Source organism: Dermacentor andersoni, chromosome 6 (assembly GCF_023375885.2).
Source record: "Dermacentor andersoni chromosome 6, qqDerAnde1_hic_scaffold, whole genome shotgun sequence".
Classification (NCBI taxonomy): domain Eukaryota; kingdom Metazoa; phylum Arthropoda; class Arachnida; order Ixodida; family Ixodidae; genus Dermacentor; species Dermacentor andersoni.
This window is the reverse complement of record NC_092819.1, coordinates 102,269,561-102,330,508: the sequence shown is the minus strand read 5'-3', so window position 1 is coordinate 102,330,508 and position 60,948 is coordinate 102,269,561. Positions and strand designations below refer to the sequence as shown.

The following is a 60,948-nucleotide window of genomic DNA, read 5'->3' as shown; positions in this document are numbered from 1 at the left end:
GAGAGCAAACGCGTATAGCTGATACTCTAATTGATATTAAGAGCAAAAAAATGGAGCTGGGCAGGTCATGTAATGCGTAGGTTAGATAGCCGGTGGACCATTAGGGTTACAGAATAGGTGCCAAAAGAAAGGAAGCGCGGTCTAGGACGGCAGAAGGCTAGGTGGGGCGATGAAATTAGGAAATTTGCCGGCGCCAGTTGGAATCGGTTGGCGCAGGACAGGGGTAATTGGAGGTCGCAGGGAGAGTCCTTCATCCAGCAGTGGACATAAAAAAAGCTGATGATGATGATGATGATGCTAAGTGCGGATAGGAGCAATGGACTACCCGCTCTTTATGAAAGTGCTTCCTTTCCTTTTTGTCTAAGATTATACAAGAGTGTGGAATGTGAGGTCAGGTTTTTCGTGGAACTTAAGGAAATTAAACAACAAATTAGTTGACGACGAAATTTTTTGCTGGCAATGTAAAAGCACTCACCGAAAACAAAGTTGCGCAGGAACCATCGACGATGATTGTCAATGTAAGCGAATACCCTGAACGAACGAATGTGTGTGTGTGAGAGAGAGAGAGAGAGAGAGAGAGCGAACGTATTTCTCGCAGAGTCCGATCACATACCAACAACGGAAACGGCCGAAAGAGCCAAAGAAAGCTTTTCGCTTTAAAGCTACTCTCGCCTGAGTCAGGGTGATTTGTTGAAACCTGGGAGTGGTTTACGTAAGAAGTGAGATCTTCCATTTTACGCCGCAAGGGAAAAAAAAGAAAAGGAACTACAGCGTCAGCTGGAATTCTTGTTGTCAGTTGAGAGCACGCGGCCATATGAACCTTAACCAAATGGATAAGAGAAGTCAAGAGAGAAAAGATGCATATAAAGGCAGGGAAGTTAACCAAATGTAGTTATGGTTGGCTAGCCTGTACGAGGGAAGGGGCAGGGAAGAAAAAGAGAAAGAAAGGAAAGGTGAGAGGGAGGAAAAACAGACGACGAAAAACCGTTATGGTCACCATTACCTATGGCCACTTATTAGCATATTTCTCGCTGCTCATAGAGTCACAAATTATGGCAGGAAATCTCTCCAACGGCGTCCCAGCGCAATGTCAAATTGCCTCATGAATATCACGTGACGCTACTCACGTGATATTCCTCTAGCCAACCAATAAACTGATATGGCGGCTATTTCAGAACGTCATCACAAATTTGCAGAATTGCAGATGCATTGCACGGGCTCCTGCACACTATCAATTCCATTCTTTTTTAAGCGCTAACCCCGTAACAAAGAAAAGCTATACACGTACTTAAAGAAGCCTGCAGCTCCTCACGACGTTTTGCAACATTTCCACTTACAGCCACATGTTTCAAATCACGTGACCTTTCGGCAGTCTATGAGAGAGCCAAGATGGCGGATAATGGCGGCCATGCAGCCGCCATGAGCCTATGCTCTGTTCCAAAGAGTTTCCTTCAATAATTGGAGGGAGCTCTCACGCTACAGTGTTGACGGGAGCTGCGGGCAGGGCAGTTCAGCCAGCATAGGAATGGTCTGTATGAAGTCTCTTCCTAAAGCCCCGCGCCTGCGCGCACGTGCCGTTCGCGCGCTTACATAAAAATAAGCTTCATGCATCAACAGGAAGCGAACCACTGCATAGTGTTTGGAAAAAGGCAGTGTTCTTTTGGTGAATTTTGCAGGAATGTGATGGTGGTTTCAGGGTCTTATTTATAGTACATGTACCCTATCCTGTCGGCGCAGCTGACACTAGAAACGCGCGGGCTAACTCCCGCACGGCGACTATGCCAGGGTCGCCAGGGTTAACGTTAAAAAGGGCTGATGGTGCCAGCGCACAACGGTTCGAGCTTAGCCAGGGCTAAACCGCCAGCCACTTCTCATTTTTTTTTTATGTGTCTGATCGGACTGTAGTGCGGCTTCACCGGGTGTCTTATAAAAAGCGAAAAAAAAAAGTTCCTTTGTCACCGCAGTTCTCGAAATCTCAAGAAGCTGATTTTCAGAGAATAACGGAAGCTTTTTGAATGGTGGTGCTGGGCGCATGTTTCAGGATATACGGACGCACCGGGATTGATGTACTTAATCTCGGTTGGCCTCAGTTTACGAATCCGTTTGCGCATTTGCATGCAGGTGCTGCTTGATCGCGTTATGTTCACTGCCACTGACATTGATTTTTTTCTTTTTCATTTCTTTTCTTATGCATTCGGGACGTGTACAAGCCGAGTACCTCTTCCGAGGGCCTGGTAAGCAACGGTAGTAAATGCGTAAAATCATCTGTAACTGGTGAATGTTCGAACACCTGCTTCACTGAAGGGGTTCAAGTAAGGCGCATTAGTTTGAACAATCTGGAATAGTTCCGTTCTCTTAATTCGCACGCTCGCAATAAAGGAAGTCGTCCAAAGTAATTTATTTCATTATGCACGTGGCACGTTATGGCGCACACTTGCGTCTTAGCTAACGATTGGTGGAACCGTAATAAATGCGAATATAGACCGATGTACACGACCAATGTAAAACTCGCTAAACCCGCCTCGTTGGCTGGCTATAATGGTCTGCTGCGTTGCGTGAGGTCTTGGGTTGAAAACCGGCTATTACGGTCGTTTTCCTTTTTTAACGACAGACTACAGGCAGGTGTATGTTTACGTTGTAATGAACATTGGGAAGCTCTAGAACAATGTTATTCTATATACCCTCAACAACGACATTTCACCCTGTTTAGATTCACGTCGTTAAGATCAGTCAACGAAAACTACTGATATTTTACGCCTAGCAATGCAAGTTGTGGGAGATACGGGGTTCTCCTCCGTACTCTTGGGACAAAAGAACGACAGTACACAGTAGTGCAAACAGTCACAAGGGCATTTATTGCACCTTTCATAGATCAATGGCTGCTAGCCGAGTGGCTATCCACAAAACATGCCGATGGGCGCGCGACAAATCTAGAAGTCCGACTCACCGCGAGCGAGCGAATATGTTCGCCCCATGCTGGATCCCAACGCCTGGTCGTTCGCGTGTTCGGTCACGCCAACGGAGGCGCGCTCGAAGGCCGCCACGCGAGGCGGTCTCGCAGAAGCATGGGTCGCCGCGCGCGCGTGGGACGTCCACGCCGTGCGCCCGACCCGCCGGGAAAAGCGCCCCTTGTCCCTCGGCGCCCGAGTAACCCCGCCGCGGCGCGACGGTCGCGACATCTCTCGCACCGCGCTTGTACCACGCCGCGGGCGCCAGGCCACGCGAGCCGTGCGGGAAAACAGCATATCAGGGGATGCGCTATGCGGGAAAAACATCAGAGGACGCGCGAGAGTCGCGCATCCCCACAAAGTCGAGCAATCGTTTCTCGTGATCTCAGCTTGTTTTTTTATTATTAGCCATCTCACAGCCTGGGAAATACAAGGCGCGATTAGGTGCTTAATACGGGTGGGGCTAATGTCGCTTACCATGCCGCACCGGGTCTAAAGCATTCAACCAGCTTGAACTGCTTGAACCAGCTTGAAATAGAAGGCACGATTAGGTGCTTAATACGGGTGGGGCTAATGTGACTTACCATGTCGCACCGGGTCTAAAGCAGTCAACCAGCTTGAACTAAAAATTTTCGACTTTCCATTTTTTTAATAAAATGCACAGTAAACCATTACAACACACGCCTTCTGCATTGGCAATTACGAAATAAACTGTTGAAGTGGCGTGGCTAATCTCACCTAAGCTTATGACCTGATAATCTATAAGCTATGTGAAATCTAAATAAATGGTTATTCAATCAGCTAAGACCCGCCACACCATTTGTCGTTCGGTACTTAGCCCTGTTTCTAGCAGTCTAAAAGACACCCCTGTTGATGTCAGAAACAGGAAGGATGCAAAATAACCTAGCGCAGCTCAGTTAAAATTTCAGGTATATCATGTATACAACCAAGATAATTTTCTTTCTCGCCGCCATTGCGCTTTGTTTTATTTAGGTAAAGTTATCCGACACATTCTTCTCGTTTTCTGCGAGCTACCTCTACGTAATAGTAAATAGTTTCTAAAGGCACTGAAAAGCGCCATACAACCGCAAGCGTTTCGCGGTGATTTGCAGTAGATCAACGCATTTGTGACATTTTTCACCTTTGTTAAAATATGTGTGCAAGACCTACGACAGAGACAAGAGGTCCTTGCATTTTCCGAAACCTTATGCAAAGGAATAAGTTCACTGATCTGCTAGCCAAGCGCGTTGGTGAATTTACTTTTAGAGTTTATAAAACGTAATTGCTAATCCTAACGTAAAGAGTAAGCGGTCGTTGGCACGTTCGTTGAGCGTTATATCTATGAGACTTCTACAACCTCCGCTGCCACGTTCTGATTTCGTGTTCCATCTGCTGAAAATGGAGGCCGCATAAAAATTTGTAACGCTAAAACGTGCACTTCCGGAAATGCATTGTTTTCCAGTCAAAGCCATTCGGTCCGGTGCTTGTTGCAGAATCGTGAAGTGTCATATTTCATTGTACATCTGGGCACGAATGTGTATCGGAGCTGCACATTCGAGTCCACGAGTTTTGACATGATCGACGAAACCTTTCCCTTCAATACACCGACGGACCAATATGTTGCCCCTGTAGTGCTGCTTTGCCGCATACTAGACGAACAAAAGCGCCCCAGGAAAAAAAAAAAAAAAATTAGCCAGCGGAGTAAAACCAAACTGGATCTATATGTAGAGAGAGACCTAGAGAATATGCCAGTAGAGTGCAATTAGCGGTTGAGTTCTTGCTGCGCTGCAATCAGCATTTTAAAAATCACCACGTGCATTTTGAACGAGTCTACAAAAGTGCCATAGGAAAAAAATCCAACCAGTGAAATTAAGCTAGACGCCACATATAGCATGAGACCATTCTCGGGATTAAGGGCTTAAAGTGCAGTTTGCGAAAAATGAGGCATTGCTCGACACTCGATCTAAAAAAAAAAAAGAAGAAGAAAAAAAAGAAGAGCTTCCTGTAGAGTTACGCCGAACGCGTCGGCGCTGGGCCTGCTTTGCTGCAGCAGTCGATGTCCCGGATTCCTGGACTTGCGAGAAACGGCTCCCTAAAACACTTTGCTGATTTCACTTTTTTTTTTCGCGTATTCACAGTGAAGGTGGCATGCCACGTGATATGTTTATGCGGTTAAGTGTGCGTACCATTTAGAAGACCCGCATGGTAGCCCGACACGTAAAGGCTAACCGACGCCCAGCCTATGGGATAACTTCATCGAAAGTACAGTTTACTTCAGGGATGTATTATAATGGAGAATAAAGGCCCGCATTGCTACCTGTTATGAATGATCTTGCTGCGCTTGAGTGTATTTAATCATTCTGCGCAAAGTAAAATGTATTCGCCGTTTGTAAACATCGGTTAGTGTCATTTCCTCTATAAACGTGTGTATAGCTTTGTCGATTCGTGTACATGATGATCCTGGCAAGCAATAAAGAAATAAAAGCGATTGTGGCTTATAAAAGTTAAAGCATCGGGCTGTTGTGCTGGGGACAGTTTCGATCCTATCACTGAGCAAGTAATAAATTTTCTTTTTTTTTTTTAAGTGTGAGCTACTCGGCGATACAGCCCCAATAGCACGGTAAGGAAGTCACGGTAAAATAGCCGCGGTAACGAAAGGGAGGGAAGGTTCGCAAGGAAAGATTCGCTTAAAATATAAAATAAAAAAGCGGGGTTCTCGGGTATTCTAGTTCTGCTTCGTTTCTTAACGTCAGCCTACAGAAAAAATCGCAATGCAATTTATTTTTTCATCCTCGATATATACCGGTCATCTGCAAGATGGCATTGCCAATGTGCGCTGACATTGCCAAACTTGTTTCACAACCAAGCCCGCTGAGAACACGCGCGTATGTATCCCGTGTATTCTAAATTCAACCACAGGAAAGAAGCGTGTTTCCGTAAATATAGCTCAAAACGTATACGTGTCATTCGATGTTACAGTGGCAAATTTATCTTCAATATCTCGGCAACCTCAAAAACTGCACCGTGGAAACTGGCAAAAGAAAAAAAACATCGGAAGAAAGAAAGGTATGCATAACCCCAAACATTTCGAATTGCAAACATAACGCTCCAAAACAAACGCAAGCATACTGTATATTTTCCTTTTTGCGACGTAGCTGTTCGCGTACGTTTCCAACGGAAGAAAGAAAGAAAGAAAGAAAGAAAGAAAGAAAGAAAGAAAGAAAGAAAGAAAGAAAGAAAGAAAGAAAGAAAGATATGTAGAGACCGCAAACATTTCAAATTGCAAACGAAATGCTCCAAAAACAAGTGCAAGCATACTGCATATTTTCCGTTTGCGACGCAGCTGTTGGCATATGCTTCCAGCGAATGACAAGCGGAATTTCCGCGTTATTTGGAGTAAGGCCAACAGACTGTCGTTTTCCCGTGTATATTGTGTAGCTCTTCAATTGCAGCTGGGTCAAAGTAATATATTATATTATATTATATTATATTATATTATATTATATTATATTATATTATATTATATTATATTATATTATATTATATGAAGTCATAATATATTATATTACATTACATTATTATATACCTATATATGCGCAGAGTGGTCTTTGTGGAAAAAAAAAATAGATAAGCCCGCTACATGGCGGCACTGAAAAGTCTGCTCAATTCTCTGGAAAGCGATGGCTCAACACACACATCACTCCCTATGCTCACGCCGATTCATGCGATGAATAAACGGATTTGCTCCACATTAGCATCTGCGAGAAAAAAAGTAAGTGAGCCCATAGTCTGTTATAATGTCGGCGCTTCTTCGACCGTTGCGTCCTCTGCCCGCACTATATATGGAATCGCTTCCCTTGTTTTTGCGAAGCCGGCGGAAATGCCCAACTCGTCGCAAACTTGAATGAGGTCCTGAACTAGCAATTTCTCCATCGAGATCTCGTTCCTCGTGTTGTTTGCCCACTAAATCTATCCTTACTTCAAACTAGAATCCGCTGTTTAAGGAACGTAATGCTTAAATCATATTCCACCAAAAAACAAATAGAACAGACACTAACATCCACCTGTGCTAGAGAGGTCTGGCGACATGAAAATGAAACATCAGGCACTCATCCATCCAAAGTGGTTGACGCCGGTCGGTCTTATAGCGGCCATCGAGCGGCGTAGCAGGCGTCCTCGGGCTTCGTATATCGCAGCTTGCCATCCGCTGTTGATATACTGGTTCGCCAATCCCACAGCTGACATGCACTGTTGATATATTGGTTCGTCAGTCCCATAGCTGTCATCATATCGCGACTTCGGCGTGGAGGGTGAGAGACGGACTCGTGGAGCGGGCGAAGAGGAAAGGAAAAGCTTTATACAACATGTACAGATAGCAGAAAATAGCGCGCATGTACACCCACCGTGGTTGCTAAGTGGCCATGGTGTTGGGCTGCTAAGCATGAGGTCGCGGGATCGAATCCCGGCCACGATGGCCGCATTTAGATGGGAAAGAAATGCGAGAACACCCGTGTACTTAGATTTAGGGGCGCTTTAAAGAACCCCGGCCAGGCGGTCCAAATTTCCGGAGTCCTCCACTATGGCGTGCCTTATTCAGATCGTGGTTCTGGCACGTAAAATCCCATAACTTGATTAAAAAAATTTTTTTAGCGTACATGTAGTGGTAAGAGCCCACCAGACTGACAGGGCGGCTGGTGCACGTTCTGCCTTAAATGGGGAGTTTCTGTCATTGCCGACCCATTGTCGGGAGAAATGAGGTGGAGCGTGTGCTGACGTAGCCAGCGCCACATTCCTTCTCTCCGTGGGAGAAGTCTTGGAGACTGGCGATCTTTCCCTATTTCACATTTAGCAAGGCACTTTCGAGCTCAAGTAATCGCGATGAATGGTCGCTCAAAGGTGCGGGGCCCGAAAAACACATACGCCGCGCCCCATGCTAATGCAGCTGATGACACCGACTCAAGCGATGAATAAACAGATATGCACCGATAAGCTTTTGCGAGAAAGAAAAACGTTACCCTACAGCCCGTTATGCGCAGCCGAATCCACTCGCTTCTCTGGAAAGCGATGACTCGACAATCCGTCCCCATGCTAACGCACGTGCTCACGCCGATTTACGCGATGAACAAACGAATATGTGCAGATTGAGTTTTGAGCAAGAGAATGATGATGATGATTGCATGTTACTGATGGCGCAAAGGCATCTAACGCCAAAGAGCGCCAGGAGAAGTGCCTTCGTCTTGCAGAATGGCGAATTTAAAACAATTATTTAAAATTGAGGCTGTATAGAGGCTTACGCGTAAAATGGACCTATATGTATTATTGCATCGATTCTAAAATAAATACTAAAATAAATATAGGGTTTTAAGCGCATTGGCTACAGGCATATACGCGGTAAATTATTATGAATAGCCCGAGCCCTTCACTGTACCATTCTTGCTTACGCAAGAAACGCGAGGGCTCAGAAGTACCTTTGTTCATCAGATTGTACTTTATTTGTGAGGTAGAACCTGACGGCCCGGATGGAATGACACAAGTCCTAAAAAGTTAACTTGTGCAATATAATTAAGCACTCTTTTAAAAGTTAAATAGTCGATCCCGTGATAAGAACGAGGGATGGAGGGGGGAGAGTATATGGTGTGAGTAAAGACCCTTAAAATGAGCCACTCGTTCTCGGTGAAGTTCACAAGATCCAGTGAGAACATGCAGAACGGTTATGTTCTATTCGCAGTGTGTGCACGTCGGTGGATCAGTTGCAGTCAATAGGTATTTACGTGCGCTATAAGTGTGTCCTATTTTGAGCCATGCCAGGGTGACTTCGGTGAGTCTGTCTAGCTTCAGTGGGAAAATGTTTGGCTAATTGTGGTTCATGTATGTATAGATCCATCTTACTTTCAACTTCCACGTTCCATTTAGTTTGCAAATGATTACGGAGCACCTTACGTACAACAGATTTCATGTCCATGCCAGGTACCCAGCTTACATGAATCGTGCCCCGATGAGCCGCTTCTCCAGCATTTTTACATGAATGCAGCTTTTTGCGCGCAAGGCGAGGACGAAGGAGAGGCTGAGTCAAATGAGCGCTGACACGAGCGCAGACACACGAGCGCAGTCTTGTCTTGTCTTGTCTTGTGTCCCAGACAGCGGCGCGTACCCACTATGGGGGATTGGCCAAGAAGCAGGCGGTTTTCCGTAAGGTTTAGAAGTATAGAGAAACTAGATTTGAATAGTGGAGCGTGGGACCATAGAACTGTCGGAGCTTGTGTGTCTCAGCCTCTCCTTCGTCCTCGTCTTGTGCGCAAAAAGTTGCATTCATGTCCTGCCAACATGCCCAAACAGTTACCTTAGGCAGCATTTTTGTCCGCCATTTCACTGTCTGCGATCGCAGAGTTTCCTGGCACCCAGTGTACAACAAGAACAAGGTTTAGTTCATGTGTTTTATGAATGAGTTTGAGGCACTTGTTGAAAACAGGATTTCGGCTAGCTTTGCCACAGGACAAAGCTGTGACAACGCTTAAAGAATCCGTGTATACTACAGACTGTTGTATCTTGTGTTGCACTATATGCTCAACAGTGATCAGAATACCGTATGCTTCCGCTGTAAAGATACTGCTGTGGTTATGCAAGGTTTTAGAGTTGTAGAAGTTAAGGTCATGGACTCCGCATGATACCGAAGTTCCAGACTTTGAAGCATCAGTGAAAAAGGCCACGGATCCATACTTGTCTTCAAAGGCCAAGAAATGTTGCTGGATTAGGGCCCTGAGACAACTCTTCTTCTTAAGCTCTTTAAAGGTAAAGTCACAAGTGACTGGACTTTGGTCCCAAGGCGGGATGAGTTCTGAGTAGTAAATTTCCTGCAGATCTGCGAAGCCTATTCCAAAATATCCCGCAACAGATTTTACTGCTACCAGGAACGGCGGTGCATGGGACCACCGGTTTAGATACAACTGATTTGTTGATAAATCATTTCTAAGTGATTTACATGGATGTTGTTTTAGGGACGTAGCTCTTCTCGTATAGGTGATTTCAATATGTGTACGCTGGTGATCAAGTGGCCACTGATCCGATTCTGCATAAAGGATTTCGACAGGGCTGGTACGAAAGCCACCAAGTGCAAGGTGGATACCTGAGTGGTAGATAAGATCAAGTAGCTTAAGTGTTGTCTTTGAAGCTGACTGGAAAACAACATATTCGTAGTCTATGCGCGACAACACAAGCCTTTTAACAGAAACAGGAGACAATACCTGTGTGTACCCCGCGATTGGCGAGATAACATTTTTAAAAGGTTCATAGTTTTAAGTCATGTCAGTTTCAACAGTTTTATATGCTGGATGAAGGTTAGCTTATCACCGAAGATTACTCCCAAAAGTGTTTTTTTTTCTTTTGTAATTAGCATGCTTTTCCCATTCATCGCAATGCAAGAGTCAGGACACACCCCTCTTCGCCTGAAAAACAGCACACAAGTATTCTTTTCTGCATCGAATCCGAACCAGTTTTTGTCTGCCCATTCGGTGAGCCGATAAACACTTAACTTTATCTGGCGTTTACATATAGAAAAGTTGCAAGATTTGAAGCTGATTTGGGTTTCGTCCACACAGACAGAGGTAAGAGGCCGCAGGTGGTGTAACGGAACGAAGACAGTTAATTTTAATTATGAAAAGTGTGCAGCTTAGCACTCCTCCTTGTGGTACACCGTCATTTTTTTTTTGGGGGGGGGGGGGGGACGAAAGTGCGCGATAATACACTGCCAGTTCTTACGAGGAACTTCTTTTCAGATAGGCATTTTCGCAAAAATGTTCAGTATACTACCACAAATCACATCCGACGACAGGTCTTGCAGAATACCATATCGCTAGGCAGCAACATATGCCTTTTCAAGATCAAAGAATACAGATAGACAGTATTGGCTGTACACAAATGCGTCACGGTTATATGACTCGAGGAGGACAAGATTATCGGTTGTAGACCTCGCTCTTCGGAAGCCGGATTGGCATGAGTCTTACATACCGTTATACTCAAAAAGTAGATAAGGCGGGGGTTAATAATTTTTTTCGAAAGCCGTAAGTAAAGTAAGAAGAAGTAGTTTAATGATTGGAAAATGTAGAGAGGTCGGCCGGAAAATGGAGCATCTGGCCTGCTACTCTACGTAAGGGAAGGGGAAGAGGGGAAGAAAAAGGGTCACAATGGGGGATGATAATGGGAGGGACGAGGTGAAGGACACATTGCATAGATGGTATCACAAGCGTGAGTACAGGCCCGTGTCGCCTAAGAAACATGAAAGAGCACGCATTGTCTCTATTGTCTGCTAACTCTGTGGCCATGCGCCTAGCAAGAGGTCCTCTGACCGTGGTAAGACTGACAATGGCGGCTACCTTGAGGCATTTATTTAAGTAAAGAGCTAGTGAGTGAAATAGGTATGTAACTGTTAACAAAGAGGGGTACTTGCTGCGTTTGAGTAGTGGAACCAATATTGCCTCTTTACAAGCTGAAGGAATATGACCAATTGCTAAAATTTTATTATAAAGGCCTAAAAGGCAGTTAAGTGTCTCATCAGGCGTATTCTTCATTGTTTGATATGTTATTCTGTCAGAACCTGGGGCCGAGAAGGAGGAGGGGAGGAAATAAAAAGAAAAGGCAGGGATTATAACCAGAAATGTGTCTTCTGGGCTACCGCCGCCACAAGAGCTTATGGCAAGCTTGAGTTCATGGAATGTTAATGGTTGGTTGTATCTCTGTGATGAACACTTGTTTGGACGCAGATACATACTTTCAGCTGTTCTTTTATAGCGCAGGAACTCTTCGGAATAATTTTTCGAACTTGATACAGTCTCAATGTGCTCAGCAAGAATGTTTGCTTGACCTTCTATTGCACCACCAGAGACATTGAGAATAGGAAAAGAATTTGGGCGTTCTCCTTTTAGTTTATGTACCCTATTATATACTTGGCTCGCATCCGCGTACGAGTTTATTGAAGATAATAAGTAACGTGTCCAGCAGCTTTCGCTTTGATCTTTGACATCATCTAGATTGTGAAATAGGCCATTGGCATTCCACTAAATTATTTGTGTAGCCATATTAAGGGAGAGTTGTGTTATATGTGTTCAAGAGCACGTGCCAAGGATAGATGAATATGTACACAAGGACGGTAACCGATTAGGTTACCATTCCCTTTCTTGGCGCAATTACAGGCTCTTTATTATTGTAAGCGGGCTCCAGAGAGCACTGACCTTTTAGTATCCATGACGCCGCAGTTCTTACATCAACCTCCATAGCCTTCCCTGAGGCACTGGAAGAAAGAGAACTAGGCGCTGAAACTCGCGTTTCAGGTCTTGCAGTTTGGTTTAACTTTGGGGCCTGCAGAACCGAGGTCAGCAGGCCCGTATTCGATGATGATTGAGCAGCAGTATAGCTGCTGCCATTGGGAGGTTGCGCGGAGTTGTTAATGGACCACTGTTAGTGAGCGCGGCAGACTGACGAGGCATTTTTGACGCTGCCTCCCGTTGCGCCCCAGCGGAAAAGCTGGTATTATCTAAGAATGAAAGGCGTTTCCTTGCTCCGTGAAATATTTCGTGAAAAGCAAGAGAAAGATAAGACCATAGCCTGTTACAATCTCTGAGCAGCCTGGTCCACTCACTTCTATGGAAAGCGATGGCTCTACCTAACGACACTCCCCAGGCTAACGCACCTGATAAGGTAGATTCACGCGATGAATAAGCGAATATGTGTAGATTGGGTTTTGAGCAGGAAAACGCCCGTTACGATGACGCTGCGGCCGGGTTAACTCACTTTGGAAAGCGATGATTCGTTATGTATGAACCCACAATATATGTTCAGGTTTTAAGTAGGAGTCATATAGTGGGATGTGCCCATTCTGGAGGACTGGCCGGAAACGAGCATATACCCAGTGGCACATACTGAATGGCGGAATAAAAGAAAATAAAGTGAATCAATGAATGAGTTAAATATAATTCACCATTTCGTTAACAAATGAGTGGGCTTTATAGATGGCTATGAGCTGACATTATATGTTCAGGTAGTATGCAAGAAGTTAGTTTTTTCTCTCAGAACAGAATTATGCATTCTCGATCCACGTACAAGCGTTACATAAGCCTGTTCACCCGTACTTTCGTTCAGCCCACATATATCCTTTGCATGTATATCCACAAATAAATCCGCGGAGATAGTGACCAATCCAAACGTACCCAGCAACCGCGTGGGCACGTAAAATTCCAGAACATAGGTAATGAAACCTTCCGATTTATGGCTGTGAACTTTGTTGTTTATCAACTTTTCACGAAATTACAAGCCGTATAGCATGAATTGTGCGCGCACCGTCGTTAGTTGCATAGCATTTGATTAACCGCTTCAACATAGCTTCGCTTTAATAGATTTCAGCATGTGCGTTGGGTCTGCGTCTATATTTTTTCGTAATTTGGCGCCACGTTCTCAGGCAACGCTAACAATTAAATGTCGACGTATTGCGCTGTGATGTGTTATTAAGGAGTTTTAGCCGAGCGTCTCTGGCGGTCCGCTTCGCTTGTGTTTCACGCTCTCAAGCAGGTCGGATGACTGCGTTGTTTTCGCATTTTTGATAAACGCGTCTCACAGAGGTGCAAGTGACGCGCGGTGAGCTTGGCTGCAAAACGACAAAGAAGCCACGTGGACGCAACGTGACGTTCCACACAATCGACTCGCCAACGCAGCGAAGGCAGGTAATGTCACTGCACTCCTTTACATACATAGCAGTCAACGCTGTGGAACCTACGCAAGAAAGTCGGCCAAGAAAAGTTCCGTCTATGCTTCCGTCCTTCGTACCGTCCTTGCGACGGGTTGTAAATAAAAAGTCCCCCCCTCACCCCCCAAAAAAGAAAAACGAATAAAATAAAATTAAAAAAAAATAAAATAAAATACACATGACAAAAATAAAATAAGTATGATCTAAAACAACGCATTTGCAACCGTATACCACAGTGTTTTTGTTTTTTTTTCTAAGGATTGAAACTTGTTTCATTCTATACTGAGCCAATATAAAAACAGTTTCGCACAATTGCCGTTATGAAACATCGAACTGTATTCAAGTGCGAACGAAGCCACTGCAAGAAGTCTCTCTAGCCTCCACAGCGTTGACTGATATGTATGGAACGGAGCATAGAGTTACTGTACATCCCTCTCGCAGTCATTCTCTGGCACCCTGGCAACTCGGGCAACAGGGAGCCAGAGTTGCGCAGAGTTCTCTCGCCTATCTTATTTATTGGGACCTTTTAGAGCACAGATTTTAGGCGCCCGTTCCTACGTTCAGCGTCGGCGTAATCGAGCGAACAAGCACAGCGAAAGATAAAAGAGCGGACGCGGAACAAGAGATAAAACACGCGACCCTCGAATGGCAGAGAGAGAGAGAGAGAGAGAGAGAGAGAGAGAGAGAGAGAGAGAGAGAGAGAGGTCTCTGCCATTCTCTCTCGAATGGCAGAGACCAATGAGACCGGCATGGAGAGCAGCGCGAGAAACTGGTGTCACGTGCTCGTACTCGTATGTGGTCTCAGCGAATAGTGGGGATTTTACGGGGCACTTTCTTTCTACTTATTGCATTTAGGATGGCTCATTTTGCCGTACAGATATCGTTCAAAGTCTTTCTTTCTGTCATTGGTTTGAGAAGGAAGCCTAAAAGTATTGTCAAGTTTTTATGGTTCATTATGATATTAATGGGCAGCCAAAATTAACATTTTAGCCAGAAACCACGAGCTTTTATTTTTATTAGTAGGCTAATATTTACAATAACTGAGCAAAATAATGATGAGTTGCGAGTGCATTTCAGTTCTGGCAGTCCTTTTTCAGGGTAAAAGTATGGGCAAACTCTGGCTTCAGCTGTGCTGGTAAGAAGCAGCGGGAGCTCCCACTCCAGCAATCTTTTTAAACCCCTTTCACTGGCCCACTGCTAGTCGGTGCGGTGATTTCGGTCTCAAATTATTTGCCTCAATATATTACAAAATGAAGACACGTATACCGTTGCGCTCAAATTTCGCACTGGGGAGTACCGTAATCGTTAGGAATTTTTTTCTCTGCTAACAAAGTTTTTGAAGATCATCTGGATTACTAGAAGAGATGAGCATTATTTGCACAATAAATCAAAATACATCACTTACGAATTTAAAAAATGCAACTAATAAACTTTCAGACTAATTGCTTTACGACGCATACTGCAATACACAAGGTACATCCAATTAAAACGAACCTGGAAGTTAGCACCAGCTTTGAGATAAGCCCGGTGAAAATTAGTGTGAAAATGCAGTGTTGTTGCACTTACCTTTCTAACAAAATAACTTTTAAAGATTTTTGCACTAAAGCTGAAAAATAGTTGGAACATTTATGCGTTTTGTTGCGCACCATGGGAACGAATATGTCGAAACTTATGTCACCCTGATGACGACATGAAACGGATATGACTTGCGAGCTCGCCGGCAACAATTCGTGAATTGCAATACGTGCCGTAAGGTTATCAGTGTAAAATGTAATTGGCGAAATTATGTTAATTAGTTGCTTAAGGATTTCGATGTCTCGTGCACATAATGTTCGCGGCTTCTTATAGTAACCGAACTCAAGGAGTAAAATTGTGCCACAGGCCACGAGCGATTTTTAAGAATTCTGCCAACGGCAATAAAAAAGAAAACACCGTATATCATGACGCAAGATCATCACATACGTGCACAATATACGTAACATCAAGATTACTTATTAGACAACAGCGAATGACGATGTGCTCACGCATTCTTGGCTAAGAGTGAATGCTTGGGCTTCTGTATTGCTAAAACTAATGGAACGAGAAACAATGTTCCGCTGGGGCTTTGTGCTTATAAAGCTCTTAGCTTTAGCAATTCTTGGCTAAGCTTTTTTATAAGTCTTGCACAAGATTGCGTCATTTCATTATTTTGCCTCGACAGCTCGAGACATTTGTGCGACTGGTGGCGTGAAAGTTAGCGCTTGTGCGTCCGTCTTTTATTCGTCAATTCTTACCAAGGTTTCTATAGCTCTAAACACCACTTCAATGGTCGCTTGCGTTGAACCCTCGTTCATGTGTTAAAGTGTTGCCCTCAAGCGCAGTTCACGCGTGATTCTGTGAAAGGTCTAAAATACGTCTCGGTTCTTCCGTGCGGTCGCGCTACATGTTTGCAAGTAACGTACAGTCGAGAGCAAAAGTCTATGAACCAATAAAAGACGGAAAAACTTTAGCGGCACCTCTGGTCCTCAAATTTTTGGTCTCGACGGCATGTGTAGTGAATTTCTATGCGTACTTTGCTCTCTAGATGTTTAGATCTTTCCCGCTCCCGTGAGAGCTTCCAGTTCCCTACAATTTAATACACGTATACACTTGCCCGTATTCGGTATTTTTGAATGGTGCTTCCTTCAGGAATCGCTGAGTGCTACGTGATGATACAGAGGAGAGTATGCATGCGCGTCCCCTACGTCCAGTGGCTGCGATAGTACAATGATTTAATATACAATGTCGTTGTCCGTTATTCTGTCTGTGTTGTTTTCTCTGTTATTTCTGTTTGTTATTCTGTTAGTTATTTCCATTTTTTTTCAAGTCACTGCAGGTGTTCTGCTTTCTTTATGTTTATTTTCTTTATTTTCTTTATGTTTATTACTGTTTCTGTATCTGTCCCATACAGAAACAAGGTGCTCCGTTCACCGGTTATTATGGAAAATTCGTTCGTGTTCATCTCGACGTGTTCGTGCAGCAGCTCCTCTAGCAAAGAACCCGCCGTGGAGGCTCAAGGGCTACGGTGTCGCGCTATTAAGCGCGAGCCGCATTTCGATGCGGGCGAAATGCAATAATCTCCGTATCGCCAGGCACTGGACGTACGGCAAAGATCCCCAGGTGGTCATTATTATTGGGGAGTCCCCCGCCACGGCGCGCTTCACAATCAAATCGGGGTTTTGGCGCGGAAAACCCAAGAATTCAATTCAATAGCGAATACTGGATCTGATGCTGGTGCCCATTGCAAGTTATCACCCCCTGAGTACTCACTTTTTTCTCTTTTATTCGTTTGTGGTGTGTATGCAGTGTTGCTTTACTATCAGTAAGCTCCGGATGACCGGCTTCAAAGTGCGCAAAATACTTCATCTGTGACTGAGGAGTCAATGATGTGGCGCATATACCGGGTGTTCAGAATAAAGCTTTACCGCTTTCTTAATGTAAGGCACTGGGAGGCACGCGAAGACCACCTGTGCAGATAAATTATGTGGTCAGAGGGGCACAAAGTTAAATGATAATCATCGCTGTCAGCAGCACAATTAACTAAAGTTGAATAATTAATTTTTTATTGACTGCAGTAAGTGTGTATGTTTGTATTCAAAAGTTAGAGGCAGTCGTGTTTCTACACAGTTTCACTTGGAAAAATTCTTCTAGAATGTCTGTGCTCTTAGATATCCGACTTCAAATTTTAATTGTCGTTCGCATGATTATGTATGCAAGAGAGTGAGGAACGGCGCGATGGGACACGGCTGTTGCGTGCGGCGTTTAGTCTGACAATAGGGCGGAGGCATAGGCAAAGATGATAACTGGCCCCTTCCCCTCTCGGCCATAAAGCCTAATTGTGGAAACCATATATATATATATATATGTGTGTGTGTCACATCTGCTAATGTAAATGTCCTGATATTTTGATGCCCTGACAGCATGCTGTGTTGCTGCCACAATTTAGAAAGTGGCCACATGACATATGAGCGATAGAGCGTGGCATACATTCGTACGTTGCACTGGCAGCAGTGTGAGTGAATACTGCGCGGCATTCAGGTCTCCGACTGCGTATGTGTAATTACTGTTTTCTGTATATAAGTTGCGTAGCGCCATGTGCGACTTTCAGGCAGGTAGGGAGGACGTAGAGCTCGGATGATGATTTAACGGCGGGAATTCTATGTCGTATGGAGTGGTTCAGTCTTTCTGCTTGTTTTATCGAAGTCAATCATACCTGGAACCTCCCTCCCCCCCCCCCCCCCCAAAAAAAAAGAAAAAAAAAACAGCAGTACGGTGAATGAATGTAACTTAGTTCTGCGGCTGGCTTGTCGCTATATTGGAAACGCCCCCAGCAGTAATTCCTTTACATTCTTCGTTCTGTCCCTACTTGTATCCCTACTAAGTGCTTCGCTTCCATATAGCGGATACGTTCGATCTAGAAGGTTGCTGCGAAATGTGTGACTGCGCCCGTTGCTTCAAGCGAGGCAAGAGCACATGTCGCAGAAACAAGGCGAATCGGGCATATAACAAAACAATCGTTTTATTTCAACTTGATGCATATATTATAGCAAAGAGGACAAGAATGATAAATTACAAAATACTGTGCATTTCTATAGAACTCTGATGCCTAACGGACGAAAAGGTCGAAAGAGACGAGAAGAAGGCCGCCAGAGAAACTCCACCCAACCCAGGCGTCCAGCTGGTCGACGAACGCCCGGCTACCCCACATATATATTATGTATATAATATGTGTTCCTCTTTGCTATAATATGCTTCGTAACAAATTAACAAACATGTTGCACGCATTCTCGTCGCGATGAACACAGCCACTCCCGGAGACGATGTGTAATACAACTCGCCTCCGCCGAAGCACTCACACTCACGCGCGCACAGTCACTGGCAGTCGCTGAATATGGCCCAACGACACGCATGGATTGGTATCTTACAGAGCCGCTAGATTCTAAGAGGAGGAAAACGGAAGCTACTATGCAGAAAGAGAAGCCACAGTTGGAGCGTTGCTAGTCTTAGTAGCTGGGGTACTTGAGCTGACCGCTGTCCGGGCCACCACCATTTCCGTTTCCGTTGCTGTCGCCGTTTTCTTTGTGGTGCGGGGATGGGAGCTCTCCCGCGGCTGTGTGACCGCCGTGGTGTGCCGGGCCGCCGGTGGCCGGCCTGCCGCCTCCGGTGATGAAATCGTCTCCGCCCGTTGCGTAATCGGCCGCTGTCGTGCCGAAGCCTGCGCTGAGCTTGCCTCCTCGGTGGCCTCCTCCGCCGCCGCCGTATCCCGGCCTGCCAGCATCACCGTAGTCGTCTTCGTCAGTGTCAGTCAGATCAGCAGGGCCGGGACCACCGTGCGTTGGTCCTCCGTGCGTTAGTCCTCCGTGGTGAGCGGGACCTGTGGTGCCGCCGTGGTGCGGCCCTCCGTGAGTCGGACCACCGTGAGTTGCTGGTCCCGTTGTTCCTCCGTGGTGCGGCGGGCCTCCGTGAGTTGTAGGTCCTGTGAAGTCTGGACCCGCAGTGCCTCCGTAGTGTGGTCCGCCGTGGTGGGGTCCATCGTGTCCGAGGCCGCCATGCGTGGGACCACCGTGAGCCGAACCATCGTGACCAGCCGGACCTCCGAGGGTTGTGTGCGCCGGACCGGTGTGCGTGCCGGGCTCACCGAATCCAGGAACGCCATGCGTCGTGTGCGTGGTGCCAGTGTGCGTCGCTGGTCCGTCGAATCCAGGACCGCCATGATGCGCGGGACCAGTGTGATCGGGTCCTCCGTGGGTGACATCCGTCGCTCCGGGACCTCCGTGGGTGGGACCTCCAGTGTGACCAGTGGTGCCGTATCCGGGTGCTCCGTCAGTGGGACCACCGTGGGCAGGTCCAGTGTGATCTCCAAAACCACCGTTGGGGACGTGCCCGTTAGGGACCACTCCGACGTGTCCGGGACCATGGTGAGCAGGACCGGTGTGAGGAGCACCGGGAGCTCCGGTGAACGAGCCGGTAGGGGTAGTCGCGGGGTATTCGGCAGTAGTCGGCGGGCCTAGGTGTCCCGGCGTCGCGCCAGGACCTTGCTGCTGTGGTTCTGCCGCGCCATAAACACCTCCCGGTGCACCTCCGGCGGGGCCGGCACCTTCTGGCGCAACGTAGAGCTGAGAGTTGAGGTGGTACAGCGAGGGCGTCTCGTCACACTCGTAGTTGTACCACCAGTCGCACACAAAGAACCTCTGGTTGAACACAGTGCCGTTGGGACACAGAAACGCATCGTGTCGGCCGTCTTCTTGGCAAATGTGGAAGACCTGCGAGCACGCGGACGTCAATACGGACACGGTAGTCACTGTACATAATGCCAACTGACATTGCATAACTGATTCTGACAGGCAGAGACTAACCTAACATTGCCGAATTTGTTAGAGTTCCTTTCATCTTTCAGAATGACATAACCATAAATTGGGGTAATACACTTTTTCAGACTGCTTTTATGTCCAGCACGCATGTTCGCCTGCAACGAATCAGACATATTTGCTGAAATATGCGCTTCTCATCTCTAGAGAAAAATAGAGATGATGTGATGCGTTTTCTTATTTTTATAACATTTTGTCCACTTTCTGTGACCTTTACAATCTTCTTCTTCCTATACCGGCACCGTCCTGTGCGTTTTTTTAAAAAGCAGAGTAAAGTGAGATCACGTAGATATTATACCCTTATAGCGATAGCCTAACAATAATGCAATCCTGGAAGGCTTCCCATACGACCTAAGCGCTCACATTTACTGTCAAATGATCTCGCAGTGAACATTTTACTCACTTGGCACTGTGCGTCCATATCACCATAGTACCCAGCGTACTGCTGGTCCTTGCAGCTGAATTCTGTACGAGGAATTGAGCTGTAGACAGGGTAGTCTTGGCCGGGCGTGCCTCTGATAGCTGGCCAGGGCTGACCATCATGCCCGTCTTGGCCGTCGTCTCCGTGATACTGTCCATCGTCATGCGGACCGCCGCCAACGTGTTGCTGACCGGCTTGCGGACCTCCGTTCGGGAAGCCATTCGGGAGTCCGTTAGGCCCCGCAGGAGGAAGTGTCGAAATCTTCGGCAGGCCGAAGTCGGGAGCTTCTGTAGGCGCAAAAGGTGCGCCAGTCACACCACTTTGTCCGCCAGCATGGCCAGTGTGCGGCTGGCCTGTGAAACCGTGGGATGGGGTTACGCCTGGTCCTCCATGGGTCGGTGCGTCGGCAGGCCCGCTCGTGACACCAACTCCACCAAAGCCTGGACCCGCAGGTCCACTTGGTCCTCCTGGATAGTCTTCCGAGCCGGGCCCAGTCGTTTTGAAGGGTTCGAAAGTCGTATCAGGTCCGGCGCCACCACCGAAAGAAGGTCCCGTAGTTCCTCCCGTCACGGATGGCACGTAGGCGGGAGCATGTCTGCCGTGACCGGGGTGCACTTCGTGACCGGCGTGGTGTCCGTGACCGGACGGGGTCCCGGTGGCCTTGAATGGCTCGAAGCGATCTCCCGGGTGATCACCACCAACCGTAGTGGGAACGTGGCCAGTGTGACCGCTGCCAGGATACGCTGTCGTGCCTGTCGTGTCGACGGCTCCACCGGGCCCGTAAGATCCGGGCGTCACGTGGTGCGGGCCAGTACCAAGGTGCGTTCCCGTTCCATGGTGAGGGCCAACCGTGTGGTGCGGAGTGCCCGTTCCACCGGTGTGGTGAGGACCTCCAGTCTGAACAAGGTCTCCAGCGTGAAGGGGTCCTCCGGTGTGGTGTGTCACTCCTCCAGTGTGGTGAGGAGCTCCGGTGTAATGAGGTCCTCCGGTGTGAGGTCCACCAGTATGGTGAAGGCCACCAGCGTGAGGCCCTCCAGTGTGGTCAGGCCCATCGGTGAGTGGTCCTCCGGTATGGTGAAGGCCACCGGCGTGAGGTCCTCCAGTATGGTGAGGTCCATCGGTGAAAGGTCCTCCGGTATGATGAAGACCCCCGACGTGCGGGCCTTCAGTATGGTGAGGTCCATCGGTGAGTGGTCCTCCGGTATGGTGAAGGCCACCAGGGTGCGGCCCTCCAGTATGGTGAGGTCCATCAGTTAGGGGTCCTCCGGTATGGTGAAGGCCGCCGGCGTGAGGCCCGCCAGTATGGTGAGGTCTATCGGTGAAAGGTCCTCCGGTATGATGAAGCCCACCAGCGTGAGGACCTCCAGTGTGATGAGGTCCGCCGGCGTGAGGTCCTCCGATGTGGTGGGGTCCGCCCGTCAGGTGAGGAGCGCCGGTGTGGTGTGGTGCACCAGTGTGGTGAGGCGCCTTAATGTCAAGGCCGTGTCCGGTGTGCCCGTTGGTGGGAGTGTGTCCGAAGCCATCACCCGCCGGACCCGTGGTGTCACCGAAGTCACCGTGCTTCCCAGGTCCGTAACCGCCGCCGCCACCGTTGGGAAAGGTGCCATCGCCTCCGCCATGGGGCGCCGGTAGGTCTCCGGCTGAGAAGTCGCGTGCGTCGCCATAGTCGCCTGGAGCCGACGTGGTCGTGCCGGAAATTTGGTTGAGGAGCTCGTCAGCCCCGCCGTAACCGCCGGACAGCCGCTGGACAGCGGAAAGAAAGAATAGGAAAGCCTCATCAGTGAAAGGTGAAGCGGCGACAAGAAAGTTCGCGCAGTGGCTGGCCTACGGAAGTGAGCCGCAAAACGCAATTGAGTCAGGCATGCACTCTGCTGTTACCTGCTGGACTTCCTCGGTAATCAAATGTCTGAGCATTGATGGAATGCCGATCGGAAGCTTCTCTTTCTGTGTGGGGATTGGGGGAGGGAGCTCGGGCTAATTCTCTGTGTAATGACGTTCCCCGTGGCTTCTTTTGTATGTAGTAAAAAAAAACACACATAAAAAGAAGCACCGCGCCACATGAAGTATTCGTTTTTTATGTTTTCGTTGTCGTGACCCCGAAAGGTACGCGTACCGATTAATAATGCATAAGCGAGCTGACGGTCGACGGCGGGCTGGAATAGATTTCGCGAGCCACGGCGATTGAGCAAAGAAGGAAGTAAAGCGTGTACGATGCGCTTTGCAGAGCGGGCGCCCTGCACTCGCAGATCGACGCGCGAGCGGTGTAGGTAGACTGCGCCTTCAGCTATAGGCATGAGTCCTCGCCGCCACGAGCGATGGATGAGCGGGTTCTCTTCAAAGGTCGCCGTGACTTCTTACTTCGTGCGTGACCGAAATCGCCGCGTTTTGTAGCGCTCGCGCCTAGCGGCTCGTCTCCGCCTGAGCGTTTCTCCAGAAAGACACAGGTTACGGATGCAGGTAAATAAAGCCCAGAGGAAAGGCGAGACTGCCCAGAGTGGTCAGAAAAATGGGCACACTGCTTCCTTTCTTTTTTTCCACTGCCCGCGAAGAGGCGGATGACGAAGAGATTGGTTACTATCCGTATCTGGAGGAAGCTTCATAACCTGCGAAAAGCGTTATCCGGAAAAGAAACGTCTCAGGCGTATGTGCTGTCTTTGATGCCATGCATATGCGATGCCGTAAGATAATCGGATTATGTTTTTTTTTTCGTCGCCTAACGTTTATGTTGCGTGATGTTGCAAAGGTAGGGAAATTATAAGAGCGGAAAGGAAAGAGCGAGGGGATGAGGGGCTCTCGCGAAAAAGAAAAAAAATATAACACCAGTAAACTTTACCACTACGATGAAACCGTAGCTATACAGTAATAGTCATATTACCAGATTGTAAAGTCGAGCCCTTCTAATTCAGTTAATCCATTTGAAGTGTTCGCAGTGACACCATTCCCAGACACGCGAAAGTACCGCGATTTTCTCACCACTGGTGACTGCATCCTTCGAGCTCGACATTCTATGAATTAATCTGTATTATGGCGCACTCCTTTTAGAAAAATATCAACGCTCTCCAAAGTAGGACCAGGCCGCACCCTGCATATATAGCCTGGGATAGCGCCAGGCTGACCTCCTGATTTTTGTCGCTTAGAGAATGGTATTCTGCACTGGCGTCTCTTTTACTTTATCCACGATACAGGTCCACATATGCTAGTTAATTTATGCCGTAGGACACATACTGCCGCTAATAAAAATAAATGTATACAGGCAGTGGCAGAAATGCCATAAACCTTGCTTATCCGCCGCGTCACAGCTTTCTTTTTTTTTTCTAGGTCGCTCAGGGGTGGCATACAAAGATCTGGCACAGTAAAGTGAACGAACAAAATATTATACGCCAATAGATTTGTTAGATAAAGTGACGTAAGAGATCAGTATATAGTGCTTGGAATATACAGGTACTATAGCGGTATCACGAGGAGGGCCTACACAAAGAAGCACGCTGATTGTCTACGGCGTTCTTGGGCGTTCCATAGCGCAAAACAATGTCGAATTATTTACCTTGCAGGCGTGCAAGCTAGTATGCTGAACAGGCAAAGACTGTCAGTTCTGCCACTGACAAAGATCCGGTTATCACAGTGTCCCTCACAGCTCCTTATTGAAAAGCAGCGGGTATTGCAGGGGGAGGGTACGGGTATGAAAGAACAAATTTGACGCCGAAGAGCTTCTCAATGTCGCTGTCACCAAGCGAGCGCGCATATAACAACGCATACCGGTGCGCGGCTTTGTGAGCACTGCCCGCCTGCCGGACGTCGTGTGTCACAGACGGATTAAACGGAGCAGCTCGATTGTCCTCAGTCCGACCCGACACTCCGAACGTTCGTGCAGGGAAGTGGGCGTCGAATACGCGACGCGACGCCGTGTATATATAACAAGAGCAAACCGCGCGCGTTCATTGCGGCGCCTGACAAGGCCAGCCTTGCCTTGTGCTGGTTTGCGTGATCGCCTGCACGCGGCAGGGGTCGGGAGGCTGGCGGGAGAGTGCTACACGCTGTCTCCAGTTATTCGGCTCGAGTGACTGAAACTGAATGGGCGATTACAAAGCGGATTCAGATACGCATATCACGGTACGACGCCGATTCGCTCGACACATGCTGTTCGCGTGCTGCCGTGTGTCGATGAGAATTCGAGCGTCCACCCGTGCCGCTAAATTGCTTGGTGCCTATGGTGTCGTTGGCCACGAGGTAGCGGGTTCGAACCCGGGCTCGTTAAAAGGGCACCAAAAGCCTGCACTATACGGCGATTTCGTGTAGCTCACGGCGAGGTCATTGAGCCCTAAAACGCAACAATCAAATAATTAAGTATATCGAGCATTCTGTGTCTGTCAGCGCACCTTCATTTCGACGCATATACGTTCGAGTGTGCAAGAACTTTTACCACATCTGAACCTTTCGACTGTGGATGAAGACGGCAAGCTTACGAAAGGAGAGCGATTTAAATACGTGGTGTCTCTTATGAGCCTTGACCGCGGCCACGGAGACCACGGCTGACTTATGAGCAACGGCGGCTTCAATTGCTGGTTTCCGAACAACACGCGAGTGCTGCGACGACTGCATCGAGATCCTGAAGAATAGCTTTGGTGAAAAGAGTCGCAGTGTAAAAGGGAATCGACGCCCTCTGCGCGCACTACACCAGCTCTGGCTTTCTGTCTGAATTTGTGTACAACCTTCAAAAGCTCTTACTCGCATCGCTATATGAGAGGGTCGAGAGAACTAAATGTCAGTTCTGCCACTTATGCTATTATGATGATGGGCATTCTGTGAAAGCCATTGCTAACAGACATTGTCATCGGCTATCTCGGTCAATAATCCCAGTTCAAGCCATCTGCTATCGACTGTTTTGGCTTCGGACAAAAGCAAATCTCGGCAACGACAGCGAAAGCAGACGAGGAGTTGCAAAAAATATTTACCTATCTTCGCGTGGAAGATGGACGCCGAGAAGGGAGTGACGAATTTAGATAAAAGAAAAGCTCTCGACAACCTGAGCACGAAAAGAGAGAGAGGGAGAGAACAAAAGAAACGCGCTTATTTACTAACAGCAGCTGTCTCAGGCGTGTTCTCGAAAGCCAAAGACAATGGCTGCCTCTTTTTCAGCCATTGAGAGAACCGGTGAGAGGACATCGCGCCAAATACTGCCACCGAAAAGTTAAGCGTGGAATTCGCAAGCACCTTGCGGTAAGAATATTATGAGAATTATTGCGCACTGTCTCCAGCGTCAATCTTCGCAACAGAAAGGGGCTTTTTCCCGTGAGCGCCGATTTGGCCCTTTTTGCGAGAATCGACAATCTTAAGTGATTGATGAAAGAAATATCACTTAGTCGGTAGATGACTGTCAGTGATGCTATTTCAATCGCACCCTGCGAGATCAGGAGTAGAAATCGCGAAGTTCTTTCTTGGTATAACTTTACGCGAACTGCTGTGAGAGCTTCCCACTGATAAATGCAGTAGGGACATGCCTCTGAACACACTTCATGCATGCTACTTTCATTTAAAACTACCGCACGTCGCTAGCCGGCTATCGGGGGAGGTGCGTCCAATCGGAAGCGTTACTAGAAACCTCGATTGGGAACAGCAACCATCATCATCATTACAACACGTTTGCCTCCACTGTCGGACAGAGGCGTATCCCAAATCTCTGCAGTTGTACGTGACCTGCTCCAAGCGAATCCACACTACACTCGCGAACTGAGCGAATCCATACTATACTCGTGGACTGCATAATTTTATCACTCCATCTAATAATGCGTCGCCGTTGTGTGTGTTTTCCTTCCGATTGCAGGAGTTCGGTTACTAAACAGGCAATACGTTTCCTTCACTACAGGGAGCACATGCTGACCGAGCCTTTTGTATTTTCTCTCCCTTTGTCTATTTTCTCCCAGTTTCAGTCAAAAACGTAACCTCTTGTTTGCTGTCTATTATACGCTGCTATCGCTTTATCTCGGGACCTAAGGCTGTACAGTATGTACACGACTTGCTCATGACGTCATCACTGGCTGCGGTGCATGCGAACCACTATAGCAGTGAGAAAATCTACGCGTCATGATACGATGCGCTTATTTACAACTGCGGACCACTGGATTATGCGAATGCTTCACTAATGTAACGTCTGTGTCGTCACGTGCACAGCATCTCACAGGCAAATCTAAAGAAGAAAGCAGCGGACACGAGTCGACATGTAAAGCGCCGTTCCTCTGCGCTCGCACTCGAAAAATTTATTCCTTTAACTATCCCTCTTTTGGTGCATTTTCTTGCTCTGTGAGAACAGCTAGTACAAAGTTCACGTCCTCGCTTTGTAGCGTTTGACACTTCTGGCATTGGGGCTTCTTTACAAGAGAAAATTAGGTGCCAAGGTGAGCTCGCCAAGAATAATACGCGAGTGGAACACGGTATTTTTCACCAATGTCTCCCCAGCCCTGGTAGCAACATCACTGGACAAGGAAAATAAATTCGGCTGCCAGAACCGTTTTCGCTCCTAATCGAGTTTTACGAGCACTGCGGTCAGCGGCCACAATAGGAGCGAGAGTGGCCGCGGAACGCCGCGTTGCCAAACGCTCTGAACACGCTCCTCGAAGCGAAGGCACTAAAGTTTCCGTCTCGGGGGTGTTTTCCGCGGCAGCATCTCCTTAATTCTGTGCAGCACTGGCTGATGGTAAGGGTGGTGGTCTTACCATCAGTCGACTGCAACGTTGCAGGACAATTTGTCTATTCGCTTCTGGCCATCCGTTGCAACTGGTCATGTTCCTGTGAGCGAACTTACGTCACCGAGTCACCGTCTGCCTTCAGCGACACAAACACTGCGTTTATTCCCCTGGCCGAGTTCGACAAAAAATGAGTGTTGGAGTTCAACCAAGCAGCCCTGAGCTATGCGTAGAACTTTCGAATACCCGATTACGAGCTCGATCAAACAAAAAAACGTTTCAAATCTGGCACCTGTCCGGGCATTTCGTGCAAGTATCCAAGCGGATGGTGAAATAAAAACTAAGGTAGGCGTACAACGCTGTGTGAATGAGTGATCCGATATTTCTAGCGTGGGCAAGAGTTTTGTTGCCTTTTTAGTTGCTTATAGGACGGTGAGGTGACTCTGCATAGATTCCGTAGCATAGTTTTGAGACCATCTGGTAGCAAAGTGGAACAGCGTTATCTGTTTCACGGAGGTCTGTGCGCGTAGAGCTTGTCCTCTGTATCAGCAGCTATCCCGCTGGTTTCGCAGCATAAGTTATCGACGGCGTCGTCAAAATAACGTGGCCATGCTCGTTTTTGAAAGGTTATCAAGAGCACGGCAGGTGTCTGTAAGAATGTTCACAAACTCGACTTCTTTTGTCCCCCTATTTTCTTTCTCTCTTCTGTCTCTTGCTCGCGGCAAGAACACGCTAACAAATGGTCGCATGTCGTGATAGGCGCCTTGTCGCCTGAGCCTCGTTCATCTGACATTTAGTACCGATAAACGCGACTGCGCTCCAACGCCGCCTGGCCAGTGCAAGTATCCCCAAAGCAACGCTGTCGTTCTTTTCCATCTCGCAGTGGACCTACGCGGAGCGTTCACCGGACTGACACAATGGCCAAACGTGCCCGCATCTGAAAACATGGCTTTTCCTTCGTTCAGCGCACTGCTCAGAACTGAGCATTGTCGGTGCCCTCGCTGGCCTCTGTGGCCGCTACGCGCTCGACGTTTGCGTACTTCATTACGCTATTACTGCGACCACTTTTCCTATGTTCGATACGAGCGAGGCCTGGGCATTACGGAAGAAGGCTCTTGGCCACCTTCGACTCGCAGCCGAGCGTTCGGGAGACCGTCGCGTTTTTTTTCCCCTTCTTTTAATCCTCCGTTTGCTTCCGGGAATGACGTCATAGGCCTGTCGTCGTCTCTTTTCCATCGACTTAGGTTAAAGACTCCGTCGAAGAGGAGGGCGCGGTTCTCAGGAGAGACAGCTGGAGACGAAAAAAGAAACTAAAGGCGTTGTTTCGTGGACATTACCAATAGAGGCTGAAGAACGTAAGCGGTACGCAGTCGATAGTAGCCAAAAACGGCACGCAACAACAAGTGTAAAGGCAGGTAATGAAATAATGATGACAGAAAGAGAGAGAGAGAGAGAGAGAGAGAGAAGCGGGGACCGTCGGCTTGAGAGTGCTTGCCGAGGCTGTAGCCTGTCTTCGAAAAAGACGCGCGCACTTCGCGGCAAATACCCTGAAGTGACGTTCCTGGCGGTTGTCAGAAGAGCCGAGCCTCCGCGTTTCTTTCCCTCGGTTGTTGTTCTCTGTCATTTTGTTACCGTTTTCCGAAGAGAGACACAGAAGGGGGGCGAATAAGGACGCTGTAAAAGCGCATACCGAAACGGCTCAGAAGGCTGCGTCCATCTCTTTAACAACGTCGACTTCAACAGCCAGAAGGAGTGGAGAAACACGTCGGGTGGCGTGCGGCTTAGAAAAGAACTGAAGGAGACGTCGAAAAGCCGCGTTCTCCTCTGCATAGTCTCTGCTGCAGACGGTGACCGGGCCAACGGCGCGACGCCGGTTTCTCCTCTGCACGTCGTGCGACCTTATTCCTGGCGAACAATGGGCGAAACAGGCGGACAAGGTAGCAAAGAGGAAAGAAGAAGAAAAAAAAGAGGCAACAGGACGGGCCGAGAAGCTAACGAAACAGAAAAGGCGAGCGACTAAACATGAGCACGAGGAAGGAAGGAAGGCGGGCGGGCGGGCGGGCTGTCGAGAGCGAAAGACAACACACGGAGATATGGCTGACCCGATCGGCCGCCTCCTAAACAGCGCCGCGTGCACCTTGAAACGATGCAGATTTCGCCGATCACGACGTCTGCATCGCAACGGACGCTCTGCCGGACAGTCCGTGTTTCCTTGCTGGGTCACCGAGCGGGAGAAGGATTCCGATGCTACGAAGTACGAAAGACAGCGAAAGCCTAAAAGCATGTAAGACGAGGGAGTAGCGGTGCAAGTGGGGCGGGTTGGATGCGAAACTGCGCAGCGCTACGAATGCAAATGCTGTTACATTGTGATTAACATCACCGGTGACATCACGAGTGACGTCAACCGCACTTTAATAGGGTGAAATGAACTAAATAAACATTTTGTTATACAGACGCTCTGCTGAAGAAGTTATAAGGACAGCGAACGAGCGATGGAACGAGAAATGATGGGTGGAACGTTAAGAGACGGGGAGATGGCAAGAAAGGTGTAGCTGATATTCTGGTTGCGATCAAAAGAAAGAAATGGGAGCTAAGCAAGCGATGTAATGCGCACGTCAAAAAACCTGTGCTCCATTAGAGGAACAATGTGTGCCAAGAGAAGGAAAACGCACTCGAGAATGGAAGATGATCAGGAAAGTTTCAGGCATAGGATGGAGTCATCTGACGCAGGACAAAGGTAACTGGAGATCGCTAGAAGAGTCCTTCGTCCTGCAGTGGGCATAAATGTAGCTGATGATGATGATATAGACTGATGGGATTTGTTGTCCAAAACCTATGGAGGCCTTCGAGAGACGCCATAGCTGAGGTCTGTGTTAGTTAGGGTACAACTAAATCAAAGTACTCTTTTTTTTTTGCTGTTCCACTCCATTATTATACGTATTATTATTATACGACTGTTGAGCACTGGCTTCCCAGACGGTGCGCACAATTAATCCGACAGACGTAGGCAAGGTACGATCAGCGACCGCCACTTCTTGCAGGGTAGCGCGCACGCGCGCGGAGACTAGACCTGACCATGAATGAATGTCGAGGAGGTTTTTGAGAGAGAAGGGGGACGGAGGGAAGAAGCAGAAGCCGGTTCCAAACTTAGCGGCGCGCGCTTTACTTCCACCTGACGATGCCACGCGGCGGCGGCGGCGGCTTGTTTCTTTTTTGCATCTTGACCGGCGGGATTGACCTCCGCTCGTCGAGCAGAAGCGCGACCGCAACAGGCCCGCGCGGGAGCGCACGTGAGAGCGCGCGCTGCTAGCTACGCGTCTCGCGACTTTTAGATGCGCGCCTTTTTTTACGGCGGCGCTCGGTAAGGCACCGGTAATGCGCGCGCACCGTCCATTCGCGAACTATTTGGAGAAGCGGAGCCGCTCGGTGAATCTTCCGTGCCTGGAGGCCGCCGTTGGCGGACATCGTTATGACGCGGCGAAAAGTGTCGCGTCGCTCGACCTCTGACACCGCAGAACCTTCCCGATCCTCTCTCGTATACCCAGGAGCTCTCTTTCGGCTCGCTCTCTGAACAGGTGACGGATGTGAGTACAGCCGGGATTACAATGGTTATAGCGCCGAGTTGCTTCATTAAAAGCGCGCGTCCCCACTCCGCCTCTTCGCCAAAAAAGCGCCCCGTCTCAGGAACACCGCGACGCTCCCGTTTCGCGCATGCTGGGAAGCAGCGACGGACAAATTGAGCCGCGCAATCTCAGGAAAAAAAAAAAAAAAAGGAAGTCGGCGAAAACAAAACGCGCGCTAATCGCGCGTGTCTACGGTCACCGTCGCCTCTGAATGGAGAGGCATGCACGCTGTCGCAGCGCGGGACCGCGCGAAGGAAGCGCGCTTCGGCGTATACTTGGTATGCGCGAACGCGCCACGAACGTGGGATCAACGTGATAACAGCGTCGGTCATGGGAACAGCGCGGGCCGCTTGGTTGCTCGTTTTCTCCTTATAGCGCGGAAGCTGTTCGCTCGTCGTCGCGTTTTTCTTCTTTCTCTCTTATTTTCTTTCGTGAAGAGACAAAAGTGTCGGCGCTCGATAATTTTGCCCCTTCATCGTTCTTCCAACGCTTCGCAGAGGTACAAAGAAGTTCCGCTGCGGTGTGATAGCGGGCCTTCGTAACTATAAGCCAAGTCGAGGAAGCCGTGAGGAAACTATAATAATCCGTACAAGTGCCCCTAACTATGCGGATCCTTTGCAGTACAGTTCTTCCGTCTAACAACACTTCGCCGTAGTACGCACTTCACAAAGCTGGCGCGCTTTCGACTGCTATTTGGAATTTTTGTAACAGTTAACTGTTTAAGACGCTTGAAATGTCTGCTGCTAAAAAAAGCTAACAAGTATCCTCAGGTTTTTTTTTTTTATTCTATTGCTGCTGCACTGGGCCGGCCCACTTGCCCCAAGCATGTCACGGCGGTAACTTCGGCAATATTGTTGTTCAACCGTCTCAGTACCTTGAAACACACTCTCCACGAAGGCTTTGTTCAACGTCCTTATTTGAAATTCAATCCCAATTGTGAAGGAAAAAGAAAACTCACAAAGTACTACCGTTTTGTGTATATAATACAGCCATTCAGTATGTTTTCGTTAGTTTTATTTATTTATTTATTTATTTATTTATTTATTTATTTACGGGATACTGCGGACATTAGTCTTAGGCCTTGGGCAGGAGTAGGCAGTGCGATGTACAGATGAAAAAAAAATGAACAGCAAGAAAAAGGATTACGAGAATTCAATACATTGCCCTAGACAGATATTCCTTGATCCGCACGAGCTGTACAGAGCATTCCAACGATGTATGTCTAGAGAAATAGTTAAAAATTAACAGAATATCCTTGGCGACTCCGTAACATTTGTGCAGAAACTTGTGGTATAATTGGTCTGCTTAGCGCAATGTTGCCAAAGAGATGCATTAGCTCTGCTCTTTGTTACGAGGAAATCCGTGTCTTGAAAGTGACAATGTGTGGTTCTGTCCCGCTGTTCCTGCTGGATTCTTGTCAGGGAAATTCTTAGCAGTTTCTGCGAGCAGCGTTCGCATAGATTATCGGCTACGACAGTTCTGCGGGGAAAATCCACTCACCCTTGCAGTGCTGCCGGCGAGGAACGCAGCTTCTGAAAAGGAGGGAAAAAAAGGAAACATCTAAAAACAATATATGAGCCAAGGGGCCTAAAGGAAAGCCATCTGTGAAGGATTAGCGCAACATGCTTAGCCAAGAGGTTTGACGCCCACGCCCGAAAATATCTAGAAGGATTTCCTTTTACAGCGTATTATGTAGCAAAAACGAGGTTCCGCGCAAATTTTAGACTTCACTTTAGAGTTCCTCCTACCTAGGAGTAGTGCCGCGTTCGCTACAAAGCTTTCAATGATGTGTGCTGTTCAACACCTTGAAGGCGAGCTATAGCTGCCAGGATGTGTCTGGTCTGGTACATGCTTCAGGGTGGAGACAAGGGTATAGTCGCATTAAATACAGTAACATTGCGAGGGACAGGATGAACAGAAGAAAACGGACGAAGCACTGATCCTTCTACTCGTCCGGTCTCTTGTGCTGTCACTCTAACTTCCACATGCACCAAACGGTTCAAGTTAGCATTCCTTTATAGGCGCGTTGCGGTTGTTTGACTCTGGAGAGTTCTGGCCTCCTAAGTCAGTGGTACAGCATATGCGTGCTGCACTTCACATTGGCGTCCAGACGGGACTAATGCTGGCATATTTTTACCAGGTTGTAGCGATCTATGCATTTGACTGCATAAACACCACCGCGCTAACGCCAGCGACGCATCCTGCTACCTAAGAACTATAAGTTCCCGTAGCTGCAAAACACGTTACCAGTGAAATTGGCGGTACTCAAGGAGTGGGAACAAACACAGACGCCACATAAGCTGGAGTTGAATATTGGATCGTTGTTGTAGTCCAGCAGCTGTCACACGTTTTCTTTTCTGCTTGTGTTGCGTTATTTCGGTAGCAACGTATTTCAGAGTCCTATACCACCTGCAGTTATCATATGTATATTTCGGTCTCATATTTCTTGCTTGCTTAGCGCTCGCCCGAACTGTGGCAAGAAATTGGAGGGTCAAACAATTTTTACAACAAAATCACGAAGTAGTTTGCCTACATAATTCTAAAAAACAGCGCCAGTAATGCACTCGTATAGGCATGAGCGAAATCAGCTCATATCTCAGTGGAAATGTTTCTTTTTTTTTTTAGATGCTGATAGGATACGTACCGATTACGAAGAGGACTAGCAAAGGACTCATCCTGAAATAAAGAGAGAAAGAAGGCACATTAGAGAGGAGAACAGTTTTAAAATAATTGCACCTGCACTTGGTATTGAGGCGCCGGCGCTTGATAACTGATAGCTTTCGTCAAGTGAATATGTACCCACACAAAGTGTCCCATAGCAACGCGAGCTTATTGCGACACAATTATACGCGACCAATGACGGGGCTGCGAGGTACGCGCATTTATTACCACAGACGCAGTGTGCCGTTTTTAACGACCTGTTAACAAAGCTTGCCCGCCGCTTTCTCACTACAGCCACGCTGTTCTTCCGGTGAGAAACAATGTCGCGCTTCGGAGCTGCAGTCGAACTGGAAGAATCAGAGTCACTTCCCTACCGAAATCTCGGAGCGGGCTAACAAACCCCACGCGATTTTTCGAACCTAAGAAGAACACGAAGTTGAGGGGAGGAGTATGCCAGATACACACGTATCTAGCCTTGCAAAGGAATTCCGGCTGTTGCTCCACTCCAGCGTAAAAATTTTACATTTACGGGACTACAAACATGCCACAGCATTAAATGTGACGTGGGTAGGTAGCATATCAGTAGAACGAAAATGCGAGCAAGATTGAAAGAGACCAAACGAAGTAGAAGGTGAAGTTTCCACTTCAATTCGCAGACCAGTTCTTCCCTTAAGGACACCGTAGTTTTAGCTGAGAGGAGTAGTCGCCTCCTCCTGAAGTTTAGTATAGTGACACTGATCTGTTCAGCGAGTGGCGATGCTTAGCACGCCTTGCTAGAACGTCAGCAATGGCTCGGTGTAGCAGGATTGCTCAGTGGGTCACCGAACTTACTATCCGTAGCGCTCCTTCCTGGCGCCAGTAAGAATGTCAGCTCTGGCACGTAAAACCCATTTGTTAAACGCGTTATTGTAAACGGCAAAGTAACAAGCAGAGATAATATACTGTCGCAAGGGAACTAGAGGTTGTGCCACTGCACAGAAAAATAAGTCAAGAAGAATAAATGGCGTTGGAAGCCAACTGGCGTTGAGATGAATGAAGAAATATGCACGTTAAGAAGGACGCGAAGTAAATACAGAAAAAGGCGCTCAAGGAACACGATGACTAAATAATGTACGCGGCACGAGATGGCCGATCCATCCGAAGTGTACTTCTGCTCTTTGAGATCGCGCGGACGCTTCGGCTTCTCTGTGCCTCTGAATCTGCCTCCTTAAGCACGCATAGAGAAACGCCGAGAGGAAAGTTCTGAATATAGGCACCACTTCGTCCTCGCTATTATTTTTTGTCGTTTTCGTTTGCCCTCGCTTGCGTTTTTCTCTGTCTGTTCTCTGATGATCCTGTATGCATGCACGGATCGTGTTCTGCTGCAAGCGATGAACAACTCGGCAATCGAACCCTCGGGAAAATGCCGACTCGCATGGAACGAAATGCGAGAATGCGAAAGGGTGGCCTTTCGGAGGAGCCACTCAGCGTAAGTCATCAGTCTATTTGCTACTCCATGCACCGTGTATCTAAGCACCGAGTGATCTATTGGGTCTTAATGGTCGTCTGTGATTGTGCAGCGCGGTCTATTTTTACCGCGCGTAGCACCGCAGGAGGTTAAAAAAAAAAGAACCAGACGACGACCTAAATTTGAAGGAGACCCTTCCGCCTCTACGGAAAGGGCAGTTGGCCATAGAGAACGCAAGGAATGAAGAGTAAATTCCCATGAACGACCGTGAATGTGCGGGACTCGAGCGGCAAATGCAGTTCAATGTCGTCGACGTATTTCACTACTTTGCGGGCCCAAAATGAAACAATGTGGATTTTTTTTTTCAATGATGAACATAAAACTATTATTCGTAAGTCTCTCGAGGTCGAAAGTGACACGATGGGTGCGCAGGGAGCTGACTAAGGCTATGCAATTTGTGCATAAAAATTTACTACGATAGAAATAGTCCTCCTGGCTTGTAACAAAACGCCGCAGACACATAAACCATGAGTAAAGTCGTCACGCAGGAGAGAGATTGCATTCCACCACTCTGTCACAAGAAGATTCATTCTATAAAAGCGACGCATGTCTGTGATGCGGAGGCGGAAGGCGATCTCTCTTCTGATCGGTCCAGATGCCGGTCGCACATCATTGCGTACTGCAGGTAAATAGCTGCTGAGGCGAAAGGCTGGTGAACGATGGTCCAGCTGACAACGTGCTCGTCGGCATTAACGATACGTGGCGTGCCTGGTGTGACCGAGGTATACAGCGCTGAGCTACCAATCAACGCAATAATGTTGCGATCACGTGCGCGAAAACTACGAGCGACCTGCGAGAGCCCCTGTAGCGGTGAGTCGTTGAGAGAAAAGTCATCGCTCACTGTCAGTGAAGCCCAATACCGCCACCCGAAGAAGAAGCGTTCTGAGTGGTGTCATCCTCCGCATTTCTGGTTTGTTTCCTCACCACAGAGCGCACTGTTCTTTCGCAAGAGGTGTTTTGGCATTTTGCCTCCATCGGGATGTGGCCACCGTGGCCAGGATTTGATCACGCGACTTCGCGCTCAGCAGCTCCAACACTATAGCCATGGCTGAGCAACCATGACAGGTTTTTATGTCAGTTAAAAGGACACAAAGATTAATCTCAAGTTAAGATCCATTAGTAAATTGCGCTTCAGCAATAGGCAACTCTTACCGCAACAAGAAGTTTGGTGAGCCAGAGAAGGCTACAAGAACGAGAGACTGATGCCTTGAAGTTCCCGAACCGGAGGCCCGTAACGTCCCGAAGTGACACCGTCTACTGGGTTTCATCTGATCGTTTACCGCCAAATAAGGGTTACATCACATTCTAAATTAACCAAGGTGTCCGCCTACCAAGTTTCTATAACATTTTGCATGCGGGAAATTGAAATTACATCCGTGACTTCACACTGACACACGGACACTGCGAATTTGGCTCGAAATTCAAAAGAAGCAAGCGTGGCCTCCACTTCCTGCGCTCGTTGTCAACGTTCTCCCGGCAAACGAATTAAAATATGGAATCAAAAGAAAACTTCACTCGTGTAAACAGCTTTCGAGTTACTCTTTAGGGTCCTTCTAAGTGTCCATCAGGGCGTCCTGTCTGCTCCGAATGTGTTCCAACTAATCGTTCGCTTTTCTAAGCGGAAGTAAGTTCTAATCCTGGCGTAAGTAGCTGATGGCACCTCTCTAATATCAATATCAATATACTTACTGTCGCTTTCTCTTTTCCTTTTTCTTTCGTTGACTTTTGTGAGAGAAAGCGGGAGTGGTAAGCTATTGGTGGCAGCAGGAAGCTTCGCGCAGATCCGCAATCTTTCGGGTGCGCAAATGTCGCGCCTGTAGTGTCATGCAAGTGCTCGTCCGGCGCTCCTATGAAGCGAGCCAAGGCGGTGCTCAATAATGCACATTTATGCGACAGCTTGCATGCAGACGACGCCGCAGCAACAGCAGCAGACGACGCTAAAAGAGGATGGCGGTCGTCAGTCATCGCCTGCATTCCCCCCGCGAGGCGACTGCATTGTTTTCTAATGCGCCCCCGAGACGTCACTCAAACATTGCCGCCATTGTAACGAGAGCGCGTGGCGGCCAGGAGCGTCTTCGCCGTCGGCACCGGTTCCGAAATAGGCTAGGTCCCAAAGCGGGAAGCGGCGGCGGCGGTTGGTGCAGACGGTTGCCGCGTGTACTGATAGATAAGCGCCTCCAAACGAGGTGTCAGCGTAGATGGCTCGGCGATGAAGGCCTTTCACCTTTGGACTCGCGCGCCGCCGGCGTCTATTGCCACTGCCGCTGTTGCTCGTGTTGCTGCCGCAGCTAAGGCGGTGGCCTGCGGGCATTTTGGGGCGCCGGCAGTGTACCTAAGCTCTCAGGGACCCTCGCGAGTGGCTGACAAGGAGTTTGGCTGTTTCCTCTTCGGCTTAGTATACCGGTTAAAGGGACACTGGGGCAACCTTTTTTGGGGGTAAATCATCACGAAGAATGAAGGCTTCGTCTTCCTTCTATCTCACTTTCTTTCTTCTCCCATTTCATTCATTCAAAGACGTGTTCTTCCTGTTATACACCCTCGTCTTGCTGGTTCTTTCTCTCGTTTCTTGCATTTCGACAGCGAGGGGCTAAGCGAAAGGAGTCATCGCCACGCGATATGGTCGTGGTTGGGGAAAGAGTGCGGCGGATATCCAAGTATCAAACGTTAAGTGGCCGACAGCTTTCCTGTTTGAACCTGAGATGGATCGGGGAGTGACCGCAGGTTGCACGGTGGCTCACAACGCCGGCTATAGAGGTAAACTTGAGCGGGGTCGCTGGAGAGGTGGCGAGTCGTATAATAAGCGCGCTTGTTACGCGAAACGGAGCATCCGGGACAGTTTGATTAAAGGTTGCGGCACTAAAGGAAGTTCATTGCGGTGGCTCGCTCCGACACTTTTGCGGGTCTCCTAAGGTATCGGTATATGTGAGACCGCGCCTGCTATCACGCTTTCTAACTTTTTTTCTTTTTGTTGTTGTTGTTTCGCACATCGAAGGGTTCAAGGTTTCTCCCAGTGCAACTGAAAGCGTTCCAGGAAAACATTCAAGGATAGAGACGAAAGGATGTACAGAGATTGATGGATTGGTGATGTTCGATACGCTGAGCCGTATGTGCCGGTATATTTATCCTGCTTGTGACACGTACGATTCTTTCCGTTTCTTTTTTTCTTTTCTTTCTAAGCAGAAAACCGATGCTCCATTTCGGTCATTTGGCGTGACTTAGCAAAGAGACTTTATTTAAATTGTTTGCCTTCTCTAACAGCCAGATGCACTCGTGCAAAAGGCTGCTGCTGTTGGCATCGTTTCTGAGAGCAAAGCAAGATATTTTCTTGCCAATGTTTTGAGGGGGAAACGGAAGACGAAATGGGGACATTGAAGCATGGATGAGGAGGAGGAGAAAAAGGGAGAAGGCAGGGATGTTAACCAGAAAGGCGCCTGGTTGGCTACCCTACTCTGGGGGAGGGGAAAGAGGGAATCAAAACATAATATAGAGAGAGGGAGGGGATGAGGAGGAAAGCCGCGGCGAGCTCGCGCACGCACGCGGAGGGCCTGAGCGAGTCGGAGACGTTCACACAGGCCAGTCGATCGCCCTCAAGAAAGACAAAAGTGCCTTCATAGCTTTGTGGGCCGATGAGCGATGGAGACGGTCTTCAAGTAGCACCTGTACAGACAACGGCCGACCGTCCAGTCATCGCAGTGAGATAGATAATGTTCGTGTTCCCGACTGAAATCTATGATAATGGCACAATAAATGTTCGATGAATCAGCGCACTTGTTTGTCCGTCGTCCCATCATGTCCCTTGATTCATGGCCCAATCTGCCATACTTCTCTCTGTCTGCGTAAACTGTTGGGATCTTTGACTGAAATTAATCATCTCCGATGAAAGATCTTGGGTAGAGTCCCGTCCTTTGATTGCACGTTACGAAGCTTTAGCTGGGGCTGAACAGTGATTTCCGAATTTGAAACGCTTAAATAGTTTCGTTAGGCAATCGCTGTAGGAAGTGATTACAAGAACGTTTGTTGAGTGTAAAGAAAGAAGACAAACTCTAGTACTTTTGCGAACTTATTTACTATTCGGGCTCTCAAATTTTTGAAAGAAATATGCTAGGAAATCGTAAATAAAGAAATTAAACAAGAAGTGGAAAATTTCGTAATTGAACGCCAATAACCGATATCAAAATTCTGTAAAAATCTACTTATAATCTGTTTAATGCAGACACCTATGTTATACATTAAGTTAGTTAATCTAAAATTATTACGTTGTGTACTTAAGCATTCTCGAAATTTTAGTCACAAATTATTTGTACGTTGCGGAGAAGTGTACAGTATGTCAGCTTTGTCTGCTTTAGAAATTCTCGCAGTGGCACTTTACAAATAGTGTTACGTGCTTTCTTTCTGCGAAGTTACTGAGTTGCGGACTTTACCCTTCAATTTGTTTGTTTTATTTCGACTTCCAGCAATTTTTCAATGTTACGTGTACAAGTATAAATTTGCGCCCAGCAGGTACGACTCAACAGATGCAACGGAATTTAAAGATATTCAATCAAACAGATCTTTTTCAACTCGGCTGGCTGGTCTCGAAATAAGAATATTTCTGCATTTCAGATTTAAATAAATGGGATGGGCCGAGGTAAATTTCTCATTAATTTTTGAAAAATTTTTGTTCCCTCATTTTCAAGACATTTATGCGCAAAGAGCATCGTATATGTGGGCTGACAGTCGCGTGGTAATGAAAAGTCGCCAGTCCAATCCAGTGCTGCCTAATGTTGGAGTATTTGCTGATGAGACGTAATCACGTGTCCGCACATTCTAACATACCGTGAGGCGAGCTTGCAGTCGTCACAGTGGTGATGTATTCAAAGATACCTATACTTAGTGTCGAGAAATAAGAATGAGAAGCGTTAACAGAACAAAGGAAGCTGCAAGGAAAGAAGGTTATGTTAACCTCTACGGAAATATTTGCGTGGCCTCTGTGAAATCTTAGTCCCGGAACTCCGACACTTCACTGTAATGTGCACTGTTAATTGATTCCACTACGTTATCACCATTGGTGATTTAAAAATAAAATGTGAAATTAAAGCAAGAAAGCTTTAGTCACCTTACAATGGTGTCCGCCACTTTTTTTCAAGCAGTAGAAACGAAAAGAGATGACAAGTGGCGTTTGCGTAACGGTAAAAACAGAAATTTCCTAGTCCTCCCTCTGCGCATCCATGTCACTCCGTGACGCCGGAGTAGCGGCATTTCCGCAACACTCGTGCACGGCGGAAAAGCCCACCGCCTTCACGATGCGGGTTTGAATGAAAATTCATGTCGCTCGCCCGCACTAGTGAAAGGCGTTCATCTTGACTACTCCCTCCCTCATCAAAGCCTTGCACTACTTTCTCTTTCAAATGCTACTTAACTTCTCCATCCTATCCCCCTCCCCCCCCCCCCCAAAAAAAATTATCAAGTACGCTCAGCACACTTCCTCCCCACTCGAGACTCTCGGGTTTTTCTTCACTACCCGAGTGATTAATTCTTGCCGACATCTTAATGCATACATACATGGCGACAGAACACGACAGTCCGCGTGTGCAACGTGTCGCGTACCAGCGCGCATCCGATGTGTCGAAAGCTTGCGCAAGGACGCATCTCTATATTTGGGAACCTATCACACTACTCATTCGCTAAAAGAAGTGCTCTCGTTTGCGAAAAACACACGCTCGCGCGAAAGCCGGATGCGTCTCGGGATTATTTCGAAGGTCGATCCTCGGCATCGACGCTTCGAGCACGCGTCGCAAGATGCGCCCACAAAAGCGCTAGCTTGGGCGTAGCGCATCCACGCTCCGCTGACCACGTGGCAGAAGCGTGGGCCGCTACCACGCGTGATGTATTCAAAGGTGCCTTGATACGCGGCCAAGCGGTGAGCTCAAGGGAGGCTGCATAAAATAGCGCGCTGAGTTTTTATAATTTGTGGCAGAATAAAAAAAAATAGGAAGGCTGGAGATGTGCGCGCGACTACTGCTATACTGCTGCTGTTGCAATACACGCTTATCAACCTACTGGCCTATTCGTTGGTGCGAAAGCATACTTAAGGTTGCTTCGTTGGTGCTTAAGGTCAGATAATTGTTTTGTCTCTTATCTGATAAACTTTGCCTGCTCCTAGCTTTGTCTGAATTTTTCTAGTTGAACTTCATTTGCTTATTAGCAGGGATTTGACTGTGTTATCGTTATGACCTTATGTTCTTACACACTTATATCCGGCTTATATTTAGCACTTGATGTGAATGTGCTACATGTCCTCTTAACTGTTCTGCTAAGTTCTTTAGGCATATTATCCAAGGAACCCCCAGTGTAGGGTAGCAAACCGGGTGCTCGTCTGGTTGACCTCCCTGCCTTTCCTGCCCTTGTTCTCACTCTCTCTTTAGGCGTAAAGCCTATCCTTGCAGCCTGGCACTCTTTGGTCATACTTGACTCTTGAGCCATAAAACATCAAATTTATCATCATCATTATCGTAATATTATAATTGCAGTGAGCAGTCACAACTTGTCTCTCGTGCAATGCAGTTTGCAACTGGACATAAATCCGTTTCCTTTGCTTATTTCAACTTTCCGATGACCATGGCTGCTTTCTACAGGCCTTCTAAATGCCTCCCCCAACAAAGCTGTATCACATCATCACTAACTGGATTACTTGCAATCTTTGAAATTCAGCGTATGAACGAACGTTCACTGTGCACTACAACACTCGCACATTTCCAAATTCTATTTCACAGTTAAAGAAAATGCACAGAAACGAACTGCTTCCTAAATGTTTTCAGTTGTCACAGTTTCCAGATACGTATCTGTCTACCTGGAGCCTAACCAGCTGCAGCAAACATGTCAAATCATACACTGTCGCCTTGACTGAGCACAGCACACGATTTGCCTTGCACACCTTGCACTGCGTGATATTTTGCCGGTGGCCCGAATTCGGCTCAAAACACGTGCGGCCGACGTTATAGAGCAGAGTGATGGAAAGAGAGCACATCAACCTCACTTTTCCCCTGGTGAATTTCGAGTCTAGTTCTCTGTGTTTGACCTACACTTCTATTATACACGCCGTTCAATTTGCGCGTAGAGGGCTTCCAAAGACGTCTGCGTGACAAAGTAGGTTAGCTTCACTGCATAGCTGTAGAATGAAAATGCTTCCCGGAGCGTTTGACAGCGGCCTTCGTTCTGCGGGACAACTCTGTGCTCGCCTAGATGCTCTATTCTCCAGTTTCGCACTGTATGACTAGGAAAAAAATTGATTTGAATGTAGTGCACAGCAGTGTATAATCTAGCGCCCATAATATTTCGTCCACGATTACAACAATGTAATTGAAGAAACTGAATGAGAAGCCGAAAACTCTGATGGCTCCGGCATAGGTAGAACGGAAAGACGAACGGGGCTGCTACACGGAAGCCTACACGGACGAACGGAGGATGCTACACGGAAGCGGCGGATCGGCATCGACGTATATCCACGGAACACAAAGCGGAGAGCATCGCAGAGGGCGGCGCCGGGCGGTGGTGGTAGCCGTCGAGGGCGGGAGTAGGCGGCGAAGAAGCATGGGAAGCAGCACTAACGTGAGGGAAGGCACGGGGCAGAGCCGTCGACTCTCTACCAAACAGCCGCGGGGCGTTGTTTCGCACAGGTCTCCGGAGCCAAGCTTCGTCTTACCTGTGGCCTGTGCGCCTGGTTCTTCCGGGCCGCCGAAGTCAAACGTGGGACGGAGACGACGCGTAGCGGTCACCACCAACACTGTCTCTTTCGCGAGGTTGCTGCTGCTGCTCGGAGGACCGAGCAGCCGTCGGAAGACGTGCTTGTGCGGAGGTTAGCCCGCTGCTGCTGATGCGGCCGCAGGTTGCACCGGTGGACCGATGGAGCACTACTCCACTCGGGGAGGGATAGGAAGGGAGATGCACCTCAGAGAGGGCACCGCTGGGACCTTATATACAGGAAACCATCCTCCCGACCACGTGACCCCGGCGGCGACGGAACGGCGGCGCTCGGAGGAGTTTTCACTTTCTTCGGATGCTCCAGATTCCGAGCGGAGAGGGTTGCCGGCTCGGGGCGGCGGGGGACAGGTAGGTGCTGCTCTCGCTACTACTCCCCCCCCTCTCTTCTACCTTCCCCCCGCCCCGCGTGAAGAACTTTCTCTCCGGCGACGGGACGGCAGTTTCGCTCTTCCGACCGACCACTCTCACCCGTCACCTTCCCTTCATTCTTTCCTCTCCACTTCGTCTGCAGGGGCGCGGTGCGCGTCTCGGATCATCGCGGGATCCCGTCACCGACCTTCGGTCGAGCGACGTCACGGATGCCCCTCCCTGCCACGGATGCCTACACACGTGTCTCCTGTACTGCACCGCGGGGTGTATGAAGCATGCGAGAGAGAAATACCAACTGGTTGCAGGTGGAGGAGGGGTAACGTCGAGTTGTTTGTTGTTCGAGACGAAAATGAGAATGATGCGCCTGCGACGACCTTGTCGGAACCTTTCCTCTCTCGAAAAGAAGAAGGAGCATGTGCACCCGCATTTGCGCATTCCGTACTGCAGGTTTACGAGCGTTACACGTTACCCGTATAGAGTGCCGCTAGGAGGCGTACCACTTAGCGGCGCGCTTTATAGTCAGATTGCAACACTGAAGCTAATCGTGAGATGTGGCCCGAAACACCCGTCTCGTCTACACCTGCGCGATTCAGCTAGAACTGACACAAGGACAGATATTCAGCCTTGGAAAATCACACAAAAACCACGGCGTGTGGGCACTCCTCTGACCATTATGCACGTAAAAGTAACTCATATTAGGCTTACTTGAGCTCCAGGTAAACCGTAACTTCCACGATTGACGTTGACGCGGAGCAGTTGAGTGAACGTCACCTAACGTTAGACGCTTCCCAAGGAGAATGCCAGGCAAAGTGCATCTCTGCCCATTGTCAGCTCAACTATACGAGTGCCTGTTAACTATATTATTGCATGAACTTTTTCTAGTCTTTCTGCGGTACAGCTTGCCAGCAATAACCAACACAGACAAAACAAATCTACGCACAATACAAAGTGTTCAGGCTCAAGCGCTCCAGATCTGTCTAGGCCTGCCTCAGAGTACATCAACAGTGGCTACGATAGGAATTGCTAGAGAGCACCTTGTCAAGACCCACGTTGAAATTGAAGCGCTGATGACCCACGCTGATGGCATCGTGCCAGGACTCCTCACCACCACCTAGCCTCTCTACCAGCGGACAGACATCGCACATCTTTCAGTCAAACGATAACTGCACATGATGAATCATGGCCAGCTTGTTTCACTCCGGCTGCGAGACCTTCCATTCCTCCATGGTGCCTCGCTCAGCCAAAAGTCAACCTTTAATACCTGGCATCACGAAAAAAGCTGATCTATCATCACCAGCCCTTAAACAGTTCAGATTACTACTTTTGTACGAGAACTACCGGGACTCTACGTGTATATGTACACTGATGGATCTGTACTGCCAAACAGCTCCGCTGCGGCAATCGTGATACCAGCAAAAGTTACAACCATCAAATTGAAGACGACTCATGCGACATCATAGACGGCAGCAGAGCTCGCAGCGCTCTTTACCGCCCTTCATTACGTCGGTGATGAACCGCCACACGAGTGGACGATCGTCTGCGATTCAAAGGCGGCACTGCAGCCTCTACGGTCACCTTTACGACGCGGACCTCACGAACAGCTAGTAGAACAGAGAAGATGCACTATATAAGTGATGCAGGCCATGAAATAATTTTCCAATGGCTTCCAAGTCACTGCGGTATTATCGGCAATGAACGTGCCGATCAAGCTGCCCGTTCAGCCCATACTGAGGACCACCACGCACCAATACCACTTTCTAGAACTGACGCAGAACGGAAGCCCAGCCTGCTTGCTCGCCAGTGCACCACGTCCCAATGGAATGAGCCACATTTCAGGAATTTCCAACTTTACTCTTTTGATCCCATATCAAGCCTTCGAGTTCCATCAAAGCTTTGCCGTGGGGACGCCACGCTTTTATATCTACTCTGGTTTGGCGTTGCTTTTACCAAAGCCTACGCGTTCCGTATAGGGATGACCGACACCGCAACCTGTGACCACTGTGGCCATGAAGAATCGATTGGCCATATTTTGTGCGACTGCCCGCAGTACACACCACAGAGGAAATCCCTCCGCCACGAACCTAACCAGCTGGACGACCGACCACTATCGGAAGAAGGAATTCTACACCATCGACGGGACCTAGCGTCACAGAAGAAGGCCGTGCAAGCGCCACTGCGCTTCTTGCGATCTGTCGGACTTTCTGAACGTCTCTAACTGGTACGCCCTTTGTGTGTGTCTCTGTCTGTGAATTTTTTGTTTTCTTTTTACCCTTACCTCTCTGTCCTCTTTCTAACCCCCATCTCCCGACCCCAGTGTAGGGTAACAAACCGGAGAGCAATATCTGGTTAACCTCCGTGCCTTTCCTCTTCATCCCTCTCTCTTGACTTGCAAGTAGATAAATTAAAGCTCAGGTAAGTGGCAAGAAAAGCAGAGCAATCAAATATAGCGGAAATAATATTTTATGAATGTAAAGAATTTGCGATTGGTGAAAACAGTAACCGTAGAGAGCGCTTAAATATTGGTTATATTAAGCGTCGTGAGCGCTGAAGTCGAGGAGAGAGAGATGGATATGAGGAAGGCAGGAATGTTAACCAGTCAAGAGTCTGGTTGGCTGCTTTACGCTGAGGGAAGGAAGCAGTTAAAGAGAGAGAAGGGAGAGAAATATATATATATATATATATATATATATATAGAGAGAGAGAGAGATAGAGAGAGAGAGAGAGAGAGAGGGTATAGAGACGTGCACAGACAGTCATTGAGTCAAAGCCGCTCGTGCAAACCAGACGTTCTCACTAAGCACAAAAGTGCCTTGACTGCCTTCTGAGTCGATGATCGGTGGGGACGGTGCCCTCGTACTGTCTGTTCACTCAGAGGACGATCATCTAGTTTCCTCAATGCGTTAGACAAAGATTGTCCTTGTGCTTGAAATTGAGGACAGCCGGGGTGGTTACTAAAATACTTACAAAATAAAATAAGACGCAAGAAAGATTCAATTTCTTGCAGCTACTACAAGACTTCTTAATTTTCCCTCAAAATTGAGCATGCAAAATCTTACTTCATTACATCATCACCGAAGTTGCGGTTCTCTTCCTCTCGATTAGCTTTTAGAAGTACAGTTATGAGCAATCTGGTGCTCTCTGTTATTACCTTCCGTTGTTCGTAGCATTGTGCCTTTCGTAGGTAGGATCCTTATAAGGAAAGAATAAACTTGTCGTTCCTGCTGTCAATGTCGTTCCTATTTAAAGAGGTACGTCGGGTTCGAGGACGAAGGAGGTCCTGCTTCGTTGCTAATAGAGGAGCTGCCTCGACGTGGCATGTAAGGTAAAAACAAGGCGTACGAGATATGATTGACCCGACAGTCATGCTAAACGTTCATGCAATAATATAGTTAACGGGCACTCGTATAGTTGAGCCGACAATTAGCAGAGATGCACTTTGCCTGGTATCCTCCTTGGGAAGCGTCTAACGTTAGGTGACGTTAATTCAACTGTCAGCACTTGTCGACATTCCCCGAGTCTTGCCAGTGAAATAGTTGGGCAGGTTGCAGATGCCTGTCAGCCATTTTTTCACGTATGACACGTGAGGGCTCCATGACAAGTCCCTGTCGATTATGGCATCTAGAAACTTGTAAGTTCGAACATATGGTATCAGTTGGCCATTTATCATTACGCAGTAGTTTGTCATGGGTTTGCGCGTAAATGGCACCAGTGCGCATTTCTTGGAGGAAATTTCCAGGCCGCAATTACGGAGGTAGATAGCAGTATGGGTGACAGCTCTCTGAATTCTCATTCGGTACTGAAGACGTGTTACTGCAGACGTCCATATGCAAATGTCATCCGCCTACATTGATAGCCCGACTGTGCTTGGCACGTGCTCAAGGAGAGCAATCAGAGTTAGATTAAATAACACAGGGCTAAGTACACCGCCCTGGGCGACGCCGCGGTAGCTATAATGTAGAGAAGTATGACCTTCCTCGGTGCTTACAAAAAAGGATCGTATGGAGACATAGTTGCGTATGCATTTAAGCATCCGACCACCCACTCCTAGCTCTTCGAGAGCAGAGATGATGGCTTCATGCGTAACGTTGTCATGTGCCTCTTTGACGTCGAGGTACAAAGAAAGCCAGAGGCGATTACGGCATTTCTCATGCTGAACGTAGGTGACCAGGTCGACGGCGTTGTCGATCGATCATCGTCCGCGTCGAAAGCCCGCCATGGCATCCGGGTAGGTGTCGTGGTACTCCAAGTACTACTCCAGGCGTCCTATAGGACCATCATCTTCATTACTCTTCCCACACAGTGTGCCAAATATTTACGCTATTTCCACGATTTCGCACAACATACAGTTTCCACGTTTGGTATTCCCTGTTTATTATGCTGTGCTCATTATGTTATCAATTCAGTAAGGTACACTCACGAATAAAAGTTTGGAGACCATGGCATCACCGGACTTAAAAGTTGTACTCTTTATTTCGTCAATGCTGTACAACATACTGTGTCTACGTTCGGTATCGCATACTCATTATGGCATGCTCATCCTGCACCGATTCCTGCAATGTACACGCGCTAATAAAAGTTTGGAGGCCGCGCCATCAGCAGAACAAGAAGTTAGGCAGCTGTGTTACACTCCTGTAACACTCGAAGGCGAAAACCTATTGCACACGTGGTAATGCACCAAGTTATACGATAGGTGGGGGGGGGGGGGGGGGGAGATTTCTCACAAGACATAACTAGCCGCAGTGTGAAGTAAATGTATGGCGCTGTAGGTCGACCTCTTCAGCGACACATGCGAGCGCCTGATGCATTACCTAAATGTTCTTTATCGTTCTTTCTCTCTTTTTCTATTTCTTTCTTTCTTTCTTTCTTTCTTTCATTCGTCCTTTTTTATTTGTTCTTTGCTTCATTCTTTTCTTTCGTTTCTTCATTCATCTTCAGCCGTAGCATCTGTGTTTTATTACGGGGGTATGAGCAATTCCTGATGATTATCTTTTTTTGTCTCACTGGACTACACGTCGTTTTTTTCATTGGGGTATGAGTTGTTACGGTTCACTTCGTGCGGCCATGAATGAAACGAATGCCAAGCGCCTGAGACACAACATGCCTAAATATCACACCTGTCGACATGAAAATACTTCGTCTATCCCACGTCTTTGCATTTCACGTGCGATGGTCTTACCAATTAAGCTACCGCGGCGCCGTTTTCCTTCCACATTCAGGGGTATTTATATATATGTACATTATATATTATATATATATATAATATATATATAATAATATAATATATTAATATAATATAATATAATATATATATATATATATATATATATATATATATATATATATATATATATATATATATCATCAGCCTGGTTACGCCCACTGCAGGGCAAAGGCCTCTCCCATACTTCTCCAACTACCCCGGTCATGTACTAAATGTGGCCATGTCGTCCCTGCAAACATCTTAATCTCATCCGCCCACCCAACTTTCTGCCACCCTCTGTTACGCTTCCCTTCCCTTGGAATCCAGTCCGTAACCCTTAATGACCATCGGTTATCTTCCCTCCTCATTACATGTCCTGCCCATGCCCATTTATTTTTCTTGATTTCAACTAAGATGTCATTAACTCGCGTTTGTTCCCTCACCCAATCTGCGAACAAAAAGAATTCAGTGAGTGGCTATATTGTGGTAAAGGCGAGACAAACATGATAGCATATATATATATATATATATATATATATATATATATATATATATATATATATATATATATATATATATATATATATATAATAAAAAGCCAACAAACACTGACTCCAAGGACAACATAGGGGAAATTACTTGTGCCTAATAAAGGAAATAAATAAGGGATGAACTAATGGAAATGAAAATGGATGAAAAAGCAACTTGCCACAGGTGGGGAACGATCCCACAACATTCGCATTACACGTGCGATGCTCTACCAAGTCAGCTACCACGGCGCCGTTTCCCCATCCACATTATGGGGTAATTATGTTTTTATTACTATAACTAACCCTGGGAGTGTTAGCCAGCGTAGGGAGCGAAGGCGCTGACTAACACTCCCAGGGTTAGTTCTAGTAATAAAAGATAAATACCCCTGAATGTGGAAGGAAAGCGGCGCCGCGGTAGCTTAATTGGTAAGACCATCGCACGTGCAATGCAAAGACGTGGGATAGACGAAGTATTTTCATGTTGACAGGTGTGGTAATTAGGCATGTTGTGTCTCAGGCGCTTGGCATTCGTTTCATTCATGGCCGCACGAAGTGAACCGTAACAACTCATACCCCAATGAAAAAAACGACATGTAGTCCAGTGAGACAAAAAAAGATAATCAGGAATTGCTCATACCCCCGTAATAAAACATAGATGCTACGGCTGAAGATGAATGAAGAAACGAAAGAAAAGAATGAAGCAAAGAACAAATAAAAAAGGACGAATGAAAGAAAGAAAGAAAGAAAGAAGGAAAGAAAGAAAGAAAGGTCAAAAGAAAGAAAGAAATAGAAAAAGAGAGAAAGAACGATAAAGAACATTTAGGTAATGCATCAGGCGCTCGCATGTGTCGCTGAAGAGGTCGACCTACAGCGCCATACAATTACTTCACACTGAATGAATGAATCACATCAAAATGAATGAATGAATGAATGAATGAATGAATCAATCAATCAATCAATGAGTGAATCTATCTATCTATCTATCTATCTATCTATCTATCTATCTATCTATCTATCTATCTATCTATCTATCTATCTATCTATCTATCTATCTATCTATCTATCTATCTATCTATCTATCTATCTATCTATCTATCTATCTATCTATCTATCTATCTATCTATCTATCTATCTATCTATCTATCTATCTATCTATCTATCTATCATCAGGCGAAGGTGCCAGTTATTGCTGTCATTTGGGTGTGGTATATAAGCCAGGAAAGACTTCACTCTAAAGTGTGTCCTGGATTTTCCACTTGGCAGTCATCACTTGTCTGTGGTATTTGTTCCTTCGTGTCCTCGTTTTATTCGCGATGTTCAACCTCAGTTCCAAATATGAACCAACTATCCCTAATCAGTATCTTACTGCTGCATTTTGCTTGGACCTTTTCTCCCTTTGCTCTTGATAACACTGCTTGCCAACAGAGGGGCCTGAGAAATTAACACTGGCTCCATCTGCGACCTTTCGTCGCTTCTGAGAGTGCGTTGAGAACATCCAAAAGCACGGCTGGCATTCGTTCGGAGGGAAAACACAATCTTCTTCCTCGATCCTAACACTTCCGGCGAATGTCCGCTGATCTGTACTCTTTTTTTTTTTTCCAGCAAAGACACGGACGACCGGATATTAGGTGAAGGGTGTGAGTGAGCTCCCGCTTCGTGTCACAAAACGCTCCCGGTCCTCTCAGTGCGCGAAGAGGGCTTCCTCGTGGGACAGCTGCGACGATAGGAATTTAGCGTTCCGCGTGTTTTCCGGCGCTAGATTGGGTGACGACAACCGTGTAATGCGGTGCAGAGTAAACCGGCTTGGGCGCATAGCCACGATTTTCAGTCAACGGACGCCTTTGTGTGCAGCCGCTAAAAGTGTTCGACTTCGGCGGCCCGTCGTTAAACGTAAAGTGCCTGGACAACCATGTTGTCATCGCATACTAGTCAGATCAGCTTACGTCAAGTCAAAATATTATAATCTGAAATTATAGGGTATAGCCTAAGGAAGTGAGAAAGCGCCGGTCTATAGAACGACGTGTTGTGCTGCTTGCTCTTCACGGAGTGACGGTTCCTGCCTTCGCCTCACGTGAGGAGAAGTTTCCTTTCTTTCTTTTTTTCGTTTAGATGAAATAGAAACCGGTTAAGGTTAGTTTGCATTTGGGGGCCCATCAGTTTTTCCGGTTACAATGCGTTAAGAGTATCACGATCGGGGGACGTTGATTGAATAGAACGAATAGCAATAATCTGTAGTATCGGTAATGCCAGAGAGGAGACAGGAAGTTTTCAAGAAACCACATCATAGGTGTTCACTCTCATTAGCCAAAGATTCACAGGCTATTCTTTCTATGGAAATAAACAGCGTTGAAAAGAAACACAACGGCTGCCTTTTTTTTTATCTTGATGGGAACTGCAAGACGCGCAAATCCTCTTGTAAAAGAACGCTTCTTTATCTATCCCGAGCTCCCTGTCTTTCGGGAAACCGGAATAATAAGAAGTTTTACCTTTATTCTAGAGAACGTGTAAACACGGAAGTTGTTCACCATGCCTGACGCCCTTCTACTTTGTGCGCGGCTGTGCGTATTATCGACGTGCTTTACGGAATCAATTTAACGTTCACATAGCGAACAGCAGTTATCGTGACGTAGCTTACCCAATGTAAGTAGACGAGTGTCGTGCAGTGTGCCTGAGGTGTTATATCAGTTACTTCTGCTGCTCTTCTATTTAAGCAGCCGGACATAATCGGCACTACAGAAAAATGTAAGGTCTGATTTAACTTGCACTTGAATATAAACGACCTCAACGACATCAAAGCAGCTCGGCGATCATGGCATGGCACGTATAGCTGAAGTTCAAAGTTGCGAGAGGTCCCAGAGGGATATATGCCATGATCGCTTAAGTGATTTGAAGAAGGAATTCGGGAAAAAATACTTTAAAAGGACAGTGACGTTACGTAAGAGGTGGAAGAACGGTATGTTAGCGTTCATTAAGTAAATGGGTTACAGTGTGAAGAAATAGACAGCAACATTGCGGTAAGGTGCCTTTGAAGGTAAAAGATGAGGTTACCGCTAGTGAAGGCTACGTTGCCAAGGCTGTGTCTTCTGTTCAGTTACTCGAGAAGTGCCACTGGGACCTTGATCAAACCGCATATCCAGTTGCAGAGCAATTTGTACATTACTTACATTGCTGCACAGCGCGGGGCTTGACACACGGCTGTAAAAGTTTCACCTTCGAGGCCGTTTAAACACTCCTTTCCGTTCACATCGGCATCATTCATAACCCTCTTACTTTTCCCTTTCCCTTATCGGGGCGCAGAGTAACAGGGCAGAGAAGTCTACCTCAGACCGACCTCTCTGCCATTTTCTAAATAAACTTATCTCCCCTCAGTTTTATTCGGCTACTATACAATGCCAGCGTTTTTCGCATGTCCTCTCCGATGGGAATGTTCACCATTTCTTCCACCTTTGTGCGAGCATCGCCGAACGATGTGATTTACTTCAGATTCGTCGATTTGCTGTCATATTTATCTCAATAGTTAAATGACCTTTACCTTCAGGCATAACATTATCTTTAAAAAAGCAGCTAGTGAATGAAATGTTTTAACGACTGGGAACACTGACTCCCGTCAAGACAATTTTTAAGGAAGAAAGAAACCGACTTGTCCAGGTATCGCGTAGTTCCAGGCCATGTTACATCCGCTCCGAATGGGAGTTCTTTTGTGCTCAATTTCAGATTACAGCGCGACAACACGAAGTCCGACAGCATGCGACAACGTTGACAGCATGAGGTCTGTCGCTACTTGGGACGCGCCTACGACCGAGTCTCTCCACACGTGACTGCAACTCGAAAAGCACAGAGAAGCGTTCGAGGTCTCGCCGAGACTCCTCCGAGCATCTGCCACGGCCCGAGTAGAAGACTGGCTGTCAGCGTCAAAAGGGACACTTCCGCGATGATGGTATTTTTTGCCCGTTCCACTTCATTATTCTTGCGACCTTTGCTTTCGACCTCTCGGTGCGCGCGAAGTCCACCTACTTGAAATTTCTATCTACGCATTGTTCATGGGGTCAGGCATGTTTGCGGGAACATACATGTACGTCTCCTTTAAGGGGATATATTTTTACTCTGCATATATATGTATTTGTTTAGGCAAATAAATTTTCGTTTTGAACCCTGTACTTTCATCAATATATATATATATATATATATATATATATATATATATATATATATATATATATATATATATATATATATATATATATATATATATATATATCGGCCAGTCGGTTGGTCAGTCGGTCGGGTGGGCTGGCTGGCTCACTAATAGATTATTAGAGTTATTTAATAATTCATGAATTGATTGTCTAATTGACTGAATTGGCTAATTAATCTATCAATCGATCGACTGATTGACTGATTCTTTTAAAGCAGCACGAGTGCTATCGGAGACGAAGTAGTAGAAAGCTTCGGAAAAATTGAGTCCACCTCGGTTTATCTAACGAGCACCAAAAGCTTGATACAAAGGCGATTTTGCAATCCGCTCCAATCAAAAGGCGGGCGTTGCGGTTGCGAATTGAGCCCGCGACCTTGTTCTCACTTTATTATAACGGCCGGGCTCATAGCAGGCAGCTTAAACATCTCGATCAAGGTGTGAGCGCTGGCACATTTGGCTGTAATAAAAAAGTACGAGTGAAACTAAAATGACGAAGCGAAAGTAAAGTCATAGGAGCATTACACGAGAAATTCACAAATCGCTGGCGCATATGCTGCTTTCCAAATGACAAGAATTAAGTTCGAGGATGTCTACAGAAGGTTTGAAACTTTTATAAAAACACGAATTTTCCCAATACATGACGTTTGCAAGATAAGGCCTGGACTGGGACGCAAACATAAATACAATACTACCCTTAATGCCCACCTTGAAAAGAATTGTGACATTGCTTCCAGAAAACCTTCCAGAAATGAAGCCCACCACAGCAGCTAGGCGCCCACTTAAGATATTTCTTTCAGCATTAAGCAAAAATATTGTACTAATGGTGGAAAATTATTTCTTAAAATCATATCATTTGTTAATTTGTTAAAATCATTAAATCCGAAGCTTTTATTTCAAATGCACTCCTTAATGTAAGATACAGATTCGCACTTTGCTTTCCGTTACAGAAACATTTGGCAGCGTATGGGCGCATACCTAAATTGACATTGACCGCTTTGTCAACAGGGACTCGACCGACTGAAAAAGGTAATCACACTTAATCCGAGAGGTCGGCAGTAGGGTACTTATGGAGACGGGCTTCAAGGTCAGCTTTTGACTAGAACCAAGACCGCCTAGTTAACGCCCGCATTATCTATGAGTGCTGTTTGATGCAGTCAGTATAGGCTGAAATACGTTGAAAGAGATGATATGATGAGGGAACTGCTTCATCCATCAGCACGCTGCTTTATGGTACGATTCCCTTTGGTCGCGTCGTGGCACAGATACTGCGATTAGAGACAACCCCAGTCCATGGAGTTCGCCGTCTATATACGAATGGACTTTACGCACGTGCCCTACCACTCACCGCTATAGTCACGGTTCAGCCGCACAGCACTGTTTCTGTCGGTGTGGCAGAGACGGAACCCTTACTTTTTTCCCACGGAGGGCCATTACACTGAACGACATAGACTCTGCAACGAGATCCAAATGGGAAAGCCCATTAGGGGAGACGGTCTTGCGAGTTGAAAGAGCGCGGGAGAACGAACTGCAAGGAGTAATTAGGCGATTAAGCTCTTGAAGACGTTTCGAGGCATCGGACACGGGCCGATCAACGAATCGCATTCTGCTATGTTCAGAACAATTCTTTTTTTCTGTCAGGCAAAATGTTTTTCAAAATAATAGTTCCTGCTTTGCTCACTTTGTTACTTGCGGTACAAGTTAGAGTTCTGTTTAGCGTGCATTTTCTTTGCACCGAACTGACTGATCGATTTGTATGTGGAGTAACGAATAGCCGGTCCCATATAGTCGACAAATAGGCGAATAGACAGACAGAGGATCGTGGTCAGAGAATATGCCGCAGCACAAGACAAACATATTAAACGACGTTTTAGTTGACAGCTGGCTAGATCGATGTCATTGTAAGGTTTTTGCATAGTGATGAACTAACGTATTACTATGGATTCATCTTGAAATCAGTCATGTATGTGGAAGTGCCATTTACAATAGTACACGGGGCACACCGGCACCAGCTAATGGTTAAAGACTGCCAAGCGTATCCTGTATCTGTGTAGCTGCACGAACAAAAGTTAGATTTTGATCGAACTCTCTGTCAAAGCATCCCTATCTTTCTGATAATTATTTTCCTTACCACTACTTTGTTTGCTTCTTATATTATTTTATATGTTTTTTTGGCTGTAGAACAAAAGGAAAGGGAGCGGATGAAGCACTTTCCACCTAAATATTTCCAGGGCAACTGATTTAAAACAGAAGAGATGACTGCTGTAAATGAGAAAAAGAGGGTTCGTAGGCGCAAGACAAAAGGGCGAAAACCCATTCTTCGTCTTAACTGTATCGAAGTTGCGTCTCTTCATGACACGTCTTTCGTTCACGTACGGTAAGAACAGTTCCACGTATCGGAAATAGCAGCTAATTTTCGTGTCATCACGGAGTCCGGTTGCCTCCCGCACCGTTTCTCTGTGATTCGCCGCACGGACATAACACAACTGACCTCCGACCTCTCGACCGAACCAGGCGCGGCCAAAGTGTGCTCGACGTAACATCTAATGCACACAGAGGTCAGAATGTACGCGTCAGTGACACAGGAAAGCGTCTCCTTTTTTTTTTTGTTCGACAGCGGCGATACCGTTACACGTGAAGGCGCGCGCGAAAAAGCACCTACATAGATTCATCTGTGAAGCCTGCGAATAGAATCGCTGGGTCCTATAGGAAAAGATGGCATCTTAAGCTCTGTCCGCCGCTAATCGTTTCGGGTGCGCTTGTGCCATTGAGAACCGTGCCAATGATCGCCCCCTCAGAGCAGTGGAGAAGTTGGCAACGCCGCGAAATACCTGTCACGCTCTGTCTACTCAGCAGTACTTCTTACGTGAGCGGGGCTCAAGGCATGTCGCCTTGACGGTGTATAGAACCGCATCCTGAGAAGGGCACCCACGGTGCGAACGTCATGGGAATTCCTTTTCGCAGGCGTCGGGATTGTATGCGTATGACACGTTGTTTCGTTATGCAGCTCCCACGTGCAGAGGGAATGGGTTGCGCAGTAAAGCTCCAGATATGAAACGCGGCCTTTCGTGCTTTTTTTATGTTGCCATACCACTCCGTACGCTTTCACTTCACTGAGAGATCTCGGGGTAACCTCTTAAGTCGGGACGCGAAGGTCGAGAGATGGAAATGACACAGTGGAAAAAAAAAATCGCCAAGACGGGGTGAAGCGCCTCAGACCAGTTGGCTGAGACGTTTCGAGAAGTAGACCTGCATTTGTCAATGACCTACCTTGAGAATCCGTATAATATCTTGAAACTGCGTTTCGTAAAACCACGTCTGTTTCATTTTTTAACGCGATGGCGTTAAGGGCTCCGTGTCGCAGAAAATCCGGTGTCGGCGTCGGCGGCGTTGTCCATCACAAAAAAACATACCGAACCACAACCACGCAGGCCCTCCCGCTGCGTAGTTGAATTTCTCAAAGTAAAATGCGCCGAATATTCGTAAAGTTCGAATTACAAACAACCTACAGACATGATAGCGCAGGATTGTAATTTGAACATACGAGAAAGTAATTTGAAAATATGACGAAATATAATTCTGTTACGCGGGAACGCAAACACATACCCCTTTTTCCTTGCTTACGGGGAGGAGGAGGAACTTTATTATTGCAGAAGCCGTTGCGCGGTTTATTCCTGGGTGGTTCCCTCTGACAGGGCTCCACTGGCGATCGCGGCTCGCCGGGCCTGGTCGAGAGTCGCCAGTTGGCTTCCCAGGTCCAGTTCGGAGAGTCTCGCCTCCCAAGACCACGTAGTGAGTGTGTGTGTTGTGACGCGTGGCGAAATTGCGTCGCCCGGACGGTCGGTGCATTCGTGTGTTATGTGCGCGAGTGTCGCTATGTGGTTGCTACACCAGGGACATGTTCGGGACGTATAACTGTCTGGGGAGATTGCGTCTAGACGAGACAAGTGTGGGTATGTGTTAGTCTGCAGGCGGCGCCAGTCCCTTGCCTGGAGTTTATTGAGAGCTTTGTGTGGGGGAGCGTATTGCGTTCTTCCGAGCCGTTGGTCCTGTAATATTTGTTGACCTGTCGTTAATAACTCGTGGGTCGCTCGTCGGTCTGTCGGGGCTGAAGAACGGTGTGGTCTGCCGCTCGGCTAGTGAGACTTACGGGGTATGAACCATTGATGAGCCACTGCTTGTAGCCTACGTCTTACGGGGGTATGAGCCATTGCTCTGCCCTGCACTGCCGCCAGGAGCGGCCAACCATTGTTAGCGCAATAGCATTAAGGGCGCCGTGTAGCAGAAAATCTTGCGTCGGACGTCGTTTCGGCAAAAAAGATTTTTGAGCCACCCATACCCAGGCTCTCTATGTGGCGCAAGGAAGCTACTGAACTAATTGAATTTCTCAAGGTAGAATACGCAGAAAAATCGTAAAGTAGCACTTACACACAACCTGCAGACATGATAGCGTCGGACTGTAATTTGACTATACGAGAAAACAAAATTTTGTTAAGCTAAAATTCAGAGAAACCCCTTTTCCAATGTTTCTACCATTCATAGACCGGCCACGGCGTCCGCCATTTGAGCGCGCAGGCGCATGAGTATCTTTTTTCTGTCGGACCCCGTGTCGTAGAATATCCGGTGTCGGCGTCAGCGGGGCCAGATAACGCTATCGCGTTCCACTTTTAGAGGCGAAGCTTAAGCGTCCTCCGCGTTTTTATTATTGTTTTAATTAACAAAAGAATTATGCGCATCCAACGCACATGTTAGAATCTATGCGAAGCGAAGCTTTAGACAAGCGCTGTTAATGAAATCCTATTCAACTAACGGTGATGAGTACAGTTGTTCTTATTTTCATCCTACGCAGCGTGCAACCTAATTCGGTGCTTGTATAACACAAAGGTCATAACAGTAATCTCATGCAGCTTTCATGTTTATGCACTTTGGACCCCCTGATTGTTGTCGTTTATACTAACTGCATACGTGATCCAAAATGTTATTAAGGATATTGTCCACAATTAGTATGGTGTCCGCTTCCAGGACATGTTTTCACAAGGAAGTTGTTACACTAGAACTGTTCTTAAATGCTGCACTCTTTAGTAGCGATGTGTGCGGCAAATTACCAACAGCTCTTACTAAAAAAAAATATTTTTGAATGCGGCCTCTGTTCGGTATGATTGGCACAAAACATTGTGAAAGTATTTGATTTTATATGAAAAGCCAACGTGTGTTCGCTCTTGCAATATCTTGTTTTTGCCCCGCCGAGTTGAAACACGTTTTTTTAAAGTCTCTATACAATCATTCTTTTTCTCACACCCTCCCATCGTGCTTTTGTGAATCATCCCTTGATGCCTTCTGCGATTCTTTTTCGCCAGTCCCATAACCTTACCGTCAATAATAAACTCGCCCTGAGTTATTATCGCAATTGTGTCGTGCTTCAACACACACACAGACGAAAGGGAAAACGGATTTGTTTTGGCATGACTGGATATGTTTGCAGTGGTCGTCTTCTGCCTTTTCGCAACAAGCTAATTCTAACGAATGAAAGCAGCAATGGCATGAGTAGAAATAAATTATATGAGAACGAGAAGCAATGAAACATGATAAAACTCCATAGAATGACTATAAACAGCATTTTTCGCAAACTGTATAATAGCGAACAAGGCAAAATAAAACAAAAGCAACAACCATGTGATGAAATTGCAAAAACAAAAGGTTACACCGCTCAAGCCATGACAGGTTTCGTTCAACTTGACCCAACACAACGCGAGGTTTTCAGGTAAAACATAGTTAACGCTATACTGAGACGAGACAGCAAAATCACAGCACGGGATATGAGTACTAGAAGTTATGTGAACAATCACGCGCAATATTGACTTTATTCGGAATAAATCCACTAAGAACTGTTGGAAACAATCCCTGCCATTTATGCTGCTGTTTTTAACAAATACGTGATAAGATGCTTAAAAATGAGACAAGTAGAACTTATCAAATGACACGGAAAGGTATTTCGAAAGCAAACTGTCCATGAAGACATGAATATCGGTTTAGTCCGGATTAACGGAGGAGTGAGGGAACTAAAACGTTTATTTCTGGAATAGCGAGAGAGAGAGACAGAGAGAGAAGAAGAGATCTTCCCCCTTTGTCCTCAGGTGGGCGGCTTCCTAATTTTAGGAATACGTGAGTTCTCGCTACCCCCCTGGCCCGGTTCACCAACTTTCGCTGGTCATCCAGCCATGGGCAAGACAGCATGTACTCCCACAGTTATTCGTTGTCCTCTTCTGTCTTCTCTTCCTCGTCTGTTTCCTCATCTTCCGTTTCAGGTTGTTCCGGGGACCCCACGGACCCCGAGCACTCCGTTACTATGTGACGCAGATTGTCCTGGACTCGGTAGAAACTTGCAGAGGTGCGGGAACCACGTTGGGGATATCCTATGCAACGGCATACCGTTAACATACGCGAAAAAAAAGTAACATTCTTGGGTTTTACGTTCTAGAATCACAACATGACTATGAGGCACGCCGTAGTGGAGGCCTACGGATTAATTTTTGAACACCTGGGGTTCTTTAACGTGCACCTGAATCTAAGCATACGAGCGTTCTCAACCCCTATCGAAATGCGGCCACCGTGACCGGGATCGAACCAGCTACCCAACAGCAGTTCACCAGGCTAAACAGTGGTTCAACAACTAAAATAAAGGCTAGTATGCTTCGCATCCTGGGCTTAACCTTAGCTAAGCCACAGCCATTTTTTGTCTATTGTGCCAGCTGAAAGAGTTCGCATTTATCATTTCATCTTAGGTTCGCAATGTTGTCTAACTGCTAGCCGGCTGTAGTTTATACACAATGGGCCCCGTTTCTCTCGTCATCATCTTTCTACGGTTATCAAGCGCCAAGAATACCTGTCACTTCTGTCTCCCGTAGAATGCAAGACCACACACACACGGTGTGAGCTGGCCCAGGAAGGATGTCATCGTTTAGCTGCCTCTTACACCTCGCCAAGCTGACAAACGCCCTTGAGGAAGTGTTTCTATGTACTGATTTGGCGAGGCCACTGGGACAACACGACCGTGTCAGGCCGTAACTAGAGCCACCGCTTGCTGCTTGAGGAAAAAATGATTAAGGAAAACAATGCACCGCTAGCAAATAAAAAAAATATATACCCTAATTATTCTTTACGATGTTTCTAAAGACGGTTTAGATTGGTGCTATGAGACTGCCTATCCGGCATACGAAGGCGCTATCTTCCCGCTAACATCGCACATACGTTGGCTCAGGTTAGGAAGACAGAGACGCGTTTCTCAGTATAGGGACCTTCATTCATCATAATCTTAATTACCATTGTCTTGTCTTAACCACTACCTTTCTCTTTCAACTGGAGTGGTCGAACCAAAGAAAGGGGTCGTCCGGCGGATATTTCCCAATCCACTCTGTGCGTTGGTTCCCGTTACGATTCCAGATTGCGAAGAAATGTCATTTGCACTAATTCGACATTTTTTAAAAGCTGTTTCCGGTTTGTTCCGTTTGTGGGTTTAATTTAAACTGTATCGATAAATTCCTCCATGAAATCACAAGGGACAAGGAACGGCTGTGGACTTCAGGCGACGGCAAGGACTCCATGTTTTTCGTATCATTTCATCTTAAAAAGTAAGATAGAGAAAGCAGCGATGAGCCGGTCACCATGAGGGCGGTTCCCTCCAAGATTGCGTAACAGCGGGTGGTCCAAGCGACGGCCCAGTGTCGTTCCCCGCTTGCCCTGCGGCTAGCCTCACCCGCTGTTTAGGTGGAAGCTGCTGACCTTCCGTTGAGTTGGTTTTTTCGTGACGTGCCTTGGGCGTCTAAATTCTGTATCTGTAGTTACATGCAGCACTCTGGAAACTGCAGACGCCTCGACAAATAGTGAGGGCAAACGCATCTATAGGTATCCGTCAGCGATTTGCTGTCGTCCAGAGCCACGCAAATCTCTGTGCTTGCAGGT

The 60,948-nt window shown here is 47.1% G+C and overlaps 1 protein-coding gene across 1 annotated transcript; it reads right to left on the bottom strand.

Annotated features, from left to right (window-relative positions):
• Nucleotides 1-18,201: 18,201 nt before the first annotated feature.
• Nucleotides 18,202-42,896, bottom strand: LOC126522660 (uncharacterized). The gene is made up of 5 exons (XM_050171421.3): nucleotides 42,640-42,896; nucleotides 33,435-33,466; nucleotides 32,291-32,322; nucleotides 20,470-22,230; nucleotides 18,202-19,961 (listed from the first exon to the last, which is right to left on the bottom strand). Exons 2-5 carry the CDS (start codon nucleotides 33,463-33,465, stop codon nucleotides 18,702-18,704), a joined length of 3,084 nt encoding a protein of 1,027 aa, XP_050027378.2. The 5' UTR covers nucleotide 33,466; nucleotides 42,640-42,896; the 3' UTR covers nucleotides 18,202-18,701.
• Nucleotides 42,897-60,948: the final 18,052 nt, after the last annotated feature.

Coding starts and splice junctions, on each gene's coding strand:
- LOC126522660 (XM_050171421.3), bottom strand. CDS start 33,465: ATGAGTCCTTTGCTAGTCCTCTTCGTAATCG. Junction 32,323..33,434: donor GCTAGTCCTCTTCGTAATCG/GTACGTATCCTA, acceptor CCTCCTTTTCAG/AAGCTGCGTTCCTCGCCGGC. Junction 22,231..32,290: donor TCGCCGGCAGCACTGCAAGG/GTGAGTGGATTT, acceptor TCCGCTGTCCAG/CGGCTGTCCGGCGGTTACGG.